The following is a 72,089-nucleotide window of genomic DNA, read 5'->3' on the forward strand; positions in this document are numbered from 1 at the left end:
TTGCCAGAAAGTGTAAAGGGAAAGATGGACCCAGTTCACCTACCTAGGCAGCAAAAGACAGTCTGAAGCTGTTAGCTCATCTCACAACTCAGGTTATTATTTACTTAGATCAGTGGGGTCTGGAGATTATTACCATTATGGTCTCTTGTTCACTTCAGGCACGCATTCTCATCAACTCTTGTTATGGTCAAATAAGTGGTTTGAGACTGTTCCCCCAAAATTCATTGCTTTTAAATCAGTGTCTGTGTAATCAGAGCTCCTGCATGAGCCCTCACAGGATTGCTGCAGCAGCCAGGCTGTTACAGAGCTGGTGTTTTGCTTCCTGGTTTTGTGTAGGAGTTCCAGAGTTCTCCCAGCGGGTAAGGAGTGGCGATGTGGGAAACCACGGGTACAGCTGAGCTGCTCAGTTTGCAGTCCAGCCCCAGTGCCACTCCTCAGCCTGGCTCTCCCTTCGGGGCTAATGGGTAATATTCTCCAGCCTTTACCTTGACTTGACCAACACACAGAACACTTGGAATGAGCCCTGGAGCACAACATAACACAATACCCAGAGTCAACAAGGATGAACATCTCAGTGTATGAGCTAAGACTCATATGTGGTGCATAAATGATGGCAGAGCTGGCTCTTTTCCTCTCTAGGCAGAGCAGAGATCCTTTCCCCTGTGGGCTCTCTAGCTCACTCTTTTAATAGCTTTGTTTTGTGCCAAGTCCTATAAAACACAGCCCAGACTCACTGCAGAGTGTGAGGTAAACTGGGTACATAAGTCACACAGCAGCTCATAAGTATTTTTGTTAGCTGTGTAGAGAATGCCATGTTATTACAAGGTAGTCACATTCATGATCATTAAAACAGTTCCCTGTAATGGCCATATTATGTTGTGACACTCTGTTATACTTCTGAGCACATACTCATCTCAGAGTTAACATGCCTGAAGATATTTTCTGTAAGGCAGGTACACCTCAATGTTTAGATCAATAAAGACTCTTAAATTTGGTACTTGTGTCTTTTTATGCATGAAATTGTACTGAGTTTCTCTCTCAATATATGTATAACCAAGAGAGTTAACACAGTTGTGGGAATTTCAAGTACTGCATTCACAAAAGTTAACTTATGGAAGTGGAAACCATATAGCACCAGGGGAAATAAGTTCAAATTCTGAGAATCTCAGATCAAAAGATCCGTGTGTTAGGATTCTGCAGAAAAAATCAGTTGTGAGAACAGAATGAAGCTCCTTCCTGAGAAAACAAGTGCCACAAAAGAGTAGGAATATTTAGTAAGATAATTCTGTCTCCAGCCCAGGAGTAGCCTGTTGCTGGAGTCACAGTGTTTCACTGTGAATATTAAGGAGCAGCCTGGATGTCACCACACAACTGTCAGCATTAAGTAGATATGCAAGGGCATGAGATAATGACGTGAAGGTGGGGAAATCAAATCCCCAAGAAGAGGGCAGGAGACTGGACTCAATGACAAGAAAAGTGCAGCAGCACAATGAGAGGAGTAGGGAAGGATGGCTTGGACCCTCCTAACTAGAGGGAAAGCAAATCAGAGAGGATATAAATCTTCCAAATGCCATTCAGGGAAAACATTGATTCAAAGCATCATGTGGTTTTCACATAACACAGTGCACACAAAAGAAAGATGGTTTAAAGGAAAAGCTGGCATGGTTAGTAGGAATGAATGTTTGCAAGGAAATTGTCAATTTTTAGAGCCTCTGATCTGGCTTTCCTGGTTTGCCTGACTCACTTCTCCCAAGTACAAGAGTTGAGAGCCAGCTGAACATGCCAGCAGTAGACTTTGGGCTTCCCTCCCAACCATGACTGGTGTCACACTGTAGAATTGTTCTTTTTGTCTCTTTGAACTCAAGACCAATCCAACTTAAACAACCCTTTCTCACTTAAGGTGAGAGCCACCCACAAGTCTGAGTGAGGGGTAGTGCCAGGAGGGAGCTTGCAGCTACACAGGCACCCAGCCTCCAAATTATCCAAATTACCCAAAGGCTCTGGTCCACTCTGACTCTAAAAGCCACATATTGAAACAATATGATATGAAACAATACTACATGATATGATAACTGAAGGGTGAAATGGGATGAAGGTGAGGATAAGTGAGGAGAAAAGCCTGAAGAAGAATGTAGAGGAAAGGTTTATCCTTTCATCTCTCAGCTTTGTTTCACACTGTATGTAGCAGGGAAATAATCATGTCAATGACTGGCAAAGCTGCTGGGAGGATGCACATTCTATTCCATGGCAGCTTTCAAGGTTTGACAGATTTATTTCACAGCGAGCAGGAAAGGGACCAAAGCCCTGTGAGACCTATCATGAAAAAGCAGTGTCAAAGAATTCAATTGCTGATCAAAAACTAAACATTTTAGCTCTGAACCATGTGAAAATGCAGTCTTCCTGTAAGGCTTGCCTTTCCTGTAGAAGTCTGAGAATTAAATTCCTGGCCTCTTCATTCACAGTATACCTGGTTTGGAGGTTGTTTTTGTTTGTTTGTTGGGTTTTGGTTTTTTTTTCTATAGTGTACAATAATCTGTCAAAAGAGGAACCCAAATCTTTTTCCTGGCATCCCATGGTGACCTAACAAGTTCTTTTTTGAGCTGTTTTCCCTTCCCCATAGCACAGGTTTCCCTCCATTGTGTACTATTCAGGGTTTCTGTCATGTTTCTATGATGTTATTTGTACAAGAGTCTCTGAACAGAGCCTAGATTGACACAAGGACAGGTTACCCAGCACCTGTGAGCATTTACTTCTCCATTTTCTCTGTGTCTCTGGCAGCTGTTGCAGCAGGCAGAATATTCCTATCCATGGGGTAGCAACAGTGCTTTGAAATAGGCTCACACCCACAGGCTCACAGTGGGAACTGACCTCTTACCTGCTGGAAACCTTGGAGTCTTTTTGTGTCCACTTTGGAGCAAAGGAGGGAATTACAAAGTCTCAGCAGTGCAAGCAACACAGCCGATTCCTCAGAAATGTGCAAAGAAATTTCCTTGATTAGGAAAATAAAAACTTAAATAATGCACCCAAAGTTAACAGGCTCAGGCTACTTTGCAAGTTATAAATATTCTTGGAGAGTCGTCAGCATCTTTCAAAAGCACAAGAAGTTTTGCTTTGTTAGGATTGCTGTTGCACACATATTGCAAAGCATCAAAAAGAAAGTGGCCTGGCATGGTTTCTTAGAGCTGAATTATTTACATGAAAGGCTTGTGAAATTAGATCTTTTCTCTGTAATCAAAAGACTTTTTTACAATGATATGAAACAAAATGCTTTCATGGAGCACATAAGTCATTCCTGTGTTTTATCTTTATACCCTGTTCCTTTAATTTCATGGCGTGATGTGGACCTCAGTTGAATCTGGAAGCCTTTTAGCTCTGCAGAAACACTGCCTAGAAAAAGTATATATCTGTGATGATGTGCACATAAGAAGAAGAAAGAGATATACTGGTTTAGAACTCTTCACTCCTTTGACCATTTTCTTTGTTTCACTACTATTTTGTCGCCATTTCTAGACAGTGATGTAACACAGTACAGAAATATAACTTCAACCTTTGTTAGCTGAAATTAAAACTTGAGTTTATTATCTATAATCTCTTAGTATAATTCCAAAATTATAGCACTGAATAAATGTACAGCTGAAGGTTGATGGTCATCATTAAAAGAGCACCCTTTTGATCATCATTTGATCTCAGTCCAAATCATGTATAAAATATATAGCAAAGAGTAAAAAATATCAACCTAGAGAGTTTGGCTTTCTATGAATTAACATGATCAGGAATCAGAGCAAGGTTCCCATAAGTCAACTTACTATCCTTCATTTATTCTTATTTGTACCAGATTTGTAGGGCTTTGGATCAACTTGGTTTGCATTTTTTTAATATTTTCCTCCTCCTCAAGTACCTTTGCAAGCTTCTGTTTTATTTTTCAGTAGTCTTGATGCTGCTTAGCTCCCAGGCAATCTGAATGGGAGAAAATTCAATCCATAAACTAGAAAAAGGAATTTGACCATCAAAACAGTGACCTTTCAAAAGTGAAATTGCTTCAGAAGAAAAGGGTACTGGATACCCAGAACATTCCATTTTCCAGGCACAGATTGCAGTGGCTTTACATAGAGGCTGCACCTGTATGTAGCAATGTGGTCTTCAAAAATCAATGTGTGATGCAGTCTGTGTTTTGGAGAATCTCCCACTGCTGTGCAGTGTCTGAAAGCTTATTGTGTGGCTACTCAGAACCGGAGCAAGATTATTCTCCTTTTAAATGTAGTTTAATAATGTAGTGAATTTTTTCTGAATCTTGGGAGCTGTCAGAAAAACTCATCATGCATGGTCAAGCAAAACATTTTAATGTTAGGTAGAATAGTTAAGATGTATAGCATAATTATTCAGAAGTTTTGCTTTTATTTTAGTCTTTAGTCACAAGATCTGACAATTTACTACAGAAGATGTACTCGAGAATTAAACAGATACATTTGTGGTGACAAACAGTTTATGAGAGCTTTTGCTAAACTGGGACATGCCCGTGCTGGAGTGTTGTGGTGTGGGAATTTTTAAAGCTATTTTGGAACTTTCTAAAGAGCACAAAAGTCTGCTTTTTTCATCTTCTGCAGATTCATCAGAGTTGCACGTATAGTTTGCACATTTATTACCTTATTTATGACAACTTCAAATTTTTTTTTTTAACTTCTAATGAATCATATAGTGAGTTATGGCTCTGGTGAATTACCCAGAAGTCATGCCTCTGAATATATAAAAGATCAGGATGGAATGTCTTCTGTCTTCTGTTTCCAAGGGCAATTGCTCATTAGCTGTTTTCAGATCTGCTCTGCAGGTATTTGCATTTTAAGAAAGTGAGTGGTCTTTTCAATGGGCCACCATCAGTCTTCATGTCAGCTGCAGCAAGCAACATTTCCCTGCATTGCTTTGTGGTGATAACTAAAGGGAACACTTGGGACTGCATTTATTTAAAATTGTATTGTTTCTGAAAGAATTGGCTTGAGTGCATCCTGCCTAACTATATGATGCTTAGGATGTTATAAATTTCATTCACGTTGCTGCAATGGAGAGTGCTTGGTAGAACAGAAGGAGGGTGTTATATTCTCGGTAAGCAAAGGTGAAGGCACTTAAAAAATAATTTCCCTGGTCCAAAAGACAGTGATGGGTGTTCAGCCAAAGACAATTAAAAATCTTCCCCCAAGAACATCTCTTCCAATGCTGGGATATTTATGCCCACTCTCTCTACTGTGGATGAAATATCCCCTTTCTGAGTAGCTGAACCATGGACTGATTACTAACAAAGGAAAGTAATTTTCCCATCCTAGCACTTTCACAGGTATAAGAAGTAGTTTCTTAACATTTCTGTTCATCTTCCACTTAATTTTCTTCCGTCAGAAACAGAAGCTCAACACAGTTTGAAATTTCAACATTTAATTCAACCTGTTTTGAAAAGCTGTTATCACCTGTTTAATGGGTTTTACTACAGAAGGTCTCTTAAACAGGCAAAGAGGGACTATTAACACTGAACATAAAAATTGCTTTTCATTCCCTCAGTAGTAAGATTCACTTCAGCCTCCTGTTTTTGACTCCCTGACACAGCATTTCTTATGTTAGTTTATCTTCTAGGAGTAGAAGATACTTAATGGTTACTAAGCTGCCCTTCAAGAAGAATAAAAAAATTAATTGGGACTGAGCTAAAATATTAAGACATTTGTATTTAAAGAGTCCAATTTAGTCTTAAGGCTCCAATAGTGACTAATAAATCCTCAGTTAGAGGCAATTGGTAACTAAGTTTTGTCTTACGTTCTCCATACAAATGAAAACTTTCGTTACTTGTATATGGATAATCAGCTCCTATTGTGCTCCAGAATAACATGATTTTATAAAACTTCACTTAATTTTGCTTGCTAGTCTCAGAATAATTCATGGTTACTGCAGCAGGAAGAATATGTGCAGAGTTACAGTTTGGTCACTGGGTGATGAGGATCTTAAAACCAGGCTCAGTGTCAGTGGGCTTTAGGTCAGCACCTCAGGCCTGAGGTTTAGCAGTGAGTATTTCATGTGCCATTAATTTTTTGTTGGATGAAATGAAAGGTCAGGCCCCAAAGCAGCAAATAATTAAGCCACCAAATCACTAATATCTGCTTCAACACATCAGCTCTAGTATCAGTGGGGGAATTATAGTTAACTTAAGGGTGAAGAGAAAAGAATCCCTCCTTCTTCTTCAGTAATCCACCTTGCTGAGAGAGAGGAGTTAGCAAGGTGAGGATTTATTCTCGCTACATTGGACATTGGACGTTTTCAATAAAACTACTTTTTCCTTGGCACAGTGTCATGCCATGTCTCATCTGAACCCCAGCCTGTGTGTTTTGTGTCTGCCCTAGGAGGGGCTGATGATGGCCTTTGTGGACTTAGAGCAGGCACCTTGTGGCAGACAGGAGCAACCTTGTGGCTGGAGCTCGCCCGTTCCCTGCTTGAGGAGGCATTGCTTGCACTGACTTGAACTAAGTTTTTACATTCCTCACTGAAATGGTGCAATGATAGTAACGTAAACAGAAGGCTATAGGTCTAATTTTCTATAAATTTATTTTCTTACCCTTTGTAAATCCAAACTCTGAAAGCAGTAATTGTGAATGCTACAACATGCACAGGACATCTAAAGCACCTTAACAGCCACTGTGATGTCTTTGGCTGAGTCAAGCACATTCTTGACAGAAACATCAACTCTACCTTCTTTTCCCTATTAAAACAAAAATAAAATAGCTTTAGCAGTGGAGGCACATCCAGAGATTAAACTCAAACTCTTGTGTTTACTTGAGATGTCTCAGTGAATTAATCATCTCACTTTGTTAATTAACCTTGCTAGTACCATTAAATAACAATGTGGTTTCTGTTCATCCATGGAACCAAGGCTGCTTGGTACTTATTTGACTACAAAGACTCCTACAATCACTCCCCAGAGCGGTTTTATGAGAGGGACCATGAAAGAGCTGAATCATAGCAAGGTGATTTATATTGGTCTGTTTACCATTGCTAATTTCCAGGTCAATAAAGCAAAGCAAAGAAACTTGAGTCTGGACTCCGAAAGCAGATTAGGAAAATGAAGAGCTAAACCTTCTTGTGCTTTTGAAGCATTTGTTTCCTTTATATAAGCAAAAATTTTGAACCTAGGTTAGTGAGGCTCAAGTACTCTTGTGAGCTCTTTTGTTCTCAGCAACATATGAAAACACTAAATTGTGGAATATTGCTCTTCCTTTCCTGTCCAGTTCCTTCTTACAAACCCAGAAAAAAGGCATAATTTAATCAAGTACCAGCTTTTCTACCCAGAACCCATTATTTTTTTTATGAATTATTGCTCCCCTAGAAGTGATTTGTTAGGTACCAGAATCTCCTGGGTGGGACTCAAACAAGGGGGATGGTTTTCCCTTTAAATACACAGCCTCAGACAAAATAAATGCTCAAGTTCACATGCTTTGAAGCTTTCCAAAGAGCATCCCTGGGTGCAAGCTCAGGAGGATGCCCAGGTTTACATCTTTAGCAGGTTTGGGAGTGGAATGCCAGGAGAAGTCAGGTCTCACAATGAAAATGTCTGCAAGCTGTTACAGTACTTCAGTCTCCACAAAAATGGGAAAGCAATCCCTGCTGTTTATTGTAAGACTCTTGCTGCTCTCAAACACAGCATTGATCACAGCATCAATGACCCTGCTAATACCTTGCCTTTCAACCAAATATTGGTGCTGCAGGTCAGATCAAATCAGAAACAAACTCCAGTTTGCTTGGGTCAGACTGTACCAATCCTGGAAGAGCAGCATCCTGATTAGGTCTGGAATTAAGTGTCATCTTCCTCCTCCAGAAGAAACCGTGGGATTTGTATCTGATTTTTCTGGTTTGCACCTTTCTGTCTTTTCAAGGTAAGGTTTATTACCAAGGGTTTTGCATTTCCCTGTTGAAGATTTAAGTTTTTAGATTTGGTTTGTTTTCACATGGCTGGAAAGCCTCTAAGTAATTATTTTTGTAAGAAGCTTTTCTGCTTCACCTCCTTTAAATGGACTTTTTTAGCAATAAATAAATAAATAAATAAAGAGAGCAAACAGGGATCCAATGTCTCATTTGTAAAATAGACCAGAGAAGGCCATAATACTTACATCTGTACCCCTTCCTCCCTAGAAGAATCAACTGCAAACCACAGAAAAAGAAAAAAGGAAAAAAAAATAAATGAATGATTGGTAGGAAATCCATTAATTTATTTTAAGAGAGGAAAAGATTGGCTAACATTGAATAGTCAACAAAACAAAACTCAAACTGAAACGATTCTCTTGAGGTTCTATTGAGAAGTTTGCTCTGGATAATCCTCCTCAAAGACTCATCTTACTCTGCAAATACAGGGACATTTCCTCTCCTCCTGTATCAGTGGGATGCATCTACAGCTGTCACAGCCATGACAACAACAGGACTTCCTTGGACCTGCTCTGTTTTAATGCCAAGGAATTCAGGTGCTGGTAGAATCTAGCAGAGAGAAGAGAGCAAAATACTCAATTCTCAAATAATCTTGGCTGAAGTAACAACAACAAGGTCATTTCAATAAGCTAGAAGAGCCATTAATATCTTGGCACCATGATATTTCCCTAGCAAGTCAGAAGGGAAGCTTAAATTAGGGATTATCTGGAACCAGTTGAACTGAAGCAGTGTCTTTTTATTTCCTCCACGACAGGACTTCCTGCTCGGCACAGATGGCTTTGTCAGTCCCACTCTAACAGAGCTTTTCTTCCAGCTCTGCAGCAACCCATCTGCCAGGATTATTATTCTTTTGTCACAAAGGAAATAATGTTTCTTTCCCAGGCACAGCCACGGATATCTATTTTTTAAAGCCAGCTCCTAGTTTTTAATTACAATACATTTCCCAACCTAACACCCTAGAAAGGCTGCAAGAGTAATGAAAGATAATGCAGCTTTATACACAGTGACTGTAAATACACATTATTCATTCAGTCTTAAGAAGTAAAAAAAAAGTCCAAGACATTACCTTGAAAAGCAAACAATGGTTCTTTTTAATAAATAGGTATCTTCTTCAGCAAGGGATATTATGTTTATTAGAAAATCATAGTTCTTGGGTAAAAAAGAACATCTCCTGCAATTCTTTTCATTCTACATTTTACCTGTATTATAGTCTCATAAGAAAAATATTTGAATAATTTAATGAGAATTTTTTCACATGATGTACTTAGTTTTCAAACAAAAAATAATATAGCAGCAAAGTCAAAATAACATCATACAGCACCATCTGGAACATCAAATTACTGTATTTGAAAGCTTTGACTAAAACTATTTGCTACCTGCTGCAATCTGCAGAAAATACCATAAAAAATGATCCAGTTAGAGGAAGGTCATCACACAGACCTCATTCCAGGGATAAGCCTGCTGCAGTTTAGAAATGCACATTTCTGCTTCTGACTGAAAAAGGTATCCTGTTGGGAAGCCAGAGGAAGATAAAATAGGTACAGCTATTTGTATGAACAATCTTGAACTGGGGAGCTATAGAAAGTATATATTTGCTCTGCCACCATGGAGCCTGGAGTAGAAATCACATCAGCTCCTTTCCCAGCCTGGCTCTTTGCCCACACACAGCCTGCCCTGCAGGGATGCCCTGGAGGCAGCTTCAGCCAGGGACACTGTGGAACTGGAGCAGTGCCAGGGGCTAAACAAACTTTTAATCATTCACAAATACTTATTTGTGTATTTAAGTTCTTGTCCTGATTAGAGATGTGGTCATGGAGTAGTTTGCAGAGGTGGATAGTCCCAAACCCAGGCCTCTTTAGTCCTTCACTGTCAGGGCCTAAGTTCCCCCTTCTGCCAGCAACAGGAAATGGAGACACTTTCAATGAGGTCCAGCATCCAAACATCTACATCCATTAACTCCCTAAAGAGTGCAAAGAAAACAATTCAGTCTGATAGTGCACTGGGAAACAAGAAAATCCATGTTAAATAAAATACATTTCTTTAAGTTTGGTACACAAACTTAGCAACATTCTAAATAAGCCTTGAGTTCACTCACATCTTGTGACTTGTCTTCCTAGAAGCAGCCATATGAACTCAAATCTCACTGTTTGTGGGAGCAAATACCAAGTTCTATACACTAGAGAGTTTTATAAAGACACTGCAGCCCTGTGCAACACTGTCATATCTACTCTGTGAAAACTGTGTGTCTCCATCTACTGCTTTTGAATATTATACTGTAATTCCAAATTCTTTTTGAATCAGTGCTTAATCAGACTATGATATTTGTATCAGCATGCTCTCCCTCTTGAACTCCTCTGCAATCCCTGGTTTATTACATTGGTTGAGCTCCTTATTTTTTAATATGTTTGAGGAGGACAGGAATTCCCTGCTTTAAAGGCAAAGTAAGACTGAGAGCAGTGAGACCCTAGGAGTCACTATTGAAATGTTTGCATTTGCAAAGCGAGGAGCCTAGCAGGGATTTTCACAAGTACTTTACAAAGTCTTTTCATTCCCAGTGGATTTAGAATCCATTTCTCTCTGGGCATTTCTGCAGGGAGTGATCTGAGCTCTTTCTTCCCTCAGGCCAGCAAGCCCTGGGGTGGCTGGAGGTCAGGCAGCTCTCTGAGCAGAGCACTGTGCTCCTGCTGAGAGTTGTGATGGATCTGCTCAGGCTCAGCCTCCAGTCTGCCTCTGCCAGACATCTCATTACTGTAGCTTGGAGCAGTTGTATTCAGGTCTGTCTAAAGCCTTTTGGGAGATGCTCCCTAAATCCTTGTCACTGAGCCACCCTCTTACTCTAAATTCACAAATAAAGCTGTCCCTGCTGAAAGCTGGGAGAAATCTCTGTAGACTGTAACGTGTGTGGAATAACTTGACCCTTTGGGCTTCTGCCTCTAAGTAGTAGCAAGACCTTAATGTGCCAGAGCAGTTTAATGTCAGATTTTAGTGATCCATTAAAAAAGGGGAAATACATCTTGCAAAATTGAAATCCACATTTAGACATGGTTCTTATGTACAGTGTCTCGTGACCTGGGTGAAGACCTTTCCTCTAACCCAGTCATTGAAACAACACAGCTGACTGCAGAAAATTACTAATTTATTTCACTCTAATAATTTAGAGCGATGTCTTTTTATGGTGTTTTTTTTGTTTGTCTGTTTGTTGGTGTTTTTTGGTTTTTTTTTTAATTCTGCACAGTTTATGCTGCTAAGGTTTTCCCATGGACAAGGTGGTGTGTTCTCTGACATTACAATTCAACCTATTGAACCTGCCTGCTCAGCCCTTTCTTCTTTTGTCACACTGGGACAGCTGAACAGACCAAGAAACCAGTCCCTTGAAAACAGGGTGACCCTTCAATTGGCTGGTGTAGCTGGAGGTTCCAAAAGCAGAGACCTGTTCTCCTGGGGGAGTTTATTATGTGGAGGAAAGGTTATGCACAGTAAATTCCACCGGCACAGAATGGGCCCTTTGCACACATAAAGGGACCCAGTCTTTGGAAATGTATAGCTCCATTTAAAACTAAATTTAAAAAAAGCTCTTAGAGATATCGAGTGCTCTGTGGGAGGAGATAAAGGTATTAACTTTCTGGACTATTTTTTTGACAAAGGAGGGGTTCTACTTTTGTCTTTGCAGAGACACTCTATCCCTCAGAGACTCTCCGGAAAAAAATGAGTGTGACAAGCAGTGGAACTTTTTTCTTTTTTTCCTTCTGATGAAGTCTTCAGGGATTCACAACAGAGATTCAAATAAAAAGTGCTGAGAGCTTCCTGTGGGATGGCCAAACAGAAAACTGTCAGTGAGGCTGCTCAGCACTTTGCTGCTTCCCAGGAGCTTTTCTCTCTTCAGGTCACCTCGTTGTTTTACTAAAAGCTGATCCTATTAAAGTGAGGGATTGTGCACATACACATCCACAGATCCCTCTGCACCAAGGAGGAAGACTGAGGAATCTCTTTGAATTTTCACAGATTGCACAAACCCAAATTGATGTCTGCAACTGCTGCTCTGCAACTTTTGGTTACCTTACATCCTAAAGAATAACCAGGTCTTTCTGCCTTCAAATTTCCTCAGTTTTCAAAAAAAGGAATCAAATCTAACACAATCATTAACCACTCTTGGCACAGCTGGAATTTTGATGCCTCATCAAAACCTTTGATTCCATCTGCCACTGATGTGTGTGAAATTACATTAACCTTTTTGGATTTACTATTTACCTATATAGTGATTTGCGATGCAAAGATGTATTTAGCATTTCATTTACCTGGTGCTGCTAAAGTTCAGTTTGCTCAGAAATCACATCTCTTCCTTCTATCCCTACACATATGAATAGTTACAATGTTTATTTTTATTACTTACAGAAGAAATCCAACTCACATTTCAACTAAAACTGTACAGGAAGTTATTTTGTCTCACCACACAACATCTTCTGTAGCCATCTATTCAGCACTGATTTTTTGTCCAAATCCTTACTGTTACTGGAAAGTAGAGACCATAACCAAATGATCAGATGTTGGTCCCTTTTCAAGGAATATTTTCTTGTCTTTAATATGCATTGCTGTTGATGCTGGGCATCCACAGCCACACGTGGAAGGGACTAGATGGAGAGTCAAAAAGACTCAATGCTGACCTGCAGCTAAAGACTTCAGAGTTCTATAAAGGACTAAAAAAATAAAAACTCCAAACTAAAGAACAAAACCCCAGCAGACTTCTCAGTGGGAAGAGAGCTTTGGGAGTATGAAAAATCTTTATTGGAAATTATCAGTGTGAGCAGCCACTGGTTGCTAAGGTTCCAGTTTGCCCTTAGGCTGATTTATTATAATCATAGAATAATTTGTGAGGGAAAGGACTTTGAAGATCATTTAGATTCAAGCCCCTGCCATGGGATTCATTCCCCATCCAACCTGGCTGTGAACACTCACAGGGATGGGGCAGCCACAGCTTCTCTGAGCAACCTATGCCAGGCCTCACCTCCCTCACAGGGGAGAATTTCTTCCTGATATCAAATCTAACCCTGTCCTTAGTCTGAAGCCGTTTTACCTTCTGTCTCTCCATGCCCTTGTCCATGCCCTTGTCTCAGCCTGCCTTTGTTTAATGTCTCTGTGCTGCTGTACAGGGTGGCCTCAAGGTAAATGAGTCACCTGCAGCCTCCAAGAAGCTGTGGTGTATGGGATATGTGGGGGAGATAGAAGAGGACTCTTCATTTGCAAGCAGCTGTTTAGGAATACCCAGGTGCTAACCTAAAGCACAGTTTGGCCTCTGAGAGTAAGACACACAAATATCTTTAGAAAAGCAAAAGCAACTTTGCTTTGCTCTCAGAAAATCGAAGTGTAGTTTTCAAATTCTCAGTTCTTAAAACATTCCTTATGCTTCAAAGTACTTTTCTTTAAAGATTCTCAACTCTCCCGAGAATCATAACTGTCATTATTTTTAAATGCAAGTTTCTGTCTTCTAATCTACTTAGATTCCCTGAACCCCATACCAGTAACTTCTAATCCCTCAGAAAACCAAAAGGCAACCCAATTGAATCTAATTTTAATGGTTTTTAAAATCCCCAAATATCTTTCTGTTCTGGGGAGCTTGATTCTCAAATTATTTTAGAAATTATTCTTTGTATGGCTTAAACCATAACAAAGAGAAAGAGAGAGAGAGATTCAGAATAAGAGGGACAGATACTGGGCTGAAGGAGCATCCTCACGACAGACAGTCTGGATGAAGAAGCTGGGGCAGGGAACTCAAATGACCTTTCTACTATGCAAGAGACTTAATGTCAACCTCATTAACAAAGTTTCCAAATCTGGTGCCCTCTCTAGTCCTTCATGTTGCTTCCTCTAGAGTACTCCCTGCAGAAAAATATTCCAATAGCACTAGGGCCTTACAGGATAAAAATCTTTTCCCTTGAACCCTACTACTTAGCATTAATCTTCAGTGGAAAACAAATGATTAGAAGAACTTGTTGATAATTCTGGCATTACAAATTAAAGGGCAGTGGTGGAGAGATAACCTGCTTGTCTGTTTTCTCCTTACATCAGTTCCCAATTGATGCAGGTACATTAACACTAATAGAGCCACTCCTTATTTGCTCCAGTGCAGCTGAGCAAGAGCTCCCTCCTTGTCTTTCTCAGACCTGCAGTACCATTTTTGGGATCTTGGCTTCTGTGTGGAAACAGCCTTTGGTCATTATAAACTCATGAAATTAGACCTGAGAAAGCCCAGTGATGCCTCCAGCTGATAACTCTTCAGAAGGTGCTTTACTGAAGGCAGCTGAGTCATCTGCATTGTCAAAAATAAACACTAAAAAGTTAAAAAAGAAAAGTAATGGGTCAAGTAATGGGTGTACTTTCAATGTAAGTATTACAAGAACTTTCTAGGAGATTCAAACTCTATGGGAGACAAATGGGTTTGAAATTGTTAACATTTCAGGGAAGATGTGGCTGCAGGACAGCTTTCAACACAGGGGATCTGTCTCAACAGATTTATCTCCTTGTTTTGAAAAAGGATTTGGTGATGTAGGGCTGGGGACTCCAAGGCTTACTTATACATTTGAAGTAAATAATCAGTTTTCTTGCTACCATGCTGCATGTCTGATTCTCTGTATGAGAAAGCACACTGGTGTTACTGCTGATGTAAGTAGGAACTGATCATTATAAGCAGTCAGAAACCAAAATAGTGAGGAAAATAATCTATTTCTTTCCTTGTCACACAAAATTATAAGATTATGTATTACAAGAGGTGATGCTTCAATGGTTAGAATTAGTTTCTTTAGAAAAAGTCATTGTAGAAATCCTACAGTGTGGAGGATTTGTGTTGACAGAGTATTCTACAACTTTTGAAGTCCTTTTCAATTTGGACTCCATTATTCTGCATCATTCATGAAGTGCTTTGAAGTGCTTGCTTACAGAAAAGACCACACATAACTGCAGAGGACCAAGTTATCCAAGCTGACTGAATTTTTCCATCCATGACTTCTGCTGAAGAAAAAATTAGTTTTCAGGCTAGGAGAGTATAATTTGGTAGACATTATAAGGCTGTAAAATAACAGCAGCAACCTTTAAATGCTAAATATTTGCAGAACTTCTAGCAAATATACTCTTCTGGCTACAGTGATTACCTGCCTACTGAAATGTTTGCATACTTGCCTGTATTTAGTATTACCCTTTGCTCAGTGTTATACAGTGTTAAATCATTTTTCAGTGTAATCTTGTAAAGGACAATTGCTGTTTGAGCTACAGCAGCTAAACCCAAGATTAATTACAGAGACCAAAAAAATGGCAGGGCAGCCCAGGAAATAACTCCATGGGAAGTTTGCCATTACAGTGACTGTCACATTTGTAACTATGAGGGGCTGCAAGGTTGGCTTCAAGGTGAGAGCCTCACATTCCCAAAGAGGAAGCACGAGGGGAGGGTCCTGCCTGCAGCTGGATGGGTTTGGTGCAGCACCCAGGTGTCAGCACCATCACAGGAGTGCAATGGCAGACATGGGAGGAGGGCAAGAACATCTGCACACACGTCCTCTCCTTTCCAGAGCTGTCCACGTGTTGATTTGAATGTCCCATTTGTGTTAATTTTCCCAAATCCAGCTTTAATTCAAAGCTTGTTCTCTTCCACAGGGGTTACACTGAGTAGCTGCACAACCAGCACCCTTCAGCATCTTCCAGGGCTTTCCAAAAAGGAAAAGGAGCTCTGTGAAGCTTCCTGCAGTGTATTTTCTGTTCTATTAGTTGTATGTATTCTTTGAAGAGTGGATTAAATGACAGAGTCCCACTTCTCAAACCCTATTTACTTGACAGGTATTGACTAAAAAATTTTGAATTTTTTCTCCTTAGATACAGCTCTGATTATGCCTTTTGGGTCTCAGATTGGTGGACAGTAACATTCTGGCGACAAGATGATAAATTTGACATCCATACTGTGCAAATTTACTGTGCAAATTACTGCACTATAATATACTGTCCCAGGTGAAAGAAATACTTCCATACCTTCCCATTTTTTGAATCTTGTACAGTTGTTAACACTTATGCAAAGTGGATATTAAATGTCACTTCTTTTTTGACATCCAAATCACTTCATAAAGTCTCTGAAATGTAGAGGCTTCTACCTCCAGTACTGGTGTATTAGGAGTTTTCATGCACATTTATTCTGTTAAAACATTTTTAACATGCTTCATATGCGAGATCCTTTCCCTCTTCAGCCTCCCTTTCTCATTACCACTGCTGACGTGCATTTTTCTTCCGCTTGTCAGATGCAATTTCAGGACACAGGATTCTTTATCTGTTACACCTTGCATATGAGGAATTAGAGATTAATAATGATATACCAGTTGGAGCTTTTTAGATTCCTAATTCAGCACAGCTTTTGGCTCATGACCACATGGATGTCCTGAAACATTATGCACTTATAAAATGCTCAGGGGCTAATGTTATGGAATAAATGTTGACTGAATTCCTATCAAGTGATCTCATTGCATTCTGGAAGTAATAGAATTTTACCTTCATTTAAAAATACATCTTTATCCAAAACCTGCACATAGAGGGTTTCAGTGTTACTGCCCTTAGAGAAATTGCCCCTGATGTTTTTTTCCATCCATGATTTATAGCAGCCTATGTCACAGATGTCTTATTCAGGAGACAGATGTGCCAGAAGAGAAGTGTCAAACGAGTTCAGAAGCAGTGATGAAGTACACCCTCTGAAGAAGCATAATCTACATCAAAATAAATAACTTAGTAAATAACAGAATAGCCCAAAACTCTGAAGATTTTAGGAAATGAAATATGTGACTTGGTGGAAAGGCAGCAAACAGATGTGTGTATCAGCAGTGTAGTGTGTTTCTGCACAAACATCTTTCTGCTGAGGGAACCTTAGAGGAGTTACGTGGCCTGTCCCCCATGCCTGCAAATGTACCTGTGCTGTGAGCAGCATGCAGGTGCTTCTCAGAGGCTGGAAATGGTGCTGCTGATGCACTCAGTCCTCTCACATTACCCTTGTTCTGAGAATACTTCAAATCCAAGTTTGTTCTGAGCATTAAATTGGCCTTGAGCTGAAGCGGCTGTGTGAGTTTCCTTGGAAGGAGGCCAGCTGGCTATTAAGGAAGGCATAGGATATCCTAAGCAATGTTCCTGATCTTGTCCTTTCATCTGGTGTCCCCTGACACAAAATGATCTCTTTCTGGGAGCTGCCTTGTGGCTCATGAATGTGTTAGAAGTGCTGCTTGAACAGCTTCTCCTCTTTCCCCCAGCTCAATAGTCCTCACTCTGATTTTTAAAGCTGTTCAAAAAGCCACCCAATAACATCAACATCAATCGAAGGCTTTAGCCTAGGATTCTACAGATATCACATTCTCAGAGTACCCACATCATCTAAACACTGCCTTAATATACATAAAACAAGGGCAAAAAGCTGTAGGTAATGAGGAGCCAGGTGTACTGGAGCAGCTTTGTGCTCTCACATCAGGTGGTGAAGCAAGGTGAGTATTCCCTGATTGTTCCCACAGCTCTCAGTGCCAGATGCCAGCACCTTGTCCCACCCACTGCACTCACCACTGTCACCACAGCTGGGCCATTTACCCTGGATTTCCTTTAAAAATAAAATCCACAAGTTCAAAATAAAGGCATAAAGTACAACGCTTCCTTTTTTTTGCTGGAGCAAAATCTGCAAATGCGTGAGTATTCCTTCAGAAATGTTGACCTTTTCTGCTTTTCTTCGGATCCAGAGTAAAATCCCATTTCATGTGATTGCCATTCCTAATGAGAAAGAACTGCTGTCCCCTTCATGGCTCCCTGCAGCTGGCTCAACAAGTCACTGTGTGTGATGGCAGCATTTTGGAAAAAAGGCAGGTTGAAACACTGTGATATTTCTTTCATCATAATGGAATCATTCCCGATTAAAAACCACTTTTTTTACAATTGCAGTAGTTTAGTGTTTATTAAAACCTAGAGATCAATAGGTTTTCTTAATATGTAATGCCTCTGGGTCTCATATACCTCCATAAAATAGAAGAGTTCCTATAAACTGTGTGCTTGATACTCAAATGAATATTTTAACCTTTCAGGAGAAAAAAACCCACCCCAGTTCCCCCACACCAGCTTCCCTCAAGAATCCACTTAATCATATTTTGAAATTTAATAAGGTTTTAGGAGTGATAACAGTGTGCTAGGTTACAGCAATGGAAGGGAATGGATTATTCTAACCTTTAGCATGAGCAAATGTGAAGGGTGATTAATTTGGGAGGTTTTCTGAGGTTGGAAATAGCATTTTAGTCCCTTGAAGTCTATTGTTTCATCTTCTATTGGGATTGCACTCCTGTTTAACTTCCCCCAGTAAGCAGCCTGGAGTTCTGGCACCACTAAGCAAGCTGAACCCACACATGGAAATTAAATTAATACATCTCAGATAGGAGGTGAAGGCTAAAGCAAAAACAGGGGAAGGCTCCTGTGCTGAGTTCTGCCACAGATCAGAGCAGATAATCACCATGGTTCTTCTGGGTTTAGATGTAGCCCATGAACAGAGGAATCCACTCATTTCCCAGTCCCAGAGGGTGAGACTACAAGAGCTATTGTGTAACAGCAGAACAAATAATATGCAAATAACGGCTTTGAAACCTAGCTCTGATCTGTGTTTTCATTCCCACCAAAGGGCACTTCTCAATGGAGGCTTTGATCAAGCAGGCTTTGGTGATAACTTTGATAATTCTCAGTAAATTATTCTGTTGTTGGCAGTAGTCTGGAATTGCCTGCATTCACTTGGTTAAAAGTTTCCATGACTTCAGCATATGAGTTACAGAACATCTCTGACCTGAGCTGGGAAGAGAGACAGGAGGGAAAGGACTTGGGAGCATCTGGTGTGGAGCAGAGTGTTGGTTTGAAGTGTGCTCCTCCTTTCTGCATTTTAGAAGCAGAGGAAGGTGCAGATCTGCAGAAAACACAAGTCACTCTTAAACCATGAATTTTCAGAGATTGAATTAGGGGTGCCAATTTGAGCACTGTGAGTTATTTTCTGGTGTGTTGTTGAGTACAGTCTTGTATCAACTATGCCAGATTTCTTGTCTATGTTTCCCTTTTTTTTTTTTAATAGCATAATTATGCAAGAAACTCTTGATATTTCTCCTACTCAAGTCACTAGGAATGTATGACAGACTTAGAAAGCAACATGAGTGAGCCCTTGATTATAGATACAGAGAACTTCCACCACCTCTGCCTGCTGAGAGAGATCCTGGAATAAATGTGTTTGTCTCTCTCTGTTTCAGATATACCTTTTACCTCTGCATCTCATTTGGATCCACCCTGTGGTGACTAGGTTGAAGCCCTATTACCTCAACTTTGAATTACATTCTTTACAAGCCAGAATTGTCAAGTTTTTTAAGAGCAGGAAGAAGATAGAGCAAAATGATACATAAAAAGCTTGGAATTTTTATTTTTTTTAAATTCTAATACAAAGGGGATATAGCACACAAAGAAACACTGGGGAGAGAGAAATGCAGGGGATGGACTGTGTTAAATCAGCATGGATAAACTTTCTCACTGAAGCTCACACATGACACTGTAATCATCCTGCACACATTTTACCAGTAACCAAGGCATCATAGCAACCTGTATATTAGCTATACCCATGTAAGCAAGCCCACAGTTGCTTGTTTTTGTTGTTTTTTTCTTTTTAAAGCTGGCTACATTTAAGTGTTCAGGCTCATTGTAGGTCACATTCAATTTTTTTTTTAAAAAAATAAATATTTAATTTAAAATTTATTTAACTTTTTGGTGATATTAAAAGATTCAAGTCTAAAACACCCCAAGTGATGAGTACAGCTGTAATTCTGTTTTTTAGTTCAGCAAATCTGTACTTTCTCAAATTGATCCCTATAGAATATCACAGCAGACTGAAATGGCTTCAGGCCTTTCTTTGTCCTCTGCAAACAGTAACAGTGACCAAAGAGCCACAGGACAGGAGGATGCAAATATGTCAAATATTCATCTTGCCAGATACCATCCATTTCTCTGGATTTTTGCTTGGGTTGACTGGATCCCAAGATCTCATCTGGGAACCATCAGACTTCAGGACTGTGAAATTTGGCTTTTGGAGCTTCAGTGATGGAATGACCTAACGAATTGCCCATGAAGTGCTCTCTCCCTCGATTTAATATGGATTTGCAAACTGCTTCTGCATCGATGGGAGATGAGGTGTGGTGAGCAGGAGAGCACAAGAGGCAATGCATGGAGCACCAGGCACTGCTGCTCACTGAGGACAGCTCTGCTGCCTCATTAATTCTTAGCCTGTTGTTAATCTCAGATGCTCACTTGGTTCTGCGACCCCGCCAGGTTTCCATTTAACACCGCCCTCTGTAATGTTCCTTTTTCCTGCTGGTTTTCTCTCTCTGGCACGCTGCTGCTCTCTAGCTTTCAAAAGTCCTTGTATCCTCTGCTTTCCTCTCATGAGTGATTTCTTTACACACTTTGCTGCTTTCCTGTCTAAATGTAGGTGAAAGCATATTATTCATGTCCTAGGCAAAGATATAATGTTTCTTTTGCATGTTTTTAAAATGCAGGAGCAGAAATTACTCACCTTTGAAAGGAAGGTGAGAAAAAGCAATCTGTCTCCCAGGAGCCAAGGTAGAGTGGAAGGACAAATATTTACAGCATATGGGAGACATGAAGTTTCTTGTGGACAAGGTGCCCTGCAAAGCTGAAAGCATATATACAGGCAAAAATCATGGATCAAGTCACACATGAATGTCCTTTACCACTCACAGATTCATGCAGCACCATCAGTGGGCAAGAGAGGGATTGATGAGACTCCTGTGAGAACTGAATTGTTTCTCCATTTCTCTTCCTTCTTTTTATGTAGGCAGAAGAGAGCAAACAGAAAAGAAAGTAGAAGATTTAACCTGCATAAAAAAATGCTGCAGTGTAGAATAAGCTCTGACACGTGTGGATGGCCCTGGGAAGGAGCCTTTGGCTGTGTGTGGAGCTGCACAGGGGTACCTGGTGTGCTCGGGGTGTTTGTGTCAGTCACACCACAGGGCACAGGAAACAGCAGCAGTGGGAAAGTCAGAGCTTTTGGAATAGGTGACATCTGGCCTGGCTAAAGACTCTCTATAATCTCCAGCAGGTGTTGGGATTTTTATCTGAAGGTAAAGGTACAGCCCCTAGTAAATCACCCTTCTAAGGTAACATTTGCATAAGAAATGTCTGTGGCTTGGACAGCTCATTACAGGAACATTTCAGCAGGGCTCTGGCAATGATGCCTTAGGATTTTAGCTTTTATACTTTTCATATATTTGTAATCCCATAATTCTTTAGTGTAACTAAACTCCATGTACAGTGTTAGCTACTGTTCTCCCATTTTGGGCAGATCAAACAGTTCCTCTTCAGGCCTGGGAATCAAGGACACCTCGCTGTCCCAGGCCACAAGAAATGTACACAAAAGTGAGCTGGGAGGGAGCAAACTTGGAGTAAATTGCTTCATTACCTGAAGCTGTAATTGGAAGATTAACCCCCAACATGTAAACGAACCAAACATAAAAGTGTGAAAACCTGTGACCTGTCATCGATTTTTGGGTGTAGCCCCTGGGGGGGGGGGGCTTTGTCTGCCCAAAAAAGGTCCCTGAAGGCCCTTCAATAAATATAACTGCTTTTTATTCCCTTAATTTTGCCTAGCCTGTTTCTAGGTAATCCCAAAAAAGGCATCAGCTATGGCACTGACTGCCCTACCAAGACAGATTCACAACTCTCCCCCCTGCAAACCTAAGGAAATTCTCCCATTCTCTTCTACCTGCTCAAAGCTATGGTGATGACCTGGAAATCACTGTGATCTAAAGGCATATGATCAATAAACTGCCTTTGATTTCACAGATCTAAAGACAACTTCAGAAGCCTGAACTTCGGAGAGAGGGGCTGTCCTTTATGCAACCAGATTTGTCAGCAAGGGAGAGCTCTTTGATCTGGATCTTTTGCAAAGGCTTCTCCTGACCTTTCCTCCCACACACAGACATCTCTTGGGACACATATCCAGCCAAGCCTTTGAATTCAATTCATATTCTTAGAGTTTTCTTGTGTGTTCATGCTCTACTTCAATGATTAATCTGAAAGCAATATTCATCTTTGCTTACAAACTTCCTGTGAGAAGAAGAGTTTGGTTTTGTATTTGTAATCTGGCTGTTGATTCCCTTAGACACAAGGAAGAATTTATGTAGGAATATCAAGTGTGGGAACTGTGCTGTGCAGCTCTGTGTTTGGGGCAGCTGTGGGCAGGACCCCGAGGTAAAGGAGGGAGGTCCTGGGACCTCAGTAACCATATGGCCATTGATACCCACCCCTGAGATTTGTAGCACAAAACTTGCTGTGAAAAAGTTCATGAAATTGGGACCAAGTGCTCACATGGCCAGGGACCCTGCTTTAGTAATCTCAAACAGGCAGGGCATTAGCTGGATTCCTACTTGCTCAGCAGAGTTTGGGAACAGAATGACTCAGGGTTTAGTAGGCAGAAATGGTTATCACTGACCAGAACTGACTTAACCAAGAGCACTTTAATTTGTTGTTACAGCCACGTGTAAATGCTATTGGGCAAAGGCTCCCAGCACGACCTTTAGGTACCTGGCCAAATGTAACGAGGATTTTCTTGTAGGGGCAGACTTGGAATGAACAGAATTGAATTGAAAGAACTGAAAGAATTGAATTCTTTGTTCAGCCAACAGTGCCCTCTTCGGGGTTCTTGCTGAATTCCTTCAGCAAAGCAGGTTATTTACAAACTGCTGGCTGTAAAATGTGTGCTTTGCCTTTACTTTACCCCTCTTTTGTATGTATGTATGTTGCACATGATGTGTGCAACACTAAGTGGAAAACAAACCCATTCTAAAATAGTTTTTCTAATTGTTATTTTCAGTATTAGATACTGACAGGTGTCAGGCAGACTACTTGGTCTCTAGACCATGGTCCAGCATGCTTATACTTGCTTTTAGCCTATATGAAGACAAAGAAAAACTTCCAGCTGAAAATAAATCACAGAATGAACTCACCAGATGCCAGTTTAGGTGCTAAAATACTCAGGACTTGGGTCCAGGTGCAATGTCATAAACCAGAAATTGTCCAGACTTAGCTGGAAAGCTGAAAAATCCCCTTTGCCCACAGTGTTTCACCACTGACACAAGACCCCTGTGAGCCACGATGGGCTCCATCATCATCATCATCATCATCATGCCCACTCTACCTCCCCTCAGAGAGGCTCCTACTCCACCATCACCACCTAGAAAAGCACTACTTTAATATACATCACTTGAACTGCAGTTTAAATGACCTAGTCTGGCTCTTTGCCACTTGAGCCTGTGCTATCCCAATTCTTCTTTACAGTGGGAAGTCTCCAGAGAGTTTCCTTAGGTTTTTCTGAGCAACTCAGCAAAACTCCTTTGAGGCTCCCCTTCAGGTTATGTTGGAACAACTATAAATTCTTAAGTTTGTAAATCAGACCTTAGTTCTAAAAGTTTTCAAAGCTTAATTAATCACAACAGCAATAGACAGCCTTTTCAGTGGCTGCCCAGCAGCTGTATTGATCCTACATGTGTACTCAGCATCACTGAAACACCAGCAACATAATTTATGGCTGGTGACAGAACAGCTGCTACCAACAAATTATAACCAGAAATGAACAGGTAATGCAGAGTTATAAAAGATAAAATAAAGTTAAATGGGCACAACTGAAATCTAGGGAGGAATAATCACAAATTCAAGCACCTAGTTTCTAACATAAAACCCCTGGAGCAGCAGGAATGGTGCTCATGAGTACAGACAACTCTGCAGGAATCAATCTGAGGAAGGGCAGAGGCTAATAAGGAGAAGAAGGAAAAGCAAGGAAACATCTGAACAGGTAAGATTGCTTGAGATAAAAGAATTAATGGGCTTGGTTGCTTTTCCTTCAGGTTTTGGAGATCAAGATGAAATGGAAACTCAGGATTTTTGCTTTGTGTGAAGAGAAATAAGAAAAACAAACACAAAATTACTGCAGCACCAAAGGTTACTGATCTTTCTGTAATAATGGAGATGGTGATGAATGCTCAGATGGTCCAGAAGACAAAGAAACATCATGAAACACAGCCAGAGTATTTAATCTGCAGAGAATCAGAATAAAGGCATTTTTATTTTCAAGGCTGTGATGCTGTAGCCCAAGCAGGTTGGATACAGCCACAGAAATGGTGTTGGCTGTGGCAGAAGAGTCACTGCCTGTGTGCTGGGGGGTGCCTGAGGAGGTGTAAGAGGCACCTGCTGCTCTGCACCACACTGCTGTGTTTGGTTACAATTCTGTCTTGCCTTTTTTCCTTGAATTCCCTGCTTCAGACCCGAGAGCTAATTGCCTTTTTGTGTTCTCCAAGGCTGCCTGTGCAGAGGCACCATTCCTGGAGATGACTGCTCTGGCTGCTGAGGAGCCTGACAAGCAAATAGCTGAGGGTTCATGTGCTGGCAGAGGCAATGCTCTGTTCAGATTCTTGTTTCCCAAAGTTTTGTGGAAAAGCACAAATCACTGTTCTCACAGAACAGTTGTTCATTGTCAAAAGCAAACAAAGCCCATCTCTAGCAAAAACTGATGATGTGTTTGCACACTCATGATAAAAGCAAGTGGTGCAGTCAGACCAAATTACAGATTATAGAGATCCCTTGCAGATGACTTTGCTTTAGAAGAATGGATCCAATCTCTCTTCAGCAATGAGATCACCCAGTCCCAGGGTGAGCTTTCAGCTCCACTGAGGCCCAGCCTTTGTCTCACTTTATGAAAACACAAGGAAGAAAAGTTCAGTGATAAAGAAGTTTCACAACTACACATGCTTCTGAATTTTCCAGTATTGTGTAAATCCTTTCTGGTGTTATCTCCTGGAAATGTATCCAACTGCAAATGCATCCAAGGTATCCCTGGCACAGACTAGGCAGAAGGAAAAAAACGTTTAGCTTAGAAAAATGACAAAAAACATCTTTTCCACTGTAATACTTTCACATGATACTACACTTTTTTTTCTTTTTTTTTTTTTCCTACTGTTTTTAATGCAAAGGTTACACATAAACACTGCTTTCTGGCATGTGAATGCAGACCCTAGCAATAGAAGCTAGGTAATGAAGTATCTTTTAAAGAGATAACTATATATATATCTATATCTTTTGTTTTCATGTTTTGTTTTGGACTGTTGTAAAGAGCCAAACCATCCATCAAAGTCAGCAACTTGTATGGTGGCCAATGCATCCAATCCCTGAGCACCACTGGGGAGCAGCTTGCAGGATGAAACACTGGTGACAGACCTGGCATGTAACATTAGAGCTGGGGACTGCAGAAGTTAAACCTGCTGGTGTTTCTGCACTCAGCAGCTTTCACATTGCAAGTAGGAGGGGGAGTTATTTTTAGCCCCAGGTATTATAGTGAGACATTAAATGCTGATGTTAGAGGGGACAGTGCATGATTAGCTGAAAGCCAGACAGGAGTGTTCATGTAATGACAGCTATCATACTGTGTGTCCCTTGAAAATGGAAGTGTGGCTAAAAATATACAGCAATGAGATAAAAATATACCCTGCAAAAATTACAGAGGTAATGGAACATCCAAAAAAATATGGTAAGACACTGGTATCTTTCTACAGCAGCACAGAATTCCCTTAATCAGACAATAAAGGATCATCCCCTTCAATAGAGTTCTCAGAGGTGGCTTTAACACTCTGTACCAGGGAGGGCAGGGTGGCATTACAGCTCCAGGACTTTTCTCAGGAACCAGCTGCTTTTAGCTTGACTACACCTAACAGGTTTCTCTGTGGCCTGTGGCAATGAGTGTGACCTAGACACAGCTTGACAGGACCAAATCCAAACTCTCAAAGCCCTGTTTGCACTCACTGATCCTGCACAGCTGCTAAGGGCAGACACATCGTGATACTGAGGGGGCATGTCTAGAGAAGGGCAGCAGAGCTGGGGAGGGGTCTGGAGCACAAGTCTGATGAGGAGTGACTGAGGGAGCTGAGAGTGTTTAGCCTGGTGGAAAGAAGGCTCAGGGGGCACTTTCTCACCCTCTAAAACTCCCTGACAGGAGGTTGTAGCCAGGTGGGGGTCAGGCTCTTCTCATGGATAACAAGTGACAGGATGGGAGGAAACAGCCTCAAGTTGTGTCAGGGCAAGTTTAGGTTGGATATTGGGAAAAATTTCTCCACTGAAAGGGTTGTGAAGCATTGGAAAAGGCTGTTCAGGTCAGTGGTTGAGTCACTGTCCCTGGAGAGATTTAAAAGGTGTGTGTGGATGTGGTGCCTGGGGACAATTTGTAGTGGTGACCTTGGAAGTGCTGGGGTAATGGTTGGACTTAATGACCTTAGAAGGCTTTTCCAAACAATACAATTCTGTGATTGTAAGATGTGGTGGTTTTGGGAGCACAGTAGTGACTGTAGGATTCCAGCCAGGTAATGTCATACCCTTACATACCAGCCAGTGAGACAACGCTTTTTAGTTTACTGGGGATATTTTGTTTCCCAATAAACTTAAAAACTGCCTGTTGGAGGCCTTTGGAGGAGCAAAGTTGTGCTAATTTTTTCTCAACTACTAAGGACATATTCCTTGCCAGGATAGTGTTTCTATCCCATGAGGTTTAGCAGGGGAGAGGTGCATCCAGGCAAATGTCTCGGAATTCAGACACTGCAGTGCTGGGCAGAGAGAGCAGTAGATGGCACCAGCATCCTGCCAGACAAAACAGAACAGCAGCAGAAATCCCACCCAATGTGTTTTTCAGCATGCAAAGTATTGCAAAAGGAGTAGTGTTATTAAAAATTGAAATTCCAGTTCAACTGGCAATAACACATCTTGATTTACACATGCCTAACCCACAGACTGGGATGACACTTGGATGTGTCAGAGGGGGATGGAAGGTAGAGATTTACAAGTCCTCAAATATAGCAGGTGTTTAGGGGCACTGCCCACAGATCCTTCTGTCTGTGCTTTGGTATTTTGAACAGGGCAATAATTTCCTCAGTTCTGAGAGGCCTTCATATCAAACACAGAACAGTGACAGCAGGAGGTCAGGCAGAGATGTATATTTGATCATCTTTTAGCACCTGAAGAATGGGCCTGCAGGGAATCTGTCACTGCTTACTTCTGTTCCTTACTAGACATAACAAGTGCTGGAAAATCCTGTGCTTCCCTGCTAAGTGACATTTTGTTCATCACTCAAACACCCAGTTCTGCCATCTCCTGAGCTTCTTCTACCCAAAAAACTATTCCTCAGATCTGACTCTTGCTGCACCAGAGGTAAATGAAAGAGCACAGCCATGCTGCTGTTGGTGCTTTGTGCTTCCTTGTCCCTTCCTTGGGCCCATCTGCTCTCTGCCTCTGGCTGTATAACTCACAGTGAGGTGACTGTCCCCTTGCTGTGCACCCTTGGGCACCTGGACAGGTTTTCAAGGTGCTCTGCAAGTTCCAGGAATTACTCTTCTGTACTGAAGCAAGTAATGGGCAGGAGAAAAGCTGGCAAGTCCTGGGAGAGCTGAGGCTATTAACAGTGTCATGGTGGCAGTGATCTTATTAATGAATGACCTTCCAGAGCAGGGCAGAGCTCTCCCTGGAGATGGAAAGCAGCCAGTCCCTGCCCTTTGCTCCTGTGAGAGCTCTCTGAGCAGCAGAGGATGGTGCCCTGGTCAGCAGGAGAACTGCTGTGATCCTCCCCAGCTCTCACATCCCCCTCTGCACAGCCCCTGCTCCAGCCTGAACATGCAGATTTCAGAGCAGGATGATATTGTGGTGTCTCTGATGCTTTCCAAATATCCACTCAGTGAGCTTCTCTAGCCCAGAGTGCAGTCATTTTCTCGGGGTAAGGGTGAGGAGTAATCGCTCCTAAGCCATGCACCTTTTCTATTCTCCTCTAGCCAAGAACTTCATCCCCCTCTTTGTGAGCCAGTGAGAGCAGGAACAGATTCCTCAAAGAGGAGATAACCCAGATGTGCTGGTCACATTACAGTTAGAACAACTCTGTTATGTCAAAAGAGCAGGGTTATATTAATTATACAGATCTGAAATTCCACACGAGCACACGGTGACACATTGATTTCAATTATTTCATTAGAAATCAAATGAACTGATGAATTTCCATTAAACTAAAGAAATAATTTAAATGTGTTTCAGTCAACAACTTGCTGTCAGTTTACACAGAATCAGCTGAAATCAGATGCTGTTGCCCCCTGGAACAAAGGGCAGAGACAGTGACCTTTACCTCATTATTTAAATTAGATTGAAGTATGTGAAACTAAGAGATAAGAAATTCCATTATTATCAAAACTCTTCTATTCATTAAATATTCAACTTCAGCACCAAACACAGTTAATATTCTTTTTCTGAATTTGAAGATTTTTAATAATACATTAAATTATTCCTTGGGGTTCACTGAGGCTTCATAGCATACACAATGTGTGTCTTCAGTGCTTTTATACACAAAGCAGCAGGTTGGTTACTCAGGAAGTGTCTGACTGACACCCTCTACATCTTTACAAATTAAAATTTTGCATTTAATGGCCAGCAGTCACACTGTGATCCTAATTGCAGTGGGCAGTGCATATCCGTCTGGAGCCTCTTCCCTGGCTGCAATCAAAATGACTCTTTTAAGTGCTGGATACACGTTTGGAAAATTAATTCCTTATTGCAAACAATATGTCAACTGAAATGCTCTCTCCTTCCTTTTATAAAGGATCCAGGTATGATGGGAGGAGTGACTGGGCAGCACAACTGGGCATGTGCCCCTGGGCCACTCTCTTGCCCTGTTGTCTGACCTCAATTTCGTACAAAAACCCCCTTTTAAGCCATACCAAAAAATTATTGCTTAATAACAAAAAACTCTCTGAATGCCCTTGACCATATTGCAGTTAAGCAAAATCCTGTGTGTATGTACAAAGCATTGATAAATATTTTGGTTTCCATAATTATGCCTGAGACTTAAAAAAATAAATAAAGAAAAAAAGGAATAATAAAAAATAATTATTTTGGTTTCCACAATTATGCCTGAGTTTAAACTGGTTTTGAACCCTGGATAAGTGGGCTCCTGGCAGAATATCCCTGAATCATTTTTTCTGTATCTCATAGTTTTTGGCACACACTAATACCACTTGCAAGTGAATCTTTCAGTTTTTGGATATAAATGTCACTCCTGTCTCAGGCCTGGAAGGGGCAGTGACAAAATGGTGTGAGATGCTTTAGCTAATTGCTTCCTCTTGCCAGTGAATATGAAGCTGGAGATTCCACAGTTGTTAATAAAGATCATAAAGGCAAGACAACATGTTCTCCTTGGCTTCTTCCACCCCTTTCCCTGTTTTCAGGAGAAGTTGGACTGTAGTATTTTTTTCCTCTCTTTTCAATATTCCACAAAATGCCCTCTGCCATGTTCCATCAGGGGCCTGTTATTCAGGAAATAAAAATTCTGTGGTTTCAGGTCCAGAACAGATAATCTCTATTCAGACTCTCCAATTCTGCTGTGTGAAGCCAGAATTGGTCTGGGGCCTCTCTGAGACTGCACAGTTAGAGCAGCACTGTGCCAAGAGCAGGGAGCCTGGGGCAAGAAGGCTTTTAGGTCAAAATGCAGCAGTTTGGGGACAGAAATTTCTGCAGCACAGGTGAACTCTGGATTTCTCTTTTTCTTCTTCAAACAGGACTCATCTGGAAAGGTTTCTCTCCTGCCGGTGTTCTCAGAGCTTGCTGGGACAGAGCTGTCTGGGAGATGGGGAGCTGTGTGATAAGGAAAATCCCTATTTTTCTGAAGAAGCAATAGTGCCTTGAGATGCAGGACAGACACCCAGAGGATTCTGCCTTTGTGTGCTTATATGGGCCTCAGGACCTCACATATGTGTTTCAGCCTGGAGATCTACAGTTCTACTTTAGTTCTGCAATATTTTATTTGGGAGTGTCACATAGAAATATTGCCATCATTGCAGAAGCTCTAGAGTTGGCAGTAAGGGAAAGTATAGCTGCACCTTCCCTTGGGTTTCTAGAAAGGCAGACAGCAAATCTATTTTTATTCCAGCTCTGAGCCTGCCTATACACACGTTCAGAGTCCTCTAAATTTCATTCCAGCTTTGAGCTACCCTTTCATTTCATTGCCTTCCCCTACCTCGTGAGACTTCTCAGATTTACAGGATTGTCAGGGATATTTGCTTTTGCTCAGTTATAATTATTGCCTTTCCTGTATTTTCAGTACAGGTGGCTCTACTGTGTCAGCCACGCTAAAAAGGGGCAAGTAGGTTGTTTATAAGCCACACTGTGGGGATATCTTATTTAGGTGAATTTTAGGCTTAACAGAGCACTAGAGCAAAATATTAACCATATAACCTAACACCACATTATGCTGAAGATCTGGGAAAGATGAGCAACATTACCAAAGGGAGTCCCTGTTAAAGGGAAAACATATAGAAACTTGCATAGATGACACTAAACCTTTAAATGTATAATATTCAACCAGCCTGCCTTTTCTTGGGTGTCAGAAAGTTACACATAAATTTCTGGATGGAGATCACCATACTGATTATAATAATAATACAGCAGCATCATCAGCAATAATAATAATAATGATAATAATGATAATGATAATGGTAATGATGATGATGATAATAATAATAATAATTTAATTTAAAGTATAAATTTTAAACCAAGAAACCTTTCTATTTTTACATATATTGTTTACTTCTTGATGAGATTTTATTTCTTCAAGGTTCCCAAAGCTCATGTAAGCTTTGAATACCAAAATCTTCTCAGATACATTATGTGACATTTCACTTGGTAACTTCTGAGAACAAGACTTGCAGAGATTGTGAATTAGAATTGTTAAAGCTGCCCAGGTTTGGAGGAACAGGGTATTTAAGGGACAAGAAGACCAAGAGAAACATGAAAAATAGAGTAATTTTCTTTTTTTTTTTTTTTTCTCTCTTTTAAGAAGAATCATACCTAGACAGTAAAACTAGTCCTTAAGTCTATCCTAATTTCTCTGTCATTTATTGAAAAGTCATTCTTGTCTTCTATTAATAAAATTGAAGGTCTATATTCTTAGAAAGCACTTTCTGTCATTGTGGTGCTCAGACCAATTTTTGTTTTTGCTGGCATTAATTAACCATGAACATTTTTTAAATAAGCCCACAAAAACAAAATCAAAATGCAAAAACAAAACCAAAATCCAAATAGCTGTCTTATCACTAAATGAAATCATGCCCATAATTCACTTTTTTGTGTGTTTTAGCCTTTATGCTTTGCTTTCTTCTTCCTCAAATGAATGATATGTGACAATGATGTTTCTATCCTAGAGAGAAAAAGTCTCTGCAAGTTTTGTGCAAATGGCAGCCAAGAAGAGAAAAGACTTTTTAATGCTTCTGGCATGTCATGGCTGCAGCAGGAACAACTCTTCTTGGGGAGCAGAAAGCCCAAATGAGAGACTAGAAAACAACCAAATACTGAGACAATCAGCCATCCCTGCTGGAGTTTATGTGAGTGAGCTCACTTCTCAGGCATGGGCAGCTTTTGTTTTCTGCTGAACAGTGTCTCTGATACCTAAAGAGGGGCTGAAATTATATTGAAGCTTTATTTAAATTGTTCTAAGAAGAAAAGACTTGGTCTGCCTGTGTCAGCCTGGCAGAGTGCTGAGCCCTCCCTGCCCAGCAATCAATGGCTCATCTGAGGGAAAGTTCCTTAACAGAGACTTTCCCCACACTCTGATTGCCCAGGGCTGTCTCCTTGGCACAGCTATGACATCCATCACCACTAAAGAAAGGGAGTATCCACTTCTGAGCCTCAGGGAGAAAATGACAGGTTTTCAAAGCCGAATAATTGTCCCCCAGGTTTTCTTTCAGCCCCTCACCATGCCAGGATCTGCCCACCTGTACAGCCACAAGCCCAGCTGACCCATTTGCTGACAGTATCTGGACAGAGAGCAGTGAGCTGCAATGAAAAATGCTCCCCTATATGAAGTGTTCCAGTGTTGGCAGTCGTGGGAAGTTATTCCACACAGCTCAGGTTTAAATTCTACAGGTTCTGTAAGAGATCTGAGTGTGCAGAGGTGAAGGATTAGTCTGGAGGAACTCACTCCCCAGCTGATTTGCAGAGGGGTAGGGTGCCCTACGAGTCCTGTTCTCATTTGTGTTCTCTTTTGGGAAGAGCACTGCAAAGCTGGGCGTTCCTGCATTTCACCACCTGGAACTGACAAGAGCTGCCTCTTACTCCATGGCAGCAGGGAGCAGCACATTTCTGCTTCTCTGCACACCTGAATGATTTCTCAAACTCTTATCTGGCAGAGGAAACTGTCCAGGGTAAGATGTCAGAAACAGAGGACAGGAAGCCAAGGCCTGAAAGAATTTGATACATTTGCCCTAAGGAGCAAGTGCACTTGACTGACTCGTGTCTACCTTACATAAATCCCAGGGCAAAAAGAGCTTACAAACCTGTCTTGGCTTTTACTAGGTTTGTCAGCACTAAGCAGTCAACTTTCAGAGAAGATTTCAGATTCCAAGGGATGTTTTAATTTCTGAGAAATAAAAGGACATAACCTATAATGAGAAACCAGGGACATGTCCAGTAATTCCATTTACTTCAGTACTGGAAACTGATAATGATATCCAGGGCTTTTCTCCTGCAACTGGCTCAGAGGTGTGTGAAGACACACTTATTACTGCTCTTTGTTCATTAGATACTCTAATGGTTTGAAGCTTTGAATAGCATCTGCCTTTTCTGACAGGATACCGTGTCCTCATTACCCCAATCAGAGACACGGTTTGACATTGCTGATGTGGAGGTAAGCAAGCAGAGAACAAGGAAGCAAAGATGAGAAAACTTGCCAATGCTCATAACACATCCCTGCTCTTTCATCAAATTTCTAGTCTGGAGAACTGCCAGAGTATTGAAAGGAGACAAAGACATGCAAGGAGTGAGGAGGAAAAAAGGAAATTGTCACAAAGCTGATTGATTGGATTGGATTTTCACGAGAAGCCTCACTGTCTGCCTGAGCAGATACACTGAGTATGCACCAAGAGAAAGCAAATCTGACATCACATCCCCACCCCAGGATATGGAGGTCTGCCTCCCAGAATAAAGTAGCTGGTTTTCCTTTAAAAAGGCAAGTTCCTTATAAAATTACAGAAAAGAAGGTGTGGAGGTGACCTCTGAAACCCTCTGTCTAAAGGTCAGCTCTCCTGAACCACTCCCAGGGGAGGCTAAAGGAGACCTGCCTGATGCTTCTGCAGCCTTGGAGAACACACCTGTTTTTCAGGTGTGATTGAATTCAAACTCCTTATTTCCATACCTGGACATTTCATGGCTCAGCAGAAGCTCCTACAAGCTGGAATTAAACTGTGGCTATAACTGTTTAAATCCAAAGCACCATGGTTCAAATTAATTTTGATATGTCCACTCTTCAGTCTCTGCTTGCTGCTCTTTTTCCTTCAAATGACCATGAGAAAAATGACCTCTAAGTACACACTGTATCACATCTTGATGGAATATAAAGTCTACTAGTCAGGTAGTACAAATTAAATTAATTTCATTCATGGGTTTTAATTTACTTCCTACAGAGTGATTTTTTGCATCCCAGCAAGTTAATGCCAAAGTCAATAATGACTGCCACCATAATTTCAACCTTTCAGTCCAGTTTCCTGGGACACATCTGTAAATCAAATCAGTTATTGCTGTGAAATGCACGTGCTGTTTATTTGATTAGCTCTCTGTACAGGCCCTGTCATTCCCTACCACAGAAGTAATTGCAGCTATAACCTGTTAAACCAAACCTGGACTTTATGAGTCCCTGTGCTAGAGGCTGCACAGCCTTCTGTTGCCTTCCAAGCCATCACTGAACTCATCTCCACCCTGGGTTCTGTGCCTGATGCATCAGCCCAGAGGGTCATTATGGAGCTCTTGTCCAAATGTTTATGTACAGCTGAGGACAGCAGAGAAACACAGAATTGTTTAGGTTGGAAAAGCTCTCTAAGATCATGGAGTCCAGCTGTTCCTCCAGCACTGCCAAAGCCACCACTAAACCATGTGCCAAGTGCCACATTTACACATCTGATCCCCTCCAAGAATGGTGGTGTATTCCAGCACTGCCCTGGGTAGTCTGTGCCAATGCTTAATGACAATTAATGCCAATGCTTAATGCCAGTGCTTAAAAACCATTTCAGCGAAGAAATCTTTTGAATTATCTAATCTAAACTTCTCCTGGCACAGTCTGAGGCAATTTCCTCCTGTCATAAGTCTTGGGAGAAGAGACCAGTGCCTACTTGGCCTTCAAGGAGATGTAGGCAGCAAGAAGGTCCCCCCTGAGCCTCCTCTCCTCCAGACTGAGCATGTATTTAAGCCAAGGGGAAATCTTGTTGGCATTAATGATGATCTAGAAAAGATGAAGGATTTTAAAAGGATTTGCTGTTTGCAAATAATGCATAAAGCTAACAAAGACATTGCTGGTGATTTTCCTGCAAATGATATGTACAGCTGCCAGTGAAAAAAAACCAAATTTTACTCCTTTTTGAAGTGTTCAACATGTCTTTTCCCACTTGAGACATTCTGGCTATAGAAGCATAGTACAAATCCTTCAATTTGAATTGTCCTGACTAACATGATGTCTTCTGACATCTCTAGGTCTCGTGGTAAATATAAATTATAGTCAGGGTCTGTACACTTCGTTCCCTGGTACAAAGACACATTTGCTGGCATGGAAACCTCTTCTCCCTTCCCCTGCATTCTTTACCAGGCAGCACACCACTGCTGTGTATCAATTCACAAAATGTTTCAGCACTTAAAATTGATTCCTGTTCAAATTTCCTAAAACCTAAGGAAGAACATTGCCAGGTTGTAACAGGCACATTTCAGATTCCCATCTCTGCTTGCCAGTGGCTTTGCAAGCCTTTAAAGTCAATAAATAGGACAGCAGCAAAGGAAACTGTTCTTTGCTCCAAACCAGCCTGGTTTGCTTTAAAGTATTGAAGGACAATCAGGGCATCGCTATAGGGATTTTATTTATGGTTCAGTAACAATGTTTGTTTCTCTGTAAAATGGAACCTGCATTTTCTTATGGCAGTCCCTTTTATTAATAGATCAAAGTAAATAAATGGTATAGCACTTCCATTTTTCCTATGCTATAGAAAGTAGAAAAAGCAGCCAGAAACCCCTGCAACACATTTGTGTTACAACCTAAGTTCCTAGATTCCCTGACCCCCTTTTGACATCAGAATGGTTAATATTATATTCTTGAATTGCAAATAGGTAACAATATCAGTATTTCAGGGGAATTGCTACTTCTTTTGCTTTCCTGTATAGGACCAAGTACACAATGCCCTTAAAAACTCTACAGCTGTGACCAAACCTGTGATGAATTTGTGACAAATATCCATTCTGTGATTTTTAAAATTTTTTTAAAATCTCATGAGGAATACCTATACAGCCCTTACAATTCTGTGTCTTTTTGCATGCATTCACCCTGGTGAGCAGCACAGCTACATCTACACAGATGACAAACAGAACATCATCAGTTCCTACTTTTCTTTTTTGGCAGGTACAATGTTCTGCTTTAGGGAGATTCTGAAATAACTTCATGGCACTGCTCATTTTCAGAGCTCAGTGCATAAAAGCACAAATCATAAAACTCAGCTGCATTTAGCTAAAACATTTTCTAGGGCTCTTGAACTTTTCAAGTAATCCAGGCCTGATTTACAGCTTCCTATAAAAGTCAAGCAGCATTTCAAGGTTTCATGTGTCTCACCAGTGAAATGATCCCGTTTTGACTGCAGTTTGCTTCTCTTTTCTCACCTTTGAACCCTGATTATAAAAATACTCATTTGTGTTAACTAGTTGAATGTGATGAGAATCAAATGAAACATTCACCCAAATCTCTCTGATGCTTTGCTGCTTTCATTTTCAGATACCTTTCAATGTCCCTTAACTGTATCATGATGCATTTCTGCTGTGACCTCTCCATGCAAGGCAGGCACAAAACACCCACTCTGACAGTGAAAACCCAGAGCTTTCTCACCCCTGCCCCAGGGGCTCCATCTCTTCAGCATTTATGCAAACCAATTTAGCACTGCTGACTCCATAGAACTACTTTCAAATCTCACTGATGTTGTTTCTCATTCTGATTTTTATATTTACTGGTTAATGATTAAAGGAACAAAAAAATCCATTTTGCCAAACAGTAGATGACAATATTAATTGGTATCTCCCCATTTGTTTCTCTGAGATGAATCCTAGACTTTTCACCCCCTTCACAACATATTTAGTCTTCTTCAAAACTGAGCAGTGAAGGTTCTCATTTCCCTTCCCTTTGTTTGCAGTAGATGGCATTAATAGATGAGCCACCAAAATATTTACCTATTGTCATATAATGCTTTGGTAAAGAGTTGAAATGATGTGGACAAAACCCTGCTAAAAAGAAGATGGTATGGAGAACCTCAGCAGGTTGTTCCAGGAGCTGATGGTGCACACTGATAAAAACATCCATCACATTTCTACATTGGGTTTGTTTAGTTTTGGGTTCCAATCACCAGCTCTTGCCCTCCTAGATTAAGGAGTAATAGTGCAGCAGCAACTTTGTCTGGTGATCATATCCTCTCTCACCTTGCTTTATTAATAGGAAGATACTTTGTAGAAGTTTTGTCCAAAAAACCTTGACCTTGAAACTCTTTCCTGTGACCACTGTTCAATCATCCTATTTACAATGTGGGCAACAGCACTGCAATCCACTGCACTCAAAATCTACCTTAGTTAATGCAGTTTTCACACTGTAAGTCTTAATTCACACTTATATCTAAATGTTTTGTCCTAATGATGTGCATCTATGATTTTCCACCATGCCTTAATAATTGGTGTTTGTGAAACCCTGAAAGTACATACAAATATTAAGATTTGCCTTAATTTTTCCATGTCAACTATAAACACACATTTATTTCTATGTTATCATCATTCCCAGAAATTTCCCCTCCTGTGGACAGCTTGTCTTTGTTTATCATCACAAGAAAGTCTAAAACTTTCCTTCTGATGAGTCTGCTGTGTTAGAAAATGCCCACATTTTGCACTTAGAATGGTGATGTCACTAGCTGAAATCCCTCACAGTAAGTGTGTTTCCAGAATACAGTAACTGTGTTTCCACACTGGAATTCAGAGCCAAGAACACTTCCCCTGGCTGTTACACTGGGATGCCTGCAGTATGGCAGGGAATGCAGAGCATCCATTAATACCCAATTGTTTTATGAAGTATAAACTGAGACAAATCAATAATAGACCATTTAGAAAATCTGCAAGGAAGATGAAGATTTGGAAGCCTCTTACAGAGGCTGTCAGCAGGGAGTACAGGTGAGTTAGTGAAGAGGCTGCCTGAGGCACAGATGCCCCTCCTGTCCCACACTAGTTTGATTCCTCAGTGCAGGTTCAGTGCTGTACTAAAGCCACATTTGCTATCAGCTTTCCCTTGGATTCTCAATAACCAGTGGACTTTCAGCACCAAAGGCAGGGAGGGAAAAGAAATGAACACAAAAATAGTGCTGCAAATGCACTGGGAAAAGTTCTGTGGAAAGTCGAAGAGCCCATAAAATGATCATCCAGAGTGTAATTAAAATTACTCTCTAGGTTTTACCCCAGTATATCTAACAGTCAGACCCCAAACTTCAAAACAAACTATCTAAACCATGAAGATAATTCTTAATAAGTACATTAGTAGCTGCTCATAACAGCAAGGGGATAAATTTCAATGCAAGAGAGAATGAAACTGTAGAAAATATTTTGGTAAGATCTTTTAAATCTTTCCTTCTTTTTAAAAAATTCTTCCAGACAGTCAGAAAATTCAGGACACTAACTGGAAGCTGTTCTGGCATGTTACAGGAATTATACAAATAGCTGCTGTGTAAAAATTCAATATATGCTTAAGAGCAACAAGCAGGACTGCCAAGTGTATTAACAAATCTCGAGCATTAGAGTACACTGTGTGGGGAGATTAATGACCTCGGACACAGAAATATCTTCCCAAGGAAGTGAAGAAGCACTGAGGTGTGAATGCAAAAGAATTGTAGCATTTACGTAAACCCAGCTCAGGCTCTAAATCATCCTTTGTCAAGGTTTCAGTGTTTGCAAGCACCTACAGGCACGGATCCTCTGTTTATTCCTCTTCCTTTTATCTCTGCAAGGTCAACCCTCAATGAGTCCTTCATTTATTGTTTACTGAAAAATTGCTGAAATGACTGCAAAATGTAGAAATAAGGTGAACAGAAAATGCCTATCCAGAAAGAAATTACTGTGATGGTTGCTTAAAATTATTCTAGTCTCCACAGTATCACAGAATCCTAGAATGGTTTGGGTTTGAAGGAAATTAAAGATAATTTTATTCCAATGCCCCTGCCATAGGCTGACATACATTCCAAAAGACCAGGTTATATAAACAATATAAGGTTGTGGATATAAGCATATATATCCTTATCTCCATGATTTTCTGGTCAAGAACATTAAAACCACAAGCATACACACTGAATTTGGCTGTAATTTTGTTAGTAAAGTTTATTGTAATGTTTTTGCTATGAGATGGAAGCCCAGCAACCATCTGAGAATGGCTGGAGGAAACTGTACATCCAAAAGTTTATGGCTCATGCTAAGTATAAGAAAACATGCAAGTCCTTGTCATATCCTACTTTATGGCAAAGCAGCTGGCTCAAAACTCAAGACATGAAATGATGTAGCCAAAGCAATAGCTGGAACTGAGCATCTTCTGTGCCAGCAGGTTGCTCTGTGAGATGTGTCCCTCAATGTTCAAATGATGCACAGGAGCCACAGGTACCACAAAAGATTCTGGGTGAGCAGGGATTTGGTGCTGCTGGTAACAGCAACATTGTCTGGGGGCTCATTCCTCACTAACACCACTTACAAAGGTCACACTGATGATTCCAAGAAATAACAATCACCATCAGGGTGATCCCACTGCAGACGTGGCCTGGCCAAAACACCTTCCCTGGTAAAAAACTGCTGCTGGTAGAATGCTAATTCTTTTTGGGAAAAAGTATTTTGAGGCTAAAATACGTCACAAAGCTATGAAATAATGAGAAACAGTGGGGCATATAACTAGATATGGCATATATCTGTCTTTGCCAATAGAAGAGAACAAAAATAATATAAATCCCTTCCCTCGAATTATACAGAGGTCAGGATGAGTGAGAGAGGTTTCTGATGTGCTTTTTTCCTGGATCTATTTCTGTTCACCATCTTCATCTGAAGTCACTCTGCATCTATTAACTCCTTGCCCTTTCAACTTTTTGTGGAGAGGCCTGGGCCTATAAATAACTACAGCCAAGTGAACGTGGTGCTTTTTGCAGTGGCAGAAAGATGCCTTTGAAGGGCTGGTCCTAAAAACTGCCTGGTTTGAACAGTGTCTCCATGAAGGCACACAGACAGAAAGAGGTAGGTGAAATTAGAACATTTAGAGACCAGAGCAGCCTGAGCATGAATATTTGTGGGGATGGAAAAGTGGATTTAACTGGTAAAACTTATTTAAAATGCACCAGAGGAAGACCACAGGCTTCTCCAGCTACCCTTCCTAGTTATCTCCAGGGATTATGACAGAGAGTAAGGCAGACTCTCAAGGCAATTAGGGTCCAACTCTAATTCTGCAGTACCCATGTTATAGAGATTACAGGGAAAGTGCCCCTTTTATTTTTTGGCAGATTCTCATGTTGTTCCTGTCAGCCTGCTTCCTTGGATTTGGATGTCTGTTCTCATTCCACCACTGCAAGTGAAAATGGATGTGGAATCAAACCACTAATCCAAATATTTCCCCAAACACTAAGAAAAATCAAATCTGCATTGAAACTTGCTACCTCAGGCACTTTATTAAATGCAAATTATTCTCATTAAAAGTAGTATACCAAAGACTGATCTCCAGACATACTACTGACTTGATCAAGCCTCCTGCTGAACAGCTCTATAAATGTGATTATAAATATTAATGAAGTTCATGTAAATAACATCTCCCACAGCGCTGCTGCTGCTGCTACACAGGTAGAGTGCACAAGAAATTTATTTATTTCTTTATCATCTTAGGAAGGTGGCCCACTTCAGGGAGTACCTGGGAGTGAGGGAGAGGCCGAGTCACTGGCAAGGCCAAACCCCTGGGATTTGAAACAAATTAGTCCTGGGCAGCAGAGATGGCTGTTTCCAGACACAAAGGATTTCCACTCTACCCTTGGCAGTCACCTGCTTTGGACAATGCTTCACCAGGCTGATTTAACACCTGACACCCTCTGAGAAGCAGTGAATGGTTCATTTTGCAGGGTAGCTGTGCCCTGGCCAGGCCACATCTCTGCCAGGAGGGAGGGACGGTGCTGTCCTGGCAGAGGGAGCTGTAGCAGAGCCCATGGGCTGCCAGATGCAGCTTTAAACAACTCAGCCCACTCAGTGTTGTGCTGCTGTGGGGAGGAGCAGGTGGCCTTTAGCTCACCTCTAGTTTAGACCCTGCCTCTCTGCTTCTTTACTACAAATAGGCCACACACCCTCGACAGTAGTTCTTGGGATGAAGTTGAGTAGATGATCAGGAATATCTTCCCAAACCAGCCAGCCCCTAGGGCTGGTCCATGGCAACTCCAGGGTCAGAGAGGACAAGTTTCTGCCCCAAGGTGTGTTACCTCAGCTGCTCTGTGGCAGGGTGGCTCAGTGGGAAGCTGGCAGAGTCCCAGGGTTATCTCACGAAATCCTGACAGATCCAGGAGCTGTGTAAGTCAGTGACAGCAAACGTAATGCAGAGTGAAGGGTGCCTAGAGGTTTTCCAGAACACTGAGTTCAGCACCATTAAGAAGTCTAAAAGGGAAGATACAGGCCAGACAGCTCTTACTTTGTCTCCTACTCTTTAAGCAGGCAGCTGCTGCTGGGGAGTTTTCATATCATCTCTGATCTGCTCTGTAATGAAGGAGCAGCTCCCACACACCCTCAGTGCACACACGGCTCGAGAGGGCACTGAAGTCACTCTGCATCTGCCAGCAGGAGCTGTGCCCTCCTGCAAATCCTGGACTGAGCCACTTCCTGGATTATTAATGCTGTGATTTTTATCTTTTATTTGTGATTGTGTTTTGTCTTCTTTCATAGGGCTCAAGATAAGAGAATAAAGTCTCTTCTGGCAAGGAGAAAGGGAATTTGAGGCCAAAGTCTCATTAGTAGATCATTCTGGTAAAACTACTCTGAACTACTCTCCCCTGGAGAGAGTAATGGCTACAAAATCTTCCCTCTTATTTTTCAATCAGAAAAGCTTGAAACTAAAAACAAATCTTGTCAGTAAGGAAAAGATTGTTTGGTGTGGCTTAGTTTTGGTTTGTTTTTAGTTTTTTTTCCCTAATCAGAAGTTTTGCTTCCATTTGTTTATAAATAAATAAAGATTATTAAAAGTTATCTTTCTTGTTTATGTTTCAATCTTGCTGTGCTTATACTCCCTGCACATGACATGTTTCCTTAGTGATCAACAGGCAGAATATGTATCTAGAAGTATATATCCATGAGGGAACATTGACCTATAACTCATTAGTGAGCCGTACTTATTTTTCATTTTGAAATTACCTTGTAAATATTCAGGAGCATGATGCAGAACAGAACCTACCTACATGCCTCCTATTCATATCACTGAGGTGTCTTATTTTGAGAGTTTAGCAATGTGTGCAGTGTGCATGAAAGAGATGAATAATTATCATGATGATTGCCAAGAAAACAGAAGCGAAGCTCATGAATGGCAGTCAAGAAACACAGCAAGCTGAAGAGCCAGTACAAGGCATGAGAACAAGCAGCAACAATCACAGTTCATTACTATGGCTCAGCAAATTCAGTTCTCCATGGTCAGGGTGCCCCTGAAGGAAGATGGGCTGAGGAAAGTGACTCCCTAACTTGAAAAATTTTTCGGTCTGTTTTTTCTCACACAGTAAGAAGGAAAAATTCCTCAACCCAGAACTGAAATATTACTCCTTGCATAGAGGGGATGGGATGCAACTCACAAGGGGAGTGCTCTGATACTGTCACCCTTAGCAACTCTTTATCCCTGGGGAATGTCACCTGCAGAACGTCACCTGCAGACACCCCTGCAGCTCCCTCCCTGCCCCTGCTCTTGTGGGGATCCTCAGCAAGAGGACAAACCTCTCTACCCACAGCTCTTGTGCTCTGGGCTGGTCCAGGATCAGAGGAGCTTGTGTTTGGTATGGTCTTCCACATTTTTTAATTTGTGGAGTTGCTTATTTAATTCTTCTCCTCACTATAAATGGGAGGATGGGATCTGCTCCCCGTGGTCCAGGTACCGTGACACAGACTCGGCTCTTGCAAAGATTGAATTCAATCTATTTCCTGGGATTTAGAGAGGGCAAATGTAGGTGGCAGACAGGACTGATTCTTGAAACATCCTTTTCTTCATGTTAACCATTGCTGTGAATGTGAATGTGCTTGATTATCTGCAGCTCAGACACCTCTGTGTCTGAGCAGCTGGAGCAGCAGCCAGCCTGGAGGAGCAGATTCCTCCTCTCCCCTCTTCTGCTCAGCTCCCCACAGCACTGCCAGATGAACCTGCCTTCCCACTTCTGCAGTAGCACAGGGGTTCTTAGCTGGATGCTCTCAGGACTTCTTGCCAAAAACTGCCAAATCCTTTTTTGATCTACCTAGCTGGATTCTTGGAGTGAAAACAGAATTCTTTTCAGGGAGACAGGCACTGCCTTGTGTGAAAGATTGATACTGTAGGAGCCTAGAACTGAAGGTACGTGCTTCAAAGGGGAAGTAAAAAGATTTGCAAAAGCTGGAGTGAATTTTACTGCTAAATCACAACCAGTTGAAGCACAGGTATTTCAAGTGGCTTTAATTCAGAAGGTAAATCAAAGAAAAAATCTAGAAAGAGCACTAAAAATGTATTGTAGGACAATTGCCTGAAAGTACTGATCACATTCAGATAAAATTATCGTAATTATGGACAGGAATAAAAAGCAAACAGATTTCTCAAGACAGGTTGATCTGGTAGAGCCCTGAAAGAGAAGTGTGAGGACAGAAAGATGGCAATGACAGAAAGCTGCCATAGTGTTAGTTCTGTGCTTGGCCCTTTGCACACCTCTGCAGTTCTTAATCTATTCTGGCATTACATACATAAAATGGGCTGTATAAAAGCTAAAATTATGGGATATAGGCATAATGTGCCTGCAACAAGGGACAGACAAGTAACTGCCTGAAATAGAATGTGATTGATTGCAGATTTATATAGCAATACTGGGTATACTAAACAATGTCATATTTTAATGACATGATGTGTGTAGGCTACAGGTTTGCAACATAAATACTGGAAACTGGAAAATATTTTGGTCCAGCTTCTCTTGCAATGCTTCCCTCACTTTCCTCACATATGAAAGAGTATGTCACATTTGGTGATATTGGAATATAATTTAGAATTATTTAACATAAAACCACTGGTAACTGAGTGACCTGCTGCAGGGCTTCTTGGGTTTAATGGTTGGGGGTGTTTTTGTAACAAGTATTTGTTCTGAAAAATAATTACTCTGTGTCTGTCTTTCATGAAAATATTAAAACAGACAGTAGTGGTTTTGGCATTCTAATAAGGATGTGACATTTCACAGCTTAATGCTTATTCTTGCAAGGGAAGATGGGGAATTCATTTTTCATTGACCCATGAAGAGTCTCACTGAAATGGTAGTTTTGTCTTAAATTCATGGAGTGATGAAATATGGGGCAAGAAAGTATTTCTAAAACTATATTTAGCCTTTTCTTCTGTCCCAAGACATAGTCAAGTGTACCATATCATTCCTTGAAAGTCTTTCCTTTGACATTCAGGATAAGTGAGAAAAACAAGAGTGAAAAATTACCCAGGGAAAAATCAGAGAGAAAACCGAGCAGAGAACCGGCAGGCTGGCATGAAAAGATGGGAAGACATTCAGGTGAGAAAACAATCCAAGGCAGATCCCACCAGGAGTAAATCAACCTTGAGTCCTCGCCTCCCCACACCTGTGGGACAGAAGCTGTGCAGTCCCCCTCAAGGCTGATGATTTACTTGCCACCCTAACTCATAATCCTACCAAAACTAAATTTCTACCAAAAGGAAGTTCTCACCAAGATTTCTGTGCAGGCAATAGGCCAGACAGGAGAGAATCTATCATGGGTACTGTGTTAACAAGGAGACAAAGGTTTGAGGAGATAACTTTTCTTAAAAATCTTAAGTTGCATGGGCTCAGAGATTGGTTTGGGTTTTAAAGAACCTTCAAGGATCACCTATTCCAACCCTTCTGACCATGGACAGGAACACCTTCCACTAGACCAGGCTGCTCAAAGCCCAGCCAACTCAGCCTTGAACACCTGCAGAGATGGGGCAGGCACAATTTCTCAGGACAGCTTGGTTCATCTCAAAGAGCAGTTTGAGCTGTCAGCAAGGCTGTTCACAGGGAGGAATGTCTGATGGCAGGAAGAAGGTAAAAATGCAGCCAATGCAACAAAATGAGGTGGAAGTCGAAAAAACAGAGCTGAGTTGCTTTGTTAGCATTTAGCCGGGTGTGTGAACCTAGTGACTCATCTGGCCCTCAGTCCTAAACTTAAACCTCAGTGCAGCTCAGCAGTTAAATACACAATTAGCTTTCAACATCTGACACTTCAAATGTATTCCCAAAAATCACACCTAGTTCCTGAACAAATCAATCAAATGTACTACTCCTTTTAAATTTTCTATGTACAAAGAAATTGTAGCTATTAGCCCAGAGGGAATAATCCCAGCAAATCCATTAATCTGAATGTAAGAATAAGGGATAAAACACCTTATGTGAAAGGCACATCAGCAATATCACTCCTGAGTTGGACTGAGAGCTTTTTTGCTAATGTCAGTCTCAGGTACTGCTTCACACAATAGCCAGAGCCAGCAGCCTTTTCAAGCACTGCTCATTAAAAATGTCAAAGAGCACAAAATATCTGGATATAATGATGTGACCTTCAAAGGGGGAAAATACAGAGGCTTTCCTTCTGAATGGCTGGTACTCTTAAGTGGAAACTAGGGCATAAAGAAGAAACTCAGCAAAAATTACATTTCATTTAATAAGAACAGTAACCCAGGATACATGTGAGCCTTCAGGAGAGCAGGCTAACATTGGATGGCAAGGGATGAAACCAACCTGGGGTCTGCCAGATTGCCTCTCCCTTTGCTCACACCCCTGAGCAGAGTGAGAAATGCTTAAAGATGAATAATTGTTGGGTTTTTGTTTGGGGGGGGTTGTCTTGGAGTTCTTTTTCAGGTGGGGTGGGGTGTTTATTTGCTTTTGAGCTGCTCAAGGTAGCATGAACTTGTCTCTGTGTACCTGGGAAGAAAGGAATTGCTCTCTGTGCCTCTACTGTGCTGTTCCTTAACAGGGAGTTCCTTCCAGTCCTTTGTGCACACTGGGCTCATTTCCTCCATCTGCTTTCTCATGCAGGAACATTTGTATTAACAACAGTGATAAACAACACATGATGCCAGAGTGAGAAAATTCACTGCCCCAAAGATCTCCTAGTTTAAAGTAAGAAAAGAGGGAGATGGACACAATCTCTCAAGAAAGGGTTTTGGGATTATAGGTAAGAGTAGGAGTGCATTATGTACTGCTGTAGATATTATATACAGAGATATTCTCAAACAGAACTCAGGCACAAGCACTAGGTGAATTGCAATACCTTCACATTTTGGTATTAAAATGAAATGTGAAACTGCTTTCCAGATGGCCTGGGCAGCTCCTCCTGGGACCAGACATAATACAGTGTGAGCAAATACAGAAGTTCCTGAGAGAAGGAGCAAAAGAAAATGGGCACATGAAAACACATCTTTCTATTAGGCTAAAAACCTCTTCCCTGGACAGTTTCCCAAACAAGAGCAAACCTTGCTCTGGGTTCCCAGAATTCAGAGAGGTTTAACCCCAGCCTTCAGGTTTGAATTAATTTTGCTTTTGTTTAGCATTTCCAGAGCAGTAACCAAGTCAAATAAGACCTCACAGTTTTACTGTTTCCTGTGGGAATTCTGGCAATAAGCAAATATATTAATTGCTTGGGTATTTCTCTAAAAGAATCTCTAGCAGATTGAGTTGCTTCTTCAGAGGAAAGCACCTCTTGCCCAGGATATCTCAAGACACACATATTGCTCTGCTGTTCTAATAAGCCTAGGGACAGCCTGAATCACAAAGAATATATTTTTACCACTGAAAATCTTTAGCAACTGTCAAGGCTTGTTTCAGTAAAACACACTCAGAGGGAGCTCATAAACATTCAGTGTGTGAATCATGCTGAACTAATACAATATGTGTTGTGATTGGAGGGGTAGGAGGAACCCAAACTGTGACAGTTTGCTTCACAGTTTAGAAAATTAGGCTGTGTTGTATTCCAAAGAGTAGCTGTCACAGAACTGGATGTGTCTTAACTAGTGACAACCCAGTCTGAGAACACTTAGCAGCAGAGCTGTGATCCCTGACCTGTTCTCACCTCAAACATGTATTTACCTGTGCTAAAATACCACAGCACATGTGAGACTCTGATCTTCAAGAGCCACCAGGCACCTGCAGCACTGCACACCTCATCTTCTGCTTTGGAATATGATAAATTCTTTAAAAGATTCCATTCCAGCCTGTGCAGACAGAGGAAATAATTATGAGTTTTTTATTTCCAAATAAAGGAACCAACTATAGCCCAGAACTGCCAGAGTGCTGCCTATGGAACCACCACACAGTAAAAAAAATCAGCTTGCATGCTATGAGAGAGAAGCAAGAAGTGACTTCTGGAAGTGAAGTCACCATGGACAGTTATCAGTCCATGAGAGCTATGATGCTGTGAATACATTTTAAATATATTCTTCCACTCCAGCATCTTAACCTGTTCTTTGTTTAACCAGCTGGAACACCACTGCCAGTGCCTTGTTCTGCTCCAGTGCTTTATGCTTGATAATTTGTTATCTCTGGAAGTGATAGCTCTTTTAGCATATTACAGTGGATGGTGTAAAGCCAAAGGAAGATTCTGAAATGCTCCTGGATTATTGTTCTAGTTAGAAAGGGCTGCAAAACTGGAACATGTACATGAAATTGGTATCATTATCTCCTTTCTGGGTAAATGCAAAATTGAGTAATGTCTCCCTAATAACTCTCACAAATCTCACTTATCACCACAGATAATTAAACACAAATATTCTGTTATATTAAGGGGAGAATACCAGCAAGATATTCTGACAAGAAGTTTGTCTCTAACTTATGGAATCTATTGTGTCCTTAGATTAAAGTTGTGATTCAGTGCTTTGTGTTTTGCCTCCTTTTTTCCCATGTATTTTTACTACTTTTCCTTGGTTCCCTGGTAAACCAACATGGTTATAGGGAAAGACTTCACAGAGGAAGAATAGAACAATTAATTGACTGTAAATCTTCTCAAGCTTTATTCTAGAAGTGAATGTCTGACTTTGCAGCACAAGCTGCACTCCACCTCCTCCCATTCCAGCCAGAGCAGACAGGAGTGACAGCCCTGGGTGGTGGCAGGAGGGAGCTGGAGGTGACACCTCCACTGCAGCTCAGGTGGGGAGGACAAGGACACTTTTATATCCTCAGGACACAGGGAGATTTGTCACATACAGGTGACAGCTATTTGTCACCAGGCAGGTAACACAGAGACACATTAAAACAAGGAACAGCTGAATGCTCCTCAGGATGGGAGAAACCCCAAAACAATTCTTGAATTCATCTTAGCTAACCCCTCCCGAGCTGCTCCAGGCACAAAGTGCCTTTTCTTTAGGAAGATGTGGTGTAGGGTTAAAGGCCACGAGGGAAGTCCTCCTGTTTCTCATTCTACAATTGCAAATATTAACTCTGAAATTACTTTTGCTATGATGATGTGACAGGAGCAAAGGGACCACGTTACAAAAATATAAAATAGACTGGTTCTATTACAGGCAGTAAATAATGTACACAGTGCTTGCAACAGTCATATAACTACAGATTTATAATTCAGCTTCAAAATTAGAAACAATGATAACATTCATTTTTATTACTGAGCAAAGAGAAAGAAATTACTTGGAGATTTTTTTGTTCAATGTTCTTTTTGGGAAAAAAAATTTCTTCCTGAAATCTGAAATACATCAAAAGGCCAAATTTTAAATGAAAATGCTTCTTGGGAATGAGGTATTTCAAAGTCCTGGATTTTTTTCTTTCAAGATAGCAAAGATTATCCATCCTCTCTGAGCTTTCCTCAGAGTTTTGTTGCCTGTTCTTTGTAATGACGGGAAACTGCTGTGAACAACCCCTGGGGCAGCAGCAGCACAAATTTCCCAGGCAGAGGAGGTAGCTGAAAGAATCTTATTTCCCCCCAAAGAAGTATACAAGCATTTTTCATGTGAGTGGGAAGAGGAGCTGAGCTGTTTTGGGACAATTATTTTGTCTTTCTTAAGAGTTGTCCTGGTGCTTCTGAATTCCCTGTTGACTGCTCACTCTATGAGAAATATAGATGAAAGATTAAAGCCTTAGAGATTATGCAGCTTTTCTCTGGCTAGCCACAGCTGTTGGGGGAGGTGGCCACAAGCATGTGCTGCATTTCACTGGAAATTTATACTAGAAAAGACAGAACTAAGCTGGGACAGAATAAAATCAAGGGACCACAGTTCAAGCTCTGCCAGTCCTTCCTCCTCTACCTTCCCCTTAATCCATCTTCCTTCTCACACCTCCTTCTGCTTCGTTAGTTATCATTTTGCAAAGAGGTTCTCATGTCCAGTGTGTCCAGAGCAAGCAGGATGAGCAATCTCTGCAATGAGCAGAAGTAGAGGGTCACTTCCCTGCCCATCTGCCTCCGAGAGCCCTGGCCATGCTGAGGCATCACTGCTGCTGGGATAAGGTGAAAACACCACAGGGACAATTTCAGGCCACTGAGCTAAGTTTTAATCATGTATCTTCCACTAATGTCAGAAGAAATTACATGGCTAAATCCCTGCAAGCTCTTTTGGGTATGTGGAAGTTAATTTTACAGCTATTGCTGGGGCAAAGAGATGGGACTGTCTGCTGGCAGAGGCAGCAGCTAACAGAGACTGGCAGGGCAGAGGGAGATCAGCAGCTGGAAACAGCACAGCCCCCTCCATTATCCCCCCCAAAGGATGTCAGTGCTTTAATGTCACCCCTGGTACAGAGGAGCCAATGCATTGCACACACTGCAACCCTTCTTCCCTCTAGGCAAGGATGGGGATCCAGCATTGCTGTAAGCACTTGGAGCACAAGCTCTTTTTTGCCTCTGAAACTCTCGGGCATCTCAGTGTAACTGGGTCTACCAACAGCCTCTGACTTTCCAGGTTAATTACCAGTGACAGAAGCATCCCAACATCTCCTAGGTCTCCCAGCAGGACTGACACAGCATCCCTGTCCCCTGCAGCACCTGAAGGAGCTCCACTGGCTGGTGAATGTCTAAGACACCTTGTGCCTGGGCAGTGAGCCCTGCTCCGTTCAGAAATGCTCTGCAGACTCTGCAGGCACAGCAGAGGCACTCAGGACGTGGAACAGGACATGCCAGATTATCTTACAATAAACAGTGTTCTCATTTCACTCACAGGTAACAGATCTAGGGGTGGGTTTGTGGTGTTGGTTTTGTTTTCTTTATTTTTTTCCAGTAGATTTTAGGATTTAAAATCCCTCCCACTTCTGAACCTGCCTGAGGTCACTGCTGTGCTTCCACCACTCTCACTGCTGGAAAAGGCTCTAAAACAGGAACCTTTGTAAAAAGAGAGAGTGAGCAGGCAGATGAGTAGAAATTCTGCAGAGATTGTTTTCAAAGGCTTTGTATTTAAAAAAGGTTCAAAACAAGGTCTAGTACCTTCTGCATGCTTCATTCAACAGCTGCAGGATTAATGTCACCACAGCTGAGGAAGCACTAAACATGCCTCCATCCATAGGAACCCAGGGCACCCAGAGTCTCCCTGGGGAGCATTTTTGACTGTCCAGGAGAAAAATTCCACGGGATAACAGCACTTTTCATCTCAGCAAAAAACATAAACTGTGTGCCATAAATTCCTTTAACAACTGTGAACATACCTGAGCCTGTCAGCCAAATTACAGCAGAAAGAATTAGAGCTAAAGTATTTGGTAAAATGTAAAGAGTATTGTGGAATGAGTTAATCATGGCAGTCGAGCTGAATGTTAGTTTTCCTGGTCACAAAACCAATGGACAAATCTACCACAGGCAGGGATCCCACTCATTCCTTCATATCAATGCTTGCAGTGATGTCAGTGGGTTTGCACATATGTTGGCTCTAAATATGAATTTAAAAACCTTTCTTAGAAAAATCAGTGATGGTGAAAACCACAGCAGAGCTTTCCACATGTTTTTAAATTGAGACAGAGGTGGTGAAGATAACAATATTTACTTAGCTGCTCTCTGTGCTGATTAGACCAAACACAGAACAAGGACACATCCATTGCAGATAAGGTTTTCAGCACTCACTGCTGAGGCCTTTTAATTAATTGTTCTCCTGGGTTCAATATTAAGTTATGCCAATAAGCATTTGAGCTCATCCAGCACTGATAGCTGAATCTGTTTGTTTGATCTGGCAGTTTTATCTTGTACACATGGATCTTGCTGCGGAGTCTAACCACAAAAACACCTCAGGAATTCTTATTTTTTTAGGTTTATAGGAGAATTGGACCCATGGAAGTTGAAAACTACTGTTGTTTTTGTTTTAAACAGTGATAGAGTTCCCTTTAGAGAAGAAAGATCTGGTGGGGGAAAAAAAGAGAATTTGAAGTATTAATGGCTTTTTTTCTAGCTGAAGTAAGGATAATCCATGAGATTTTGTCTTCCTGTTTTCAGAGAAATGTTCCAAAAGCAGGTTTTTTTTCCCCCTCTTATCAACATCTATATATATTCAAGATAAAAACGCCTTGAGTCTGGCAAATTTGAAGCCTTTTTGTGAATTACTGTAAGAAAATAAAGTGGTTGATTATCTGTCATTAGGCCTAGAACAAAAACCACCTGAATTTAAACACATGATTTTGACAATCAAGGTATCATTTTCAGCAAGGAGCCCTCATTTCTTTTGGTGCCAGATTTTTTTATTCTTTTTTTCCCTGAGATAGCAGCCAGCACTGCATCTGATCAACACACCTCACATCACACGGAAGATCTTGCCTGGTTAGGCAGAGTGCAGGCAAGCTTGGCTTAGTGCTCCTGGAAATTGGCCACATGAAATGTCATTTCAGTGTGGAACAAATCCAATGAACTGGGAGTTATAACAAATCCTTTCTTAATGGGGATTATTTGCTTATCTTATTCACAGAGATTGGGCCACACCATGGGATCTGGACATTCTTCAGGTTACACCAATTTGCCCCCAGTTGTTACTGCTTTGGTTTTCTGGTGTTCTCCAGGAAAAAAGGTGCATAAAGCAGGAAGGCTGGCTGGCACACAACAGCTTTTAGTGCTAAAAGTAGAATGAAGAGCACAACAAAAATGTTTTCCATACCAAACCTTCCCTCTGGTGTCACCAGACAATTTCACCTGATTTTTACTGGAAAATCACCAGTCTATGCAAGAATGAGCATTTTTGGGATAAGTGGGCTTCTTACTTGACAACTCTTTCCTGCTCTTTGTGGTCTATTCTAATTTTGGCATAGAATACCACTAAGTAAAGGATAACACAATCACTTGCCTTTATCAAACGGGCTGAATCCTCCCAAGGGAGGTACATGCTTTAAATTCCCCAACCATTGCTGCCAAGGTAGGTGTCACCAGCCTGGAATACATTACACAGCTGACAGGAGCCCAGAAAGAGCTGAGCTTTCCAGCTATCCTGGTATTCTTTCAGCATGACCAAAGATCTTTTTCAATGAGAGATGTCAGGCACCAAAATCAAGCAATTACTGGTTATAAAACTATTTGCCTGGAAAAGTGTACAGTCTGTGTGTAACTTGTTAAATGACCCACTCTGAGTACATCGTTCATCATTGAAAATGGTCTTTGTTACTTGAAGCAAAGCTTAGACTTTTAGTATTCATCAGGGATGAAACCATTCCATGAAATAAAGAGCATTTTAATTTTGAAGCACTAGGTTATGTGGTTTTCAAGCACATCATACAATGCACCAGGACACCCTGTATGTGGGAATATTTTTCTATTAATGTACAATAACCTTTTAATAAGGGAGGAGATGGATCTTGCTCCTCAGATCTATTTACATCTCACTCCATTGCACTGAAAAGACTTATAGAACAGAAACTTTCTGCCAATACCTTGAATTATTTAGCTGCTGGGGTGTAACACTTATTAAATTGTAATTGGTTTGGTTTTGCCAAAAGGAAGCTGTTTGTCACTACCATCTCTGCATTAGCACAACATTTATGGCACAGGAGTGCCTTGCAGAAAAAATCTGTCTTGAACTGCTGTTGTTCTGCCTTGATTTAATGGTTCTTGAAGCAATAAGAGCTGCATGGTCCCACCAACTGCTGATATCTACAGAAACAATAAATACTGCATTGAATTCTGTTGAGGAGTACTAAATATTCAATGTGACAATAAAATTCCCCTATAACATCCAGATGGATTTACACTTCCACTATGGAAACTAAAGTAAACATCTGAAATTTTCTGTTCAGGATTCACTGCTGATACAAAGTGAATTCAGCCACAAGCTGGGTACTAATGAGCTCTGAGCACTGATGATCACAGGAGCAAAAGACTGTGTTACATGAGACTGAAAATAACTAACTCAGAAATAATATCTGTTGGACTGGCTAAGAGTACTTTTCCTTCATTGTCATCTGAGCTAAGCAGCTTAAAGAGTAAGCAGAAAAATTGCTATTTTGTCTTCATTTTTATGGTGGGGCATATACACTCACATATGGAATACATGCAGGACTTCTGAAGATCATAAAATAGATATAAAAGCTTTGCAGAACCCTCAATTTTATTTTTATACTTCACTATTTTAAATTGTAAAATGCCTATTCAGATGATTACAGAATGTTGCTTGCTCATATTCCAGAATGTTCATTTTCTTTTCACATTTAATATACTGAAATATGTGCACAATCATGCTGAGCGGGCTAATTGAAAATTAAACAGAGAATTACTCACAGCAGCAATATTTTAAATTCAAATAAGTTTCACAACATATGGCCTTTATAACATAGTCTAACAAAAATTTTGTAGCTGCTTAGATGAAGCAGGTGCTTTCTTTTTGTACTGCTGGATCCACACCTGTATTGTCTGAGGCACAGCTCCAGGCTGCTGCCCTGTCAGGGACAGGGCTGGCCAAACAGATTTCACAGCCAAATGCTTCATCAATAGCCCTATCCCCTTGATAGACTCTCCAATCCATCTTAGATGCCAAAAAATGTTAAAGTCCCTTTTTACAGGAAAGCTGACATCTCCAAAGCCAAATGTCCTCTGCAATTGCAGCAGCTGACAAGGTCTCCATACCTGCATCTGTTCAAGCATTAGGTCAAGACCAGTCAAGGCTGGTACAGATCAAACAGATGTGGCATGTGTGACCCTGTCAGACCAGAATTCCCTTTTTTCTTACAGGGTGCTGCACCTCTTGGGGATTTCTGATTGTGAGATCCATTGTTACCAGACAGCTTAAGCTCCAAACATTCAGCACAGAAGACACTCCTACTGCCTGACCTTGGCTGTCCAATATGTGCTACAGCTTGGGGAAAGTTCTCTTGCACTCCACAAAGTTTTTGAGGTCTTGCAGAAGCCCGTCCCTTTCAGCTCCTGGCACAGGGAGACATCTGCTCTCAGACATTGCTGAGGGAGGGGTGCTGGGACATCCCAGCCACCTTCAATGGTTGCAAAACTCATTTCAGGTTTGAGATGGCAGGGAAGCCTCCTCCAGAGAGCACAGGGCACTCTCATTATGGGCTATAACCTCCCCAGAAAGGAAACTGAGAGGAACAGCTCCCTATTTCGTATCTTTTCCTGCAATAACAGAAGCAGAAATATCTATGTAAGAAGCAGGAGTTTTGCACCAACTGATGCACATTGTAAGTAATGATTTAATCTTTCCTCATTTGCTCACTCCAGAGATTGCTCAGAGTTCTGATAACTAAGATGCCATGATCATGTGTATGTGCACACCTTGAACACTTTAAAGGAGGTACTAGCAAAATCTCTGCCTTCACACATATAACCAAAGATTACTTCAAAACCTCTTTCATGTGTCACTCAGCCATGACTTTCCTCTGTATTAAGAGGAACCCTATCAAGTTATCCAATTATTTACAGTATCACCCAGGATTTGGGTACAGGGCTGTCTGGTCACTGACTGCACTCTGCATGCACACCAACACAGCCAGGATCACTGACAGAAGGACCATGATTTTACATCCCTGGATTTCACAGGCATGTGGGAATCAAGCTAAGGAGCATTAATTACTTTCCTCTTTAATGGCAGGTAGCATTCCTCTGTCATTTGTTGCTTTCTATTCAATTATCTATTTGTGGGAGCCTCCGTAACACCAATGCTCCTTGGCTGGGAAACAACAAGATGTAAAGTAGAAAACTGATGCTCTTCATTACAATGATTTTCAACCTGTCTGACAGCAATAGAAATTCAATTACAGTCCTCCAGTGGCAATAAGCTCTGTGCACTAGATTTTAATTGTTCAACCATCAGTTTGCAATTTGCATTTGTAGTGTAGTGACAGCTGACTGTTTCCATCAGTAGCAGACATTTATATTCATGAAAAAATAAATATATTGTACATCTAGCTCAGCAAGGAAACTTTCTATAATGAAAGAACCAGCCTATTTACTTAAATGATTGCAATAATTTGCTGCTCTGGAGTCTAACATAGAGTTTTTCCTTGGCATTACAAACTAGAGGCACAACTGTGCCCTCAGAGGGGTAGTTATATTTAGTAACCATGTTGGTCACATCTCAGTTCCCCCTCCTTTAAAGAACTCAAGTTTAATAGGAAAAAGCTTCCAGTATAAATGAATATGTCCTGAACACTACACTTTCAAAACATGCATACTATTAGTTTACACATGTATAAACAGAGGTATGTGAATGTTTGTGAGGGTTTAAATAAACCCTTTATTTTATAAAGCTAAGCTACCAAAAACCACTTAAAAATTGCTCAAACTTTTCTGGCACAGTGGTGTACATGCAGGGTAAGCAGTACAGACATCCTCTTCCCTCCAAGAAGGTTATGGAAATGGGGAGGTTTTGGAGTATCCAAGGGTTTGTCAAACCCTAACCAGTGCAGAACTGGGGAAGTGCCATCCCCTTGGTGCCTGCCCCTCACTGAGCACAGCCAGGGCGAGGTGGGTCTTCACTGAGTCAGAAATTCCTGTGTACAGAGGAGTTTGGCAGCAGAGTATTAACCCAGTCAGCTCATGGCTGTCACCCCTTAGGTGTTTGTTATCTCAAATTTGCATTCACTGCCAAACAAGGAGGTGACAAGGCAGGACTGTCACTAGGGCCCAGCACAGGTAGGAGCTGGCAGTGTTAAATAACTGTGCTGCAAGATAAATTCACAATTAGGAAAGCAAAGGGCCAGGACTGAAATTCAGTAGCTGAACAACCTGAGAGAATTAGGCAAAATACCTGCTTTTACATCACCTTGATTTGATAGCTGCTATCATTCTTCATCACTTTTTTAAAACAAAGACAAGTTTTTAATAGCTGGGAAAACAATGACAACTCAATGTTGTGTCCCACAGGCAGCTCCTGCCCTGATGAATTACTGCTGCCTCTCACCACACATCACTGCAAGGCACTTTGAAGGAAAGCAGCATTTTTGTGAGAGGAAGTATCAGAGATTTCTATCCAGGGCTAAAAATCCCTTTCCTGCAGATAGCACAGCCTGGGATGGCAGCCTTGGGATGTTGTCCTGCACAAGGCTCTCAGCATAAAGATGCCACGTGCTTTGCCAAGATCATATTCTGGTGGATCTGCACAAGTGTGCTCAGGACTGAGCCTGCCCATGACAGCCCTTCAGGAGTTTCCAGTCATTATAGATTTCCCTGATGTGGGCACTGTTTTCCTTCTTGCTGTTTGTGTCAGATACATTCTCTGGCACCCTAAATCTAAGCAGCAATTTGTTAGTGACAGTTTTAATTCAATGGAAAACATTGTACCTGTAATAGTAGGAAAAAAGAAGCAGAGAAATTTTTTGACTGATTTTTTTTCTTTGTCACTCTTAGAACACATAACCCTCCATTATATTGGTCCAAGGCAGTCTAAACCAACCTAACTTCATTTTCCAAGCTGAATAACACCAGAGCCTCAAACAGTACAAACAGGAATTGCATCCATGCTTCAGAAATAAGAGTTCAGATTATTTCTATATCTTTATACATATGAAGTATATGCTATATATTATAATTATGTATGTATTATACAAATATATACTCTTTATATTAGAGTTTTAAATATGTATCTGTTTTCTTTCAAAGGCCAGACAACTCACTGCACCAGACCAGCACAGATTTCTAGGGTACAAACTGTTTTGATTTGTGGGGCTATCCCTATCTTAACATACATTTTATTATTAATTAGGTCACAAGAATTCAGTTCACTCCTCCAGTTTGCTCATTGAACTGAAGTGGTAGCTGTACTTTCAGGGAAACTTTTTTCTTACAAAAAAGGGGAGGTTCAGCTCAATTTCCAAGTAGATCATAATCCAGGTCATGTTGCTGTAGAAAAATAAATCAATCACTGTCCAGAAGATAAAAACCAGACCCTGCTGGTATTTACCTGGGTGCAGGATAAACAAACATCCAGGTAACTGGTTTAGGCTGCAGATTATACTCTAAAATGTTCTTGACAGTACTAATTTTATTATCAACCTCCCCAGAACTCTTTTCTTACAAAAGCAGCACAGATGTGAACCTTTATGCCTGGAACAAGCTGCCTTTCAGATGAGCAATAAGATACTGTATAAATGTTATATGAGAGCACTGCAAGAGAATTCCAAAAGGAAAGTGCTGGTTTGATCTACATAATCACTTTGAAAAGGGTAAATCTCTCTCAAGCCGGGGTTTGCAGCATCAGATGTTATTGTCAGCTCACAGCTGCCTGCTCCGAGCCCGATAACAGCCAGGAGTTGTAATGAGTGTGCTGCAGAAATATTACAAGCAATAAGCTCTGAAAATCAATGAAGCATGTACCCTTCAAGCCATCCTGGTGAAAGCCACATCGAGTGTTATTTCAGGTGTTATTACAGCTTTGTACGCAATGTTTACTTGGGCTGATTTTGTAAGACAAGCCTTTTCCCATCCCCAAAATATAAAATCAGTGTTATTGAATATAAACACAAGCCCTGCTTTGTGTTCCTTAAAAATCCTACCCCTTTTCTCCCTCCTGTTATTTGGAACAAACATCTAACTAAAACATCTTACCTCAGGATTACCTTTTAAGACAGAAACACTTGTATCTGTGTTTTCTGCTTTGCATAAACAGAGCCCTGCTTGACTATGCATCAAGTATTTATTCCAGGGAGCTTTGTCTGCAGGAGACACTGCCATGATTCATCATGTGTGTATGCTTACTAAATTTTATAAATACTGGAAAATAGGCATTAATGCTGCTTTATGTTTTAAATCACTGTTTTGTCTAGCCAAAATGTCTTGAGAGCAGTAGTGCTAGGAATTCAGATAATGAAAATTAAATAGGCATATGCTTTGCCTTCGTAAAGCAAAATCACACTGATGTAGAAGCAAATCTCCAAAATGATAAGGGTAACAAAATAAAAAGTTGCAGCATGATCCAAACTGCAGGAAAAGAGACTGATTCCACAGCCTTTCTCCTGAGCTGAGCTCTGCTGTGCAGAGCAGCACTCAAAGGCTCGTGATCTGCCTTTCCCAGACTGGCAGGGACAAAAGAAGATCAGTTAAACTTTATTTAAATTAACTGTAATTCAACAGTAAAACATTTTTTCAACATGAACTCTGCTTCATCTGCTGTGCTGTGGTGCCAGAGCAGCTGAGGCTCTGCTGCAGGCACAGCCCCTGTGCAGCCATCAGCAGGCAGCTCCCTGCTCCTTCCAGGCTCCTCTGCAGCCAGCACTGCTAACACAGCACCAGGCAGGGCCAGCATGCCACTAGAGCTTCACACTAGTTTGGATTTTTCCTCTCTCCTTTAGAAGGGGATGTCAGGATTTTTCAGCATCCAGGTAGTTTCACTTTCCCTTAGAATTTTTTATGAATTTTGTGGGCTGCAGAGCCCTGGTGTCTCACTCTCTCAGCAGGGCTGGCATGCTGATGGAGCCAGCACAGCACAGGCACTCAGAATGTGCCTCAGCAGGGAACTCTGTGGCCACCAGCCAAACCTACCCCGAGACTGAGCTGTCCCAGCACAGAGAAGGGCTTCAGATAAATTGCCACCAAACAAGAACTGGTTCATTTAACCTCTAAATATAACCACGTCATTGAATCATAGAATGCCTTGGTTGGAAGGGACCTTAAAGCCCCCTAGACCTTCCACTAGCCCAGGCTGCTCAGAGCCACACCCAGCCTGCCCTTGAACCCTTATTCCTTCAAATTCACAAAACATATTATGGAAAATTCCATGGCCATTGATACATACAACATAATAGAGACTTTAACAAACTCCTGGAAACTACTGATGAGTAGTCTACCAAACCCCAAATATGAGACAAGCAAGGAAGTAGTTTTAAATAATATAACTAAAATTCTGCCAGTGGCAAATTTAAAACCACTCTTCTTCACTTACTGGAATTTAATTTCCTTCCCTAGGAAAATTCAGGTGCAATCAAAGATCTCCTGAGCACCAAGGACTGTAAGGACCTCTCTTTCCTTGTGGCTGGCTTCCCAATTGATAATTAAGTTAAATTTAATATGTAGATCCTCTCTGTCTTGCAGGTGCCTCTAGGACTGGGCTCTAGAGTACATAAAAAAAAACCCTGCCTAATGCTTCAAGAGACACATGATTATCAGTCAATGAGAATTATCAGTTCTCCCATCTCAGATCTACCACAACTACCACACATTTTGCTGTCTTTGAGCTGCCCACTTGTCTACTCCTCACAATCCTTTTGTGTCCCAGCCCAACCCATCATGAAGGTAATTCAGCAATCAGAGAAGAGTTAATCTCATTCCTGAGAGTTTTGCTGGTAGCTCACCTCATTAACAGGTGATGGACACACTGGGAGAGCAACATAAACTGGGACAGATGGAGGTTCACAGACTTATTAGAGAAGATTGAAAGAGCTAAATCTGTGTAGCTGGGTCCAGTGACAGACAGTGACTATAAAAACTTCTAGGGCATAAAAATGAAAAGTGGACTTTAGACCCTAAGAAGAATGTGTGGAACTCGACTTAATAGGAGGGAAAAGCAGACACTCAAGAAACTGCTTTATCAGTTTGAGTTAGTTTGTGCAAAACAAAGTTTTACTGCCGGTATTTTTGCCAATTAATCCCAGTACACTGATGAATTTGGCCTTCAGAAAAGCTACAGTGAAGGACAATTTTAACACTCTTTTATGTTAATTATTAAAATAGTAGCTGAACCTGGAAATATAGATCTCTTTTCCAGGCAAAGGAAACAGTATTGTATATCTACCATTGAGCATCCATCCTAAATAAATTTCTGGTTTCCTGGCTGACCCAACACTTTATCTCACACCTGAAGTTTGGTTTAGTGCCTTCCTGTCTACTTCTATGCTTTTATTTCAGTGGCTGAGCTGATCATTAAAAAAACCCAAAAACCCCAAATAAATTGTAGCTGGCTCCATTCCAAGAATTTCCTGTACAATATACAAAGGTTTTAATGAAAAGGGAAGCTTTTGTTGCTTGGTGAGCTTGGGTTAGGCTATAAGGCCATTTTCTTCATCCAGTCTAACAATCTGGGGTCACTGACAGAGTCATTTACCTGTTGGTCTTTACCCTGCAGGTCAGAACACCTCAATTTTGACATTAAAATCTCAGGCAAATGATTCTGAAGTGATTACAAGAAGTCGGCCTTTGGAGATTGTCTCAGATTCATGGAAAGCCTGCCATGATCAGGGGAGAATTTTTACTGCATCTCTTGCATTTGACAATATGACCACACACTCAGTTCACTGATCTTTTCCACAGAAAGGTTGCTGGCTTTGCCACCTATGAATTGAAGCCATTTATTGAGCTTTGAGCAAATCTTGGGCATTAAAATACTGTAGCATATATGATATATCATAAAATGTGTGATTCAAGGAGACTAGCTCCTACTAAATTTTCTTTTCTTCTAATCTCCTCAGGCAAAAACCTGGATGAACAGATAAGTAAGTCCCATGAGGTGGATGGAACTTTGATAATAAAGCTTATGCTTCTTACACTGATATTCAGTTTTTCTGAAATCCATTTACACAACATGATTAAAGAAACAAGACTTGGCTTTCCTCTAATATTCAAATACATTTTGTTTCCAAAATAAATGCAAGATCATACCCTGTATGTTTTTTGAAAATAAGGAAAAACATCAATACTATCTCCTGCAATTACAGAGGAAAAGATGTAGAGGGAGGAAAAAGTCTTCTTTTAGACTGTGGAGAAGTTAAGCCAGTAAAATACAGCAAGGCAGTCCAGGATAGGAATTTTAATATATTTGAATATGTAGCTAAAAATCAATGAAAATTGTTCATAAAGAGCCTCTGATGCCCTTAAATTATATATCTCCCAATGTGGCCTTGTTGCAGCTCCCCAAGTAATAGGAAAATTAACATTCTAGGTACTTCTTTTCATCCTTCTGATCTTAAAAAGACCTGAAAACTAGTCCAGAAACTGTAATGACATATTTTTGAGACAATTTAATTGAATGCTCTTTTAAAGATGGAGGCACAAGGGACAGAATCTTTGAACTTAAAACCCCTGCCCACAGTTTTAATGAGTAAATAAACACTTGCTTTTTTGCTGTTACCATACCAACCTTAGCCAAGGTATCATTTCATCTTACACAGATATGCAGAAAACATCCATTTATGAAAATATTTGAATTAGTCTTTTACTAAATAGGTGAGGATACTCTCCCATTGCCTCACAGTTGTACAAAGCTTTGGTTGAAGAGGAGTTTTTTTTGAGGGAGTGGGAAGGTTGGGCAGTTTGTTGTTTTGGTTTTTTTGTTTGTTTTTGTTTGTCTCCACAAGTGCACCGTGACCAACTGGGACAGAGCAGATTTTTGCCAAAGTTTTCAGTACTTCTCTGGCTCAGCAGGTTTATTCTTTAAAGTCTCATCTGTGTTATTTCTGTGTTCTCTGCTGCACATCACCAGGCAGATAGAGAGGTTTTTCTTTGTGAAAGATTTGGCCTTAGCACAGATCCTGTGAGTTTGTGCTTTTTACAGTGGCAGACCTTTTTCCTGACACAAGCTTCAGAAAAGCCAGGTGTGGTCAAGTATCTCAAACCCTGCTCAAGTTATAAAGTTAAATGGTTCTTATGAAGAGGAGGAAAAAGGAAGAGAAATAAAGGCCCTGTTGATGCACCCCAAGGGCTGTTTGTCATCAGCTGCAGCTGGACCCATCAAATTCCAGAAATTTCTTTATCTAAGGAGTAATGTTTTGAGAAACCAAAACCCAAACTGTTTCTTCCAGGCTCAGATTATCCTGTTGCTGCCTTTATAAGAGGATTTGTATTAATTACATGAAGTATGTTATAAAAAAGTGTTCAGGAAATAATAGACTAGAAAGCCAGAAGGTTAATAAGCAAACTGATCCTGTACCTCTCCCTGTCCTGGCTTCCCATGTAGGAAATGCAGTCAGGATGCCTAGAAAGACACAAACCACAATTACTTTATGGAAATGATTTCTCAGCAGGGTAACACACAAGAGTTCCCTTCCACACTCATTTAAATGACTGGTGAAGCAAATAGCAAAATCAATAGCCACAAAACTCGGTCTCATTTCTGCAATTAAACCCCTGGGACAGAATCCATCCGTGCTCCTGGCAGTCACAGGGTGATTGCAGCCTGCCTGCTTTATCTGCCTGAACAGCTCATTCCCATGCAGCAGCTGTAAGGGAATATTTCCTACACACATTCCATTTAACCTGCTGGAGTGGGTGCTCTGCCATTCATTTTCACAGCCCCTGTATTCCTCAGCTCAGTGCACACACGTTAATTGCTGGTAGTGGAAATGGGCTCTGTTTAAGCAAAGGCCATGATTTAGTAGGAATTTGCCAGTCTCACCTAAGTGCATCCCACGGTGGAAACACACATTGCTGCTGTGGCAGAGTGGCCACCTGGGATTTTACAGCTCTGTGTAACAGCCTGCCATGAGAGGAAACTGCATCCCTGTGGGAATGTGCAGGTGAAGAAGAGATGTGATAAAAGCCTGCTCCTTTTACAAGAGGCTGAGAAAAGCCATTTTAGACATTGCAGCAAAGGAAAAAGTGTTCCCTTTACCAGCAGGGGCTCAGGATACAAGTGCACAGAGACAGACTTGACTGCCCCAGATCCACGGGTCTCCCTCACAGTCCCAGCAGCAAAACAAGTAGAATTACTTTAGTCCATCCAAGGGAGCCTCATACTGGATGCATTTAAAAAAAAAAAAAAAAAAGAACTCAAACACTGAAATAGCTGCCATAAATATGTCTCCAATTTTCAGCACATAAAATTTATGTGTATAAAATGTTAACATCATACAGAGTTGCTGAGCTTATGCTCCCACACAACCTGAAAAATACTAGAAATTACATGTTTTGATAATGTCAAGTTAAAACACACAATAAAAATGGGAAAATTGCTGTAAAACTCCTGCTTTGACCAAGACTACACTTTAGGAAATAAGAAGATGCTCATCAGAAATTTAAAATAAATTTGACAAATGCCACTTATACTATGTATATATACCACTTCTCTCACATGGGCATGTTTTCTCTCCTTTCTCATTCTATGGAGAAGCAGGACAATTACTGAAATATTGATCCTACTGGAACAATGGGAGTTTTGCCATCTGGCACTACTGCAGTCACTTTTCTTCCCTTGCTTCAAAATTTACTGGGCTTACATAGAGCTGATTTTTCTAATGGATCTTTCCCACAGGCAAGGTTTGTGGAATAGCACTTATGCTCTTGCAGAGATCCACTCACTTAACAATATTAAGGAAAAACAAGGTCACTGAAATATTTACATTATTCCACAGAGGTACAAATGAACACTGATGTAATTTGGGGAGGCATTGGGGAAGTTTTCCCACTTCTTCCCATTTTGACTATGTCCCCAAGTCGTAAAAATTGTGAAACTTGTGAAATTAAATATTTTCCACAGGAATGAAAGTTCCTTGGATAATGTTCATTAGTGATTGGGAAAGTGGGAGAGGAAAACGGGTCCAAAAGGCTCAGCAGCTTCCCCCATCTGGTGGTTATTGGTGGTTTATTGTTTAAAGTGTAAACAAAAGGTACAGCAAAATACATACATTATGACAAAAGAAACTGTACTCCAGCTTTGGCTCTGCACTGTCTTGTGCTACTTTGGGGCCAAGTTGTCTCAGCCTAGAGGGATTTCCTACTGCTGGGTTGTGTCCACTTGAGGTATTCTCATGCCCAGCTTGGATCTGAAACCCAGGGCACAAACAAATCAGAGCAGAGCCTGTGTCCTGAAGGAGCTGGGAAAACAAGTATTTTTAGGATGGAGTCCAAACCATACTGTCATTTTAATCTTGTTTTGAAACGTGTTCCATGTAATATTTTAAATTTAAACCAATCTGGAAAGGCATCATGCAACTATAAAACTAACCGTGGAGGCAGAGGAGCAGGACTAACAAGGCAGATGCTTTATGAGTTTGGCCAGCTTCCTGCTTGCAGATAAAAACCACCAGATGCCTCAGTGAAGAGAATTCCTTCCTGGGAATGCTGATTTCAGAGTTGCAGGCCATAATATTAATTACACAGGAAGATCAGAAATGAAAGGCAAGTGGAAAACCCATAGCACTGCTTCTCCAAATCCCAGACATCCCTGCTTGCCATGGCCACTCTACTAAGAGCAGGTCACAGTATGTAGTTTGATAAATGTGTCCTTGCTACCATAAACTCCCACTTTGGAGCTATGGACACAGAATTTCCACCCTTGATAAAGAGCCCACTTCAGGAAGTATATGGAAATTTAAAAAAAAAAGGAGTGGCAGAAGTTACCACTGAACAGCATATGCAGTTGTCTCTGCATGATTTACCCTTGTAGTTTAATAAAATCTGGGGTTTGAACAATTGGGTGTTCATAGGACAAGAGGACACAGCCTCACGTTGCACCAGGGGAGGTTTAGATTTATTAGGAGATTTTAGGTTTATTAGGAAACATTTCCTCACACAAAGTGAGGTCAGGCTGCCCAGGGCACTGCTGGGGTCACCACTCCTGGAGGGATTTAAAAAACAAGTGGATTTTGTGCTTAGGGACATGGGTTAGTGCTGCACCCATGTTAATGCTTGGACTTGAAGATCTTAGAGAACTTTTCCAACCTAAACCATTCTATGGCCATGAGTGTACCAGGCAAGGAAATTGCCAAGGAAATTCATTTTTGTGAGGGAACTTGCCCTCAGTAGCAGAAAAACCCCATGGGGAGAGCAGCATGTGCCACAGGCAAGCAATGAAGGTCACACTTTACTTACAGGTGCTTAAGGATATCGTTTTGTAGCTGCTATCTACAGTCTGGGGTTGAATCTCATAGCCAATGACAAAACCCACAATGTAAAAAGGAAAGAGAATCTGTCTCATTGCAAAGAAAACCCCAGGACAGACAGAATGAAGGATAGATATACAGAAGGGTAAAAACAACAAAGAATTTGGATAACTTTGGAATAACAAGTAACCTGCCTTGCTTGGCTGCAAGGAATAAAACCATTAGAATATAAATACCAAGAGAAAAAGACTGCAAAATGGCATTTAAGAGTTATGACCGAGCCTGTGTGGACTCTCATCCACTGCACTTGATGAGCACTTAAGAAGTCACATTTTTCATTGATGGGACAGCTGTAAGGAAGCCTCTGCATGGAAAAAGAGACTGCTTGGGGGGGTCTCAGAAATAGTATTGAATGTAGAATCAGAAAAATATATTTATTTTTTTTAAAAAAGAGAAAGAAAAAAGTCATTGCAGCAGTGTACCCTTCCTAATGCCAGCCTGTCCAATTGGTAAATTGGTAGCAGCTGTGGTCCTTTAGGCTGTTTTGCATAAAATAAAATAAAAAAAAAGCAGCATAAAAATACCCCCACCAGTAGTGGAAAAGCAGCATAGAGGCATTCTTCCAACAACACATCATAGAACCATCCATACTTATTTTTCTTATTCTAACTACAAAATATTTACAACACATTTCTGGAAAATACATCTCAAAGATTGCTTTAAAACCTTAACTTTAAATGTAAGAGCCCTGTAAATACCCCAAAAGAAAGTTTTTCACATGTTTTTTCTCTTCCAGCTACAGAGAAGTCCTCCACTTACAAAGAATGAGTGTTTTTGTTAAAGTGTGCTTTATTGATTAGCCACTTTATTCAAGAGCATCATCATAAACTCATCTGGTTATTAATTTCAGCTTTATCTGAACACTCTCCCCTAGACACTACTTCTTCCTCAGGCATATCTGTCATTCCCGTCAAGGGTGCTTCCAATTAAGTGGCAAGAGAACCTGGGAAGTATTGACTGTGGAAAAGTGACATTGGCATGGATTTGTGAATTGCAGTAGAGATCTAGAAAATAATGAACAGCAAAACAGAGGTAAATTGGTGCTCCTTGCACCAGGCTGCATCAGCATAGACACAACTCTACAAAACATTAGCTGCAACAATGAGAGAAAACATTGAAAAGAAACACGGTGTTAACAGAATGCAAAATTAGGCTGAAAGACTCCTACACACACCCTGACAGCGAGGGCAGTGTTGCTATTAGGCAGTGTCAACTAAGTAGAGAAGCAGCACCAGGATTTATCTGTTCTGGGAGCAGACAATATATTTTGTTTTATCTGTTTTATACAGTTGCAACAAACAGAATGAACAGCTCATTAAATGTGGTATTATAAAATACATGCAGGCCCGCACCGATTTGTTCAAATACATTCCCAGCTGAAGCACAGGCACTGATCCTGCAGCCAGGTCAATATTAATACACTCAGTACTATTTACCACAGTCCTTCAGACTGAAGTCAATTAAAAGGGCTGACCATAAGCCAAAGTTCAGTGCTTATCTCAGCATTCCAGCTCCTGTTGACATCAGGCTAAGCCACACAAGAATAAAAGGCTGTGTGGAGCTTCTGTGCACACTGGCATGAACATCATCACCTCAGTGAGCCAGGATGGGCTGGGAACAGCTTCCTGCTTTCTTCCTTCCCAGACAAGGGTCCCAAGAAACCCAGCAGTGGCAGAGATCCATCACAACCCAGAAAAGCATCAGCAGAAAGGCTAGGAATGCAGTGGCAACAGCATTTAACTTGCTTTACACACTTGTTCCTAATCCAGCTCATGTTCCTGCAGCTAATTCATGTTTGAAAATGCCATCCAGACTCATGGCAAGAGCTTCAAAATATCAGAGCAGAGATCAGCCCTGCTCCTCCTGCCTTGGCTCTGCTCCATCACATTCCTTGGAAGGTGCAGAGAACAGCTCAGTGCAAGGCAACATCTGGCTTTTAATACTCATTTTCATCTTAAAACATCAATCCAAGTTACCACTACTTCATGAATATTTACTCTCAAGGAAGTCAGTAAGTTCAATGAATATTTGGCAGGCCTCAGTCAGATATTATGGCTGTTAGACTTCATGTATTAAATCATCCAAATACTTAAATACAGCTAAAATCACTTGCAAGAGTAATCAAAACCTGGCTCAGGACTATTCCCTGATTGCTATTGAAGCATTTGCAGGTTAACTGAACATCACAAGCTATGGGAGATAAAACAAGCTTTTTGAGTCTTTAGAATCTGATCTTTTCAGACTTCCAGATTTATATTTAACTGCAAAGAGTATTATTTTAATGAAAGTAGATACATACTCTTAAAAGTACATCTTTTGAGATAAGCTTTGAGAAGATAAAACAAGAAGACTTTTTGGTGATGGCAACAGTAGGAAAACCAAGAAAGCACATTTTATATGCCTGTGGTCTTACTCTTAACTGTGAACAATCTAATCCTGAGTATTGGGATAGCTGGAAAGGAGGGAGCAACCAATCTCTCTGCAGAGCTATTGTTGCAAATGCACACAAGATTTATTGTGAGAACTGTGATAAAATCCATAAAAGCAAAAGCAAGGAACAAAACCCAAGAAAAGAACGGTAGATATTTACTACTCAAGGGAACTCTTTAGCCAGGAAATGCTCTTCTATATGCATCTGTGTAGTTGGGATAGAAATATCTATTGAATTTTTCAATTTTCAAGATCACACTAGGGAGATCCATATATATACATATCTGTATGCTTTTTGGCATACAGATAATTCATATTTGCATAAAATAGACCTAGGATGTCACAGCCATGAGGCTTAAATTACAGCAGCATGGGAAGGTGCCCCTTTAAAGCACTTGATGGATGAAAACATGTAAGACAGTTGACAGCTGGATAACAATCTTTTTCTTGTGCAGCATCATTGTATCATCACCAGCTGCTTTGTGAAGTAGCTTTTAGAACCAGCTATGCATTGCAAATGCTATAACAGTTCTTGGGCTGTTAACCCTCTGGTTTACTCATCTGAGCATCATCAGTGAATGCTAAAACATTACTTTGAGGATTTCATAAATTAACCTGCGGTTGTGAACAATTCCCACACTGATCCCAGACACAGTAAAAAAGAAAGCAAATAACAGCTTTTGTAACTCTCATTTTACACGAGCCTGTTAAAATGGGCAAGTACAGTAATACTATTCTATTTAATTTTTTCCCTATTTTGCTATAGCCAGGATCTTTCCTTCCCCTGAACCTGGAAAAAGCAACATGGGAACACAGGACCAGGACCAGGGGGTACCTCCAAGGCCCTGGCATCCAGGTCTCAGCAGCCAGCTTGTGTTACTGCTTCTATAAATTAAACTTACATTCAAATTCCTGTTGGAGAGCCTAATTCCAGAACCTCTTTCCCCAAAAACTATTTCTTCTTCCAAAAACCCCAAATTCCCTTTAAGTGACTGACAGTCTGCTGTGAGCTCCAGGGAAGATTTCTGAGAGGGAGGGCAGCATTCTCCTCACTGCTCCAGCCCTTTTCTTCAAGTCAGTGCTGGTGTTGACTTTGAGCCACCAAAGCTCTGCTTGTTCAGCAGCAGCTCCCAAGTGCTCAAGCACAGGAGTGCAGCTGGAAAAATGCCTTTTTTCTCCTGTTGGCACTTGCCATAATTCAGAAACATTGCAGTTATTTTAATGTTCATTTTATGTTTGTATTATAATATTTGTATTATATTAATTATATTATAATATTTATATTTTAATATTAATATTTGAATATTCAATAAACTATTGAATATTGGACAGTTTACTCCTCCCTTTCCCTAGTACTGGGGCACAGGACTATCCACTGGTACTCTGAGCTGGTTAAAAAACCCCAACTAATCTGCAGAAGGGCTGGTGCTTTAAGGGAAACTTAAAAAAAAATTAGAGATATAAATTTGTAATAAAAATTGCACTGTTTTAACTTTGCAAATTTCATGGCACAATGTTTGTGCATGGCACAACAACCTCCATGTTGACAATGATTACTCCAAAACTGAAATTTTAGATGTTTCTACAGTTCCTTAAGGCTGATAAGAAAAATTTAAATCTAAAGGCAAACCCTGTAATTTATGTTTATTAGTGGAAGAGGGCCCTGGGGCAGGAAAATCTATTTGGGGGCTGGCATGTGAGTCAGAGGCATTTTCCAAGCTGCAGCAGCTGCAGCTGGCAGGGAATCAAGCCCTGATGTGCTTTAAGGAACCTGTGTAGCAGCTTGGCTGGAGACTGCTCACAAGGCTGTAGGGAGGAAAATGATAGCTGGAATTTGGTTTAGAAAGTGACATTCTGCTTTATGGTGCAATTGAACAAAGCATTTAAAGACATATTTAACTCCCGACACTCAGTGTTTTAATTAAGCATGTGCTTAAGCATTCTGTTGTCTAATTTGGGATGCCTGACTCTATCCCTCTGAAAACAGTGTGTGATGTGAAGGATTTGTTATAGGTTTGGTGGCTGGCTCTTACTGTGGTAGAGAGAGGTTTGGTGGAGTCAAGAGGAGGACGAGAAGCTGCAATAAAAGCATATAAGTGAATAATTGCATTAACCTTTCTGTACCTCCTGGGAAATCATCAGAAAGGTTTTTCCCACTGAGTTTATGGCATGTTTAGAGTCTTTAATACTGACTTCCCTTTCCTTCCTTATTGAAGCAAGGCAGGATATTCAGTTCTGGGCTTTTTCACAGTGTGTCCTTCCAGTTTTGCCAAGGCAGTAAAGCTCAAATGGCACACGGAGCACACAAAGCCTGAGCCCACTCTGTCCCCGACTGACACAGGGAACCTGTGGGTCACTGTTTTCCTGATGTACTATTAGAGCCAGCAGGCTGGGAACAGATGGCTGTGCCATGGTAAATGTACCAGAATAAGATGTAAACAACTTCCATCCAAGCTAAGTTTTGCTTCTGTACAAAAGGAAAAACGGGAACATTGCAAAATCAGTTTGCGGAGTTTTCAAGAAGTTTCTCGTTGTGATTGTACCTAGGTCATCACCCTGAGGCATCCTGGGGTAATCCACCCAGTCCTGTTTCTGAGCAGGGGAGTAATCCTTTCTCCTAAATTAAAAATAATTCAAAGCCAAGAGAGCAGTTGGTTTTGCTTTTCTCACATTGCCTTTATGATGAATTCAACCAGATTTATGGTTTTAGTAACAAAACTGTCAAACTATTACCAAGAGAGGTACAAGGTGTAGAAACATGATTCTAACTTATTCTCTTTGCCCAAATTCACTATGGAAATACTTGTCTAACTTGTAATGGAGTATGAAGTACATTACAGCAACATTTATGCTAAATACTATTCTCTGACTGATCAAACAGGAGCTGTATCAGGAGAGAAAATGTATGAAATACCCCAGCACGCAGGAATGTCATCAATCATGAACGTAACTGTTTGCATTTTGAAAAGCTTTCAACTTGGTCAACTCCTGATTGGTGTTTCTTTAATTGCTTTAATTGGGCACTTTCCTCTGGTGTATATTGGTGTTTTTCCTAGCTGCCAAGCAAAGTACAACTTGTCATCTCCCTGGGAACAAATGTTTATCTTGTCCTGCCCCAGAGCACTTTGGTTTGTCTAGTTATCATTTTCCTTTCACTTGATGATTAGTCTCCATGTACTTGATCATTTTCTGATTTTTATTTCCACATGAGGCATGGTGGATGGTAACAAGCCAGTATTGTAGGTCTTCATAAAAATATGGACAAAAATCCACTTCAATTGAACCACAGGTTCAAAATGCCCTCTGGACTAGCACAATTTTTTTTTTATTTTTAATTTTTTTAGTAGAGCCATGTCTTGAGTATAAGGGGACCCTTGCTAGGTAGTTTCTACAGCTAAGAAATTTTCAAATGAAATATTAAACACTAGTGGCTTTAATATGCAATCAGTGTGGTTTCAGCAATAGAAAACCATATTCTCTCCACTGTGAGGAAGATAAATTAATATCTGCAGAACCTCTGCTATAGCAGAATGGTCACCACAGACTTTGAAAAGAAATACTTGGGAAACAGTAATAAAACCTACTGCCCCCATGTGCTCTGTGTCCTGATCCTGGCAGCTTCTTAAGCCCCTTAATCCCAGGAGGAGCTGGAAGGGACCCCTGGAGAGCACCCAGCCCACCCCCAGTGCTAAAGCAGCTAACCCTAACCCTGACACCTGCCACCAGCACCCAGGGTCACTTCTGAGTATCTCCAGGGAAGCAAACTCCACAATCCTTCTGCTCAGTCTCTTCTAGTGCTCTGTCACAACATAAAGAAGTTTTTCCTCGTATTCAGATGGAATTTATTGTATGTCAGCTCCCAGGTTCACTTGCTCTGCAGATGCCACTGAAGTGCAAGGGGCCCTGCAAATCTGGGAAAATGCAAATTTGGAGGTTTGAAAGGGAATGAGATGCCTCTGAGCCAAAGATGTTGGCCATCCTTCTTTCTCTGCTGTTTATAAAGATTTGAAATCAGAAGGTAATGTAATTTTTCCCTTGCTTAGGGTCTTGATTTAATATTCATTTACAGAAGCTATTTTTCTTTTCACAATGGGATGGGAAGAGTATTAATGGCCTTTTCTACTCTGACCTATTATATTTTGCTGAAGTCTGCCAGAGGCTTCCAATCCCTAGAAACTCTTTTCTGGGACATCTCCCAGTCTGTAAGCATGTGGAGACACTAATTAATGTAAAAGCTTTACTTTCAAAAGCAGGGCTACTAAAAATCTGTACTGATACACTTTTTAATTATTTTTCTTTTAGATCTTTCAACTACATGAAGTTATAGAGGTTCTATTTTATTAGACATTGAGCTATTTGGCTGCATGTCAAGCAGAAGTAGAAGAAAAATATAATTTTTTAAAAAATATCTTTTACTAAGTAGGGTTAATTCCTTAGTTTGATATATGAAAATGTTGGGTGTTACCAATGTTGCCGACTTCTTGGGAGTACAGAGCCTGAAGAAGAGTTAAAAATTCACAGTTTTCAAGATGTGAGGAGCTTCTTCACTGTTGCAGCCAGACTTGAAGATCTGTGCCCTGAGATCAAGTCTCACCCTCGTTCAGCCTCACCCACTGCTCTTGGTCATGTTCTAATCCTCACTAATCCATTGCCAGAGGCAGTTCCTGCCCACCCTGGATCACCAAAAGTTCCTGAGACCAGGACCAAATTCCATCTGCAGTTACCAGCAAAACCAGGCAGCTGGAGACTCTCATCCTTCCACTCATCCCTTACATCTACAGCAAAATTTTCATCACCCAGGCACCTGATTTGCTGTCACCTCTTTGCAGGAAGGAGATGTTTTAAGTAGTCATTTCATTTTCTACCCTCTCAAAATCAAAATTTCTTTGTCAGAAATTCTCCTCCACAGACCTTATTTTTTTTTAGTACTTGCATGTGTGTGTGTGTGTGACTTTGAGACCAGTGTTCACAGTTTTCCTCAATTTCATCAACTCTGCTTGATCAGCTGTGTTAGATTTGAAGCAGTCAGCTGTTACCCAACACTGGGATTTTCTCATTTTTTAGAAGCTGTTAAAACATTATTTTAGCATAAATATTTATTGTGTTTATTGG

The sequence above is a fragment of the Parus major genome, chromosome 13 (assembly GCF_001522545.3).
Source record: "Parus major isolate Abel chromosome 13, Parus_major1.1, whole genome shotgun sequence".
Lineage (NCBI taxonomy): Eukaryota > Metazoa > Chordata > Aves > Passeriformes > Paridae > Parus > Parus major.